This window comes from Arvicanthis niloticus, chromosome 10, assembly GCF_011762505.2.
Source record: "Arvicanthis niloticus isolate mArvNil1 chromosome 10, mArvNil1.pat.X, whole genome shotgun sequence".
NCBI classification, from domain to species: Eukaryota; Metazoa; Chordata; class Mammalia; order Rodentia; family Muridae; genus Arvicanthis; species Arvicanthis niloticus.
Genome location: NC_047667.1, coordinates 68,348,609 through 68,420,697, shown reverse-complemented (window position 1 = coordinate 68,420,697; position 72,089 = coordinate 68,348,609). Strand labels below are relative to the sequence as shown.

At 37.2% G+C, this 72,089-nt stretch overlaps 1 protein-coding gene across 2 annotated transcripts; it reads right to left on the bottom strand.

The window, feature by feature from the left end:
- Positions 1–47,936: 47,936 nt before the first annotated feature.
- On the bottom strand, positions 47,937–71,445 carry LOC117716587 (complement component receptor 1-like protein). 2 transcript variants are annotated; one of them, XM_076941669.1, is made up of 8 exons: positions 71,180–71,445; positions 69,281–69,460; positions 68,546–68,645; positions 65,344–65,429; positions 57,124–57,519; positions 55,281–55,383; positions 53,910–53,995; positions 47,937–48,632 (listed from the first exon to the last, which is right to left on the bottom strand). In XM_076941669.1, the coding sequence occupies exons 1-8, from the start codon at positions 71,295–71,297 to the stop codon at positions 48,439–48,441; spliced, it is 1,263 nt and encodes a 420-aa protein (XP_076797784.1). In that variant the 5' UTR covers positions 71,298–71,445; the 3' UTR covers positions 47,937–48,438. The 2 variants fall into 2 exon arrangements, with proteins under 2 accessions (XP_076797784.1, XP_076797785.1); XM_076941670.1 differs by lacking the exon at positions 53,910–53,995 and having other exon boundaries at positions 71,180–71,419.
- Positions 71,446–72,089: the final 644 nt, after the last annotated feature.

Below are 72,089 nucleotides of genomic sequence, written 5' to 3'. Positions count from 1 at the left end.
AGAGAAAAGTTCCTGAACAGAACACCAATGATTTATGTTCTAAGATCAAGAAGCCACAAATGAGACTTCATAAAATTGTAAAGCTTCTGTAAGGCAAAGGACACTGTCAATAGGACAAAACAGCAACCAACAGATTGGGAAAAGATCATTACCAATTCTATATCTGATAGAGGGCTAATATCCAATATATATGAAGAACTCAAGAAATTAGACTCCAGACAACCAAATAACCCTATTAAAAATGGGGTACAGAGCTAAATAAAGAATTCTCAACTGAGGAAACTCAAATGGCTGAGAAGCACCTAAAGAAATGTACAACATCCTTAGTCACTAGGGAAATGCAAGTCAAAACAACACTGAGATTCCACCTCACACCAGTCAGAATGGCTAAGATCAAAAACCCAGATGATAGCAGATGCTGGCAAGGATCTGGAGAAAAAGGAACACTCCTCCATTGTTGGTGGGATTGCAGTCTGGAAATCAGTCTGGTGGTTCCTCAGCAGACATAGCAGTACCTGAGGACCTATTTATACCACTCCTTGGCGTATACCCAGAAGATGCTCCAACATATAACAAGGACATATGCTCCACTATGTTCATAGCAGCCTTATTTATAATAGCCAGAAGCTGGAAAGAACCCAGATGTCCTTCAACAGAGGAATGGATACAGAAAATGTGGTACATTTACACAATTATTACTCAGCTATTAAAAACAATGAATTTAAGAAATTCTTAGGCAAATGGATAAAACTAGAAAATATCATCCCGAATGAGGTAACCCAATCACAAAAGAACACATATGCATGCACTCACTGATAATTGGATATTAGCCCAAAAGCTCGAAATACCCAAGATACAACTCACAGACCACATGAAGCTCATGAAGAAGGAAGACCAAAGTATGGGTGCTTCAGTCCTTCTTAGAAGGAGTAACAAAATACTCATGGGAGCAAATATGAAGACAAAGCGTGGGACAGAAACTAAGGAGGGGTTGTCTGGAGACTATTTCCCCTGGGTATCCATCCCATATGTAGTCACCAAAGGTAGGCGCTGATGTGGACCCCAGGAAGTGCATGCTGACTGGATCCTGATATAACTGTCTCCTTAGAGGTCTCCCAGAATCTGACACATTCAGAGGCAGATGCTCACAGCTAATTGAACTGATCATGGGGTTCCCAATGAAGGAGTGAGAGAGAAGACTGAAGGAGCTGAAAGAGTTTGCAGCCCCATGGAGATAGCAACAATACCAATCAACCAGAGCTCCCTGGGTATAAACCACCAGCCTGGGAGCACTTAGAGAGGGATTCATGGCTCCAGCTGTATATGTAGGTGAGGATGGCCTTGTCGGGCATAGGTGGGAGAGGAGGTCCTTGGTCCTAGGAAGGCTGGATGCCCTAGTGTGAGGGAATTTGAGGGTGGGGAGGTGGGAGTGAGTGGGTGAGTGGGGGAATATCCTCATAGAAGCAGGAGGAGGGGGGCTACAATAGGGGGTTCCTGGGTCAGGCGGGAAATGGGGTAAGGGGATCACATCTGAAATGTAAATAAAATATCCAATAAAACAACAACAAACAAACAAACAAACAAAAACAACCCTGAGATTTCACCTTACACCAATCAGAATGGCTCAGGTCAAAACTTTAGGTGACAGCACATGTTAGCTGTGAAGGATGTGGAGAAAGAGAAATACTCCTCCATTGCAGATGGGATTGCAAACTGGTACAACCACTCTGGAAATTGATCTGGAGCCTACTCAGAAAATTGGAAATAGATCTACCTGAAGACCAAGCAATGCCACTCTTGGGAATATAACCAAAAGATATTCCGCTATGCCACAGAGGCACCTGTTCCACTAGCAGCCTTGTTTGTGATAACCAGAAGCTGGAAACAACCCAGATATGCCACAACAGAAGAGTGAATACAGAAAATGTGGTTCATTCACACAATGGAATACTACTCAGATATTAAGAATGAGGACATACTGAGTTTTGCAGGCAAATGGATGGAAGTAGAAAATACCATCTTGAGTGAAGTAACTCAGACCCAAACGGACATGCCTGTATATACTCACTAATAAGTGGATATTAACCAATAAAAAAAGTACAGAATATCCAAGATAGAGTCCACAGAACTCAAAAAGTTCAACAAGCTAAGGGGCCCAAGTGAGGACGCCTCAGTCCCACTTGGGGGGTGGGGGGGGGGGGAAGGAGAAAAAAGCAATCACTAGTGGGGAGGGAGGGATCTGGGGAGGGGGAATTGGATGGAGGGTGGGGTAAGAGAAGAACCTGATCTAGTATTGGGTGTAGGAAAAGGACTGAAGCCCTGTGGTCCAGCAGAAAGAATGAAAACAGGAAACCTTAGGAGGTAGGGGGTTGGGGATACCCTCCAGAATGCACTAGAGACCTGGGAGGTGAAAGACTATCAAGACTCAAAGGAAGGGAGGGACCTTAGATTAAATGCTTGATAGTAGGAAGAGTGAAGTTATAGAGCCCATCTCCAACAAGAAGACAAGGCATCAAGTGAGGGAAAAGGTTGCCATTCCACAGTCAAAATTCTGACCCATAATTGTTCCTGTCTAAAAGAACTGCAGGGATGGAAATGGAGAAGAACCTACGGAAAAAAGGTCTAGCAACAAGCACAAAGTGGGATCCAGGTCAAGGGGAGGTCCCAAGGCCTTACACTATTACTGATGCTATAGAGTGCTCACAAAAATGGACCTATCATGACAGCCCTCCAAAAGATCCACCAAGCAGCTAAAAGAGTCAGATGCAAATATTTGCAGCCAACCAATGGACAGAAACTGCTGACCCGTGTGGTTGAATTAGGGAAAAGCTGGAAGAAGCTGAGGAGGAGGGCAACCCTGTAAGAGGACCTGAAGTCTCAATTAACCTGGACCCCTGAGATCTCTCAAACACTAGACCACCAACCAAGGAGCATGCACTAGATGATATTAGGCCCCCAACACACATATAGCAGAGGGCTGCCAGGTCTGGGTTCAGTCAGAGAAAATGTTCCTAACTTTCAAGAGACTGGAGGCCCCCCGGGGAATTTAGAGGTTTGGTGGGGTCGGGGGTCAGGACGTGAGGACATCCTCATGGAGACAGGGGGGCAGAGAGGAGGTATAGGATGTGGAATAGTCAGAGGGTAGACTGAGAGGGAAATAAAATTTGGAGTTTAAAATAGATTAATTAATTAATTAAAATTTTTAAAAAGGTAGTATAACAAACATACACACATGAAAGAAAGAAAAAAGAAAGAAAGAAAGAAAGAAAGAAAGAAAGAAAGAAAGAAAGGAAAGAAAGATGACAGAAAGAGAAAGAGAGAAAGAAAGAAAGAAAGAAAGAAGAAAGAAAGAAAGAAAGAAAGGGAGAAAGAAAGAAAGGAAGGAAGGAAGGGAGAGAAAGAGAGAGAGGAAGATAGGAAGGAAGGAAGGAAGGAAGGAAGGAAGGAAGGAAGGAAGGAAGGAAGGAAGGAAGGAAGGAAGGAAGGAAGGAAGGAAGGAAGAAAGAAAGAAAACTTTAGTATAAAGAAAATGACTACACATCCAAAAACATTTCGCCAAGGCAAAATTTCAGCAGAATAGTACATAGTTATTCCAAATCATGACACATGCAAACACTGTGCTGGAACCTGTAGGTTTTTATTCCTTTTGCCAAAAATGTCCTGTGACTTACTCTGCATGATCAGAACACAGCCTCACATTTCTATGTAAGTGGTTATTTTAAAGTGGAGAAGTTGATCAGCAGAATGCAATTTCTAGCAATAGGTACAACTTGGAAACCATATTTTGCTTTCAAAAACTGTGGACAGAAGGATTTTGAATTTCAGTCAGTTTCTTTACAACTTTCTTAAAGTGAAGTTTTGTGTTCTTTAATTCTTTGATACAAAGATAGGGTATTTCTTTTACATTTCCCATATAAGTATCCTAACCTATCCAATTATCTAATTATCAACTGTATTTGGAGAGTGCTTTACAAAGAAGTCTGTAAAGTGTCAGAATTCTCTTTCTTAGCTTGTTTCTGTAGTATTCTTGGGTGTGGGTTTTTTGTTTTGTTTTTTTTATATATATATAAAGAACTAAAAATTTTGATATGAGTAGAGGAAAGTATGAAGTAAAAGCTAAAAGTCAAGGCTAACTTAATACAGAAAGGCTGGTAGTAGAATAGCAGAGGTCAGACAAGAACTGAGGAGACTGAGTGTATGACAGCTAGGAACACATTTGACTGTATTGATACTTCATCCATTTCTTCAGCCTACTATTTCAAAATCTTTTAAATGTTATTTCATCTGTTTAGAAACACACATCATCTTTGACCAAGATAAAAAGAACTATAATCTATTTTCCCCATTCATCTTCAAGTTTTGTGTGTGGTCAGTGTGGGGATTTTTTGTTGTTGTTCTTGCTTGTTTTGTTTTTTGTGATGGTTTCTAAGTAGATTCAGTTCCTTTTCTCAGCCTTTGAGTTCAGTATAGGACAGCAGATATTTGGTTTAGAATTCAAACAACTTGTCATTGAGATTGTTGATAGAGACATTGTTTTCATTTAATCTTTTGGCAGGATACACCTTGGTACTGAACAGAATACAGCACTTCAGGCTTAACAGAGCCTGCACATACTTTAAAAAAAAAAAAAATGTTTCTTTAATGCAACCTACCTAATCATCAGTTTTGTGTGGACTTCTCCAGACATTGGTTAAGATACAGGGTGTACTACTGAAAGTATTTGATTGTATTTTTAATTAATAAAACCCCACTTTTTATAGGAGCACATATTATTCTGATCTCAAGAAAAGCCTATTAAAGTACACAGATAGATTTCTTTTAAAATAAGTTTTCTAAGATTCTAAATTTGAAAGCAGTCTATTTAGTCTTAAGGTTGTATCATATGCCTAAGTTATATGCAGGTTTCAATCTTCTAGATGTTTCCAGTGTAAATCAGCACTGTACAATAAGGCCAATAGCCAGCTAGAAAACATGTAACCTATGCCAGTCATAAAGACAGGACTTCCTTGGTATGACATTTCTTTGTATATCCAAGAATGCTTAGTTCAATTATCACTTTAGATGAACTATTTAAATTTTCATCATAATTTTAACATACTATTTATGATATAGATATGTCATAAGCCATTTTTACAGACTATTTCTGTGTTTGTTTTTATGTACTTTAAAAAATTAATAGAGGACAATAAAATTTGTTTTAATATACAGACTAATTTATACAACATTCTGTATTAGAAATTTCTATAATGCACTTAAGAAGATCAATTTAAAAACTATGCTTCTAAAAAGATAAAAAAAAAATGAAAATTAAAAAAAAACCCTATGCTTCTGTAACCAAAATGGTATAAAAGCATAAAGGAGGCGGGGATGTAATAGGAGGTTCTAGGGAGGGGAAATGGGAGAAGGGGATGTCATCTGCATTGTAAATAAATAAAACATCCAATTAAAAAAACATAAAATAAGAGCATAAACACAGAAAAAAAATCACTGATAAAACAAAGAAATATATTATATATACCAATTATTAATAAATAAATAAAAGCTATGCTTCTAGAAAGAAAATTTCAATAAATTATCAATTATATATAATATGTATATAATGACAAAGATAATAAGAAAGACTCTGTAAGGCTCGGGAAGCCCCCCAAAGGGGACCCCACTCGAGTCACAGGATGGCGCGCACCCAAAGGACACACGAAAGACCAACTTGCTGCAAGAACACGAGGTAGTTTAATGGCAGAACACGTGTCTCAATGTAGGAGACAGGGGCATCGACCTTGTGGCTCCGGGGTTTAGGGTTAATATAAGCTCGGGGTGGGGAAAAGGAGAAACTTTCTCGCAGGTGCACACGATTGGTGCACACGATTGGTTGTTTTCCAGTTTTTGAACATCTGGCCAAACTGGTCCATGGGGGCAGGGAGCAGTTCCTGCAGGTGGATGTTTATCTCTTATCTTCATTCCTGGGATGACTCAGTAGCCCATTGTCCTGTAACTCTGCATTCTTTGTTTGCGGATTAACTGGCCTCTGGTTGGCAAACCAGAGGGGCGACTTTAGCTACTCAGGCTAGGGAGAAAGAATCTATAAGGCCCTTTTCTTTTATATATGTTTTTCATGGGACCCATAAAATTTTCTTTTAACTCCCATTACCATTTTTAAGAAAAACACTTATCTTTTCTACTTTCTGAATTACAATCTTCTTAACTTTGTTCTTTGTGATCCTCATAATGTTTACATATTTACACACATTTGACAGAGCAACAGCTACCTTCTTCATCTATGATTTCCTAATAAACTTTTATTATTTCTTCATATTTACTTTTTTCATAAATCTTCACTTTAGAAATATCCACTTTTAATTTTAATTTCAAGTACTTTGAATTGTCAATAGTTTTTAATATCTCAAAGGAGAAGCCTGAATATTAAAAAAATACTCTACCCCCAATTGTTTTACTAACAGTTGTTTTCATGATTGAATTTCATCAATGGTATTACTTGCATGATTTTTCTATTGGCCAAAGTGCTCAAGTGTACTTACTTTTCATTATAATGTAAAAGGGGGTACAAAATATAGCGAAGACATGGAGATATAGATATCTCAGTAGTGTTTTCAATGCAAGTATGTGGACTTTGATTTGGCCATAACAACCCACATTTAAAAAAACAACAGTAAATATATTAGCAAACATTTAAGATCTCAACACTGTGAAGATTCAGACAGTATGGTCTTTGAAGTTTACTGGCTGGGTAGCCCAGCATAATCAGTGACTTGCAGGCCAATGTCTCAAAAAGCAAGGAGAATAGCACCATTAAGGAATGACATTGAGGCTGTATTTTAATAGTTACACCAATTTTCATGTAACTGCACATACATGAACGCACACAGAGATAAACATACACACACAGACACACACTCAAACAGGATGTGCAAGTGTGTGTGTGTGTGTGTGTGTGTGTGAGAGAGAGAGAGAGAGAGAGAGAGAGAGAGAGAGAGAGAGAGAATGAGATAGGTAAAAAATGGCTGGGGAACCCAGAGTTCCTCATGCCAGTCTGTGGGAAGTTGTCTGGGAACTCCCTGGGTTCCTCCAGCTGTAAGTTAGGTCCGGCTGCTCACTGACTAAAGGCCTCTCCACAGTTCCTCATGGCATGGCCCCAACACACGAGGAAGTCCTTGGGTTTCCAAAACTGGTTTATTGTCATGGCAGATGGTGGATGGATCTGGATGTGCTCCCCGCAAAACCCAGGGCAGACCTGAGTTAAATAGGGAGGGGAAGAGGGGAGAGGGGCTCGAGAAAAATGCTTAATCGGCTCCACCCTCTGGCCTTCAGGTACCTCATTAGTACCTTTAGTACTAATTAGTACTTTTTAATTAATTAGTACTCTTTAATTAGTACTCTTTAGGGCCTGGGGCCTGTTAATCACAGCCCTCCAACTGTGTACATGATTGAAGGGCTCAGGTTGAATGGAGATTAGACCTCCTGGCAGGCCTGACAGAGAGAGAGAGAGAGAGAGAGAGAGAGAGAGAGAGAGAGAGAGAACAGAGAAAGATCAAATGAAAGAGAAAAACAAGAGTTAAAAACATAAAAAAGGAAGACATGCAGAGGGAAAACAAAATATAAAAAAAGGTTGAATGTATAAAATAGACTTGAAAACCTTGTAAGTTGAAGAAGGTAGTTATGAATATATAATAAATTAGAGAATGAATAGGGTATAGTAACAGACCTGACAGACTATATCTACTCAGACGCAAAAACGTTCATCAGAAAAATAATTACAGATAAAATAATTGAAAATGTAACTGGCTATGTTGTGTAAAATTTTAGTTTTTAAGATACAGATACATGAAAACCAGGCCTAATTTAAACATGCTTTGGTTTTAAAATAAAATCAATTATCATTTCAGTAAAATGAGTGTCAAAGAAGAGGCTGTGCTGGATTAATTACAGTGCTCTGATGATATCCATGTTTTTCTCCTGTTTGGAGGAGGCATCTAGCACTGAGTTTCCCAACACTATCCATTCAAGAGAATATGATTATGTAAATAGCAGATTCTATAAGGAATGCTTTGATTCCATCATTGAGATTACAGTTGTAATGTCCAGGCCTCCCAATAAGATTCAAAATTATTTCAGTCAAAATTTCAAATTAAACTCACTAAACTGCCTGAATAATTGAGACAAAAATCCAGCATTAGAAAGCTGGTGTTAGAGATGTTTGTTTGTTTTTAGATTTGAGTTGGGTTGTATGTAAAAGATGCAGGGAAACTATCCTAACCTACATTGAATGAGGAACACATAAGCAATTAGTACAAGGTTCTTTTCTGTCCTTTCTGAAATGGAAATATAATTTTGTCTAAAACATATGTTCTCAGTGGAGATTTTCCTATTCTTTTCAGCAACACTCATTCCACAAGTGATATAGAAATGTATTTATAGAAAATGTTGCACTGTATACAGTATTGGATGTCACACTAAGTGATAGCATCAACTAAGAGAGACAAGTCTGACCTTAAAGTTGTACCAATGAAGCTTTGTTTAAGCTTAGTTGTGAAGAAATACTAGCTATTCTATAACAAAATATACTCACCCGATAAATATATTGAAAAAAGGACAGCATACATAGTATTCCAAACATCATCCTCTAAAATGAATTACATTACAGTTATGAGAAATACTTCTCAGATTATAACTTTCTGAGGTGCTTAATCTACTTTGTCAATACTGAAGTTTAATACACATCTTAAAATTGAAGCTGCATATAACATTGCAATGTCCTGCAAGCAATTCTCTAGCTGAACACTGTATTTTTAACAACTAACTCTTCTCTTTAGAGTAAACTCAACATTAGAATCACACTACTCATTAAAGATTTCCTAATAAGCCTGTTCATGTCATAAAATGGTCCGGTTATTTCTTCAGAAACATGTAAGTCTCTTTGGGAATATAAACAGCTCTGCAGAACTGTCCCTATTTACTAGAACAAAAGCTTTTCCCCCTTTACAATATTGTCTCACTCAAGAAGAAGGAATAAATACACTGCATGTAATGGCTACGAGGATTCTCCTCATTTTAAGGTATATATTTAATTCTACATTTAACTAAAAACACCTACACATTGAAAACTTTACTACTATCAGTAATGTGGAGGAGCATTCTTGGATCAGAGCTCTTGCATCTATTCCAGAGAACCACAGTTTTGTTCCTACATCCATACTGACTGACTCAAGACTACCAATAGCTACAGCTATAAGAAATCCACCTCTCTCTTCTGTCCATCACCTCCAGCTGCCAATAAGAATATGTACATACAATAACACAGAAACACATGCCTACATGTCTATTAATATTAAAAAATAATGGTTCATAATAAATTCATAAAACAAATTCTAACTTACTCTGATTCTCCATTTCACATAAATGTACATGTGATGTGAAAATATAAAGTTTGTTTTATTGGTGGAACTAGGTGTGTAGTCTAACATTTTTAAATTATGACTAATGAAGTAAACACATTTTACTGAAGATCTATAAAAATATTTAGAAACTACATATTATTGATGTTTGTAATTCAGTGGTAAAATAATATTAGCAATGTGTATATTAATTCAAAAAGTATCTTTATGATTTGTCTTTATCCTGCTTTTAAAATATAGACTATACTTTTAATGTTTTCCCAAGTGTTTGATTATTTTATTTAAACACTTGAACACCTGCATGATATTCTCATTAACACAGCACTATGAGCATTTGACATAAAATCTATCATATGAATAACTGTGTATACAGTCATATGAGTTATTCATAGGTGAAGTGTTGTGCCGACCATCCCTGTAACTTACTTAAAATGAACATTTATTCGCTGAAAAAGTAACACTTTACACCATCCTTCACTTGACCATGACAACAAACACACTTTCATCTCTATTTGAAGGACCTAACAGAAGCAACTGTCTAGGTTTTAGTGGCAACATTTCCTTTATTGCACATGTAGTATGATATTATTCTGTGTATGTGTGTACACAAATATGTTCTGTTTGTCATCTATTGATATACTATCATTTTAATCTTAGATTACGACTATTATGAATATATCACATTTGTCGTAGAACACAGCTTCTTTTTTCTTCCTCTTCTAACTATCTGGCTCTGTGATGAGTAACGAGTTTGATAACATTGTAGGGGATGCCTACCTTTGATTTGTTGAGGAACTTCCCTACCATGAGCCCCAGCTGCTATCCAGATACAGCTCTTTTCTACTCTTTGCTTCTTTAGTTTGGTGTATTGAGTTGATGTATTTGTAGATGGAATTGTCCTACCATTCCAAGGACAAATCTTTTCTGTTCATTGTACATTACATGTGTGATAAACTGTAGAAATAATTTTTGCTGGTATTTCATTTAGGAGTTTGCATTTATGTTTCATAAAAAGATTGACCTGAGGTTTTTCTGTTCTCATAGATTCTGTGCTTAATATTAGTTTCAAGGTAAGTCTTTCTCATACATTAGTTTAGAGATGTTTCACAATTTTTTCTTCTTTTTAGGAAAAATTATTAGGATATTTTGTCGTTTCCAACACTGCTTATTTTTATGAAGTGCTTTCTCCTGTTTCTTTCTATTCCCCACAGAATTAGAAGCAGGAATTACTCATTGCAGGATCTTCTATAAAGATAGCCTCACATATTCCTATGTAGAAATAACCTCAAATGACCAGTCTTTAAGAGTGCTGAATTTTAAATCTGCTTTTGTTTTCCTATCCTCTTTTACCATTTACCTTTTAGTCTGTTTCCCTCCAACACCCCACAACTTCCTTTGTGCATGTGTTAGAGTAACAGTACAGAGGTCAGAAGGCAACATACAGGAGTCAGTTTATTCACTCAACCTAGTATGTCCCAGGGATCAAACTTAAATCATCACGCTTGGCAGTAAGCTCTTTTACTAACTGTGTCATCTTTTATTCTCCATTGCTTATCTTATTTTCTTGTTAATCTTCTTTGTTACAGAAAGTTTGTAATTATATATAACATCATATAGCATATGACATAACATATAAGACACGATACTATTTATTATTCAGGTTTTTGCTTAGGATTTTACAATAATTTTTATCTCTTTATTGTTTTATTTTATCTACACAATTTTTTTGACCTCATTAAAATATATTTACAAATTTTTGAGTCCACTATATATATTTATTAAGTCTATTTTGAAGTCTCTGAATTAAATGCCTCCCTTTTATGAAATCAACTTCTGGAGAATTTTATTTTTGTGATTTATTTCATTACTTGTTTACTTGTTAGACCATATTACATTGCTCCCTCATTTTCCTTAAGAGTATATTTTGTATATGGGCACTAAATAAACCAGGCAATGCTCTGAGTCTTAAAAAAAATCTATCTTTGTCTAAGAGAATATCATCATCAATTAATGTGGCTAGACATTCTGAAAAGGAGGGTGGTCTTCCACACTGTTCCAATGAATGTTCTGTTGCTACTGTTATTAGTGCTCCACAGCCATAAATAACTCAGCCCCATCATCCCTTTGAAACAAGTGACAAACCTGTCTTAGGAACTCTATAGCAAAACATATAATGCTGAGTATGTGATTTGTTGCTTCCTTCCCTAGGAAGAAGCTGGGGTTAGGGATTTCTTGTCCATCACATAGAATGCTGACAAAGGCCAATCATGTGCTGAGGTTATATACTCACTACACCTTCTGGATTCTCTTGACCTCTTTTTTCCATTCTCTCAACATACAAGAATTTCTTAACCTGGTCTAGATTTCACACACAAGTAATTTCTGTATTTATAATTATAAAAATTTAAATTAAATAGAATCCATGGGTTATAGTCTACTAGCTGTCTGTGTTAGTTTTACAATCTAAGTAATGACCTTTCTGACTAAAGCAACTTGAATTGTACAATGTTTATTTCACTATATGGCTTTCAAACTATGAATCCACTGTGGTTGAGAGTAATGAAGAACAGACCAGAGGAGACAAAAGAAAGTCCCAGAGCAACATATATGCTCTAATTACACACTCATCCCTTTCCTCCAGCTGTACCTTACCTGTATCTTTTATCATGGCACGGTCTTCCATTTGAAGCTTTCTAGGAAGGTTATTAACACATAAGCAAGCATTGCTTATCAAACATTATCGACTTGAAAAAAATTTTAAAAATTTAAAAAGATATTTTTTTTGTTTGTATGAGTATTGTTAAGGTGGAGAAAATACAAAAGCCACAAGTGATGTGTTTCAAAGAAGTTTCTTATTTTAAATTTCAAATCATTTTGTTGCTGCTGCTGCTGCTGCTGTTGCTTTTGTTGTTTGGTTGCATCGGGTTTGGTGTTTTGTCGATTTACTCATTTATTCACTTTAAATTGTGATCACTGTTCCCTTTCTACTCTGCTCCTAATTAACCATCCCATCATGCTTCCCTCCATTGCCTCTTGCCCTTCTCCTCAGAGAAAAGGAACCTCTCCCTGAGGTACCAACTTATCCTGGCACCTCAAGTCTCATCAGAGCTAAGTACATTCTCTAACACTGAGGCCGGACAAGACACCTCAGGTGGGGAAAAGGGATCCAAAGCTAGGAAACACAGTCAAAGTCAGAGACTGCCCCAGCTTCAGTTATTGGGGGACACAAAGGAAGTCCAAGTAGTATATCTGCTGCTACATATATGTAGGTAATCTAGGTCCAGCCCATGCCTGCCTTTTGGTTAGTAATCCAATACTTGCAAGCCCCCATAGACCCAGGTTAGTTGGTTCTGTAGGTCTTGTTTCTGTGTTCACTACAGCTCCCTCAATCCTTCCCCTATATTTCTGCAAGAATTTCCAAACTCTGCATAATGTTTGGATGTGGGTCTTTGCATCTGTTTCCAAAAGCTGCTGGGTGGAACCTCTCAGATGGCAATAGGAGTGTACTATTAATAGTGTCAGGGTTTGGCTCTCTCTCATATGGTGAATCTAAAGTTGGGCCAGTCATTTGGTTGAACATTCTCTGAGTCTCTACTGCATCTTTACCACTACATATTTTAAAGGCTTGGCAAATTTTGGGTAAAAAGTTTTGTTTGTTGTGTGGTGTCTATGTCCTTCCACTAGAAGTCCTGTCTGGCTACTGGAGGTGGCCACTTGATGGTACATGTTCACTGCTGCTAGGAGTCTCAGTTACCCTTATGTCCTCCTAGGAACATTCCTCACCCAACCTCTCCTACTTGTCCTAGAGATGCCTCACACTGATTTTCTTCTCTCTCCCAGCCATCTCACCTTCTATCCTATCTCTCCCCACACTTAATTCTCATCCATTCTCCCACTACTTCCTCTCTCTCCATCCACTTCAGATGTTTGTTTTATTTCTCCTTCTGAGTGAGACTCAAGCATCCTTTCATGACCCTTTCCTGTTATGTAGCTTCTTTAAGTTTGCACATCGTCACATGGTTATCTTGTCCACTTATAATTAAGTACATAACATGCATGTCTCTTTGAGTAAATCTGAATAATATTTTTTAGTTCTGTTCATTTGTCTGCAGATTTCATGATGTCCTAGTTTTCAATGGTTGAGTAGTGTTCCACTGTGTAAATGTACCATGTTTTCTTTATCCATTTTTTTTGGTGAGGGGCATCTGGCTATAAAGGATACTGTGAGCATAGTTGAACAAGTATCCTCTGATGATCATCCTTATGTGTTGTTAAGTGTCTGGTAACCAACCTTGATCAATGGTGACACCAAAACTACTAGACTTCAGATTAGCCTGTGAGAAATATCACAGGATAATGCTAAAAACTCTAGATTAATTCCCATACTGTTTTATTTACCATGCCAATATAAACTTCTGGTGAAAAGTATGGCTTAACAAAAATGAATAATTAAATTATGCTATCTTCCCTTAATATTTTCATAAAATTAAATATAAACTCTTTTAAAATGCAGTAGATTTTGTAAGAAAAACAAACAGTAGTTTGCGCCACATTTTTACTAATTTCAAAAAAGGTTGTGCATAATTTATAAGAAACTAATTTTCTCATAAACATAATATTTTATGATTTAACTTGTTCTCTTGTGCCTGATAAAATGGTATGACCACAGCACTTGTGTAAATCACTTCTCCTTTGTATTTATTATGGACAAAAAGGATCCCTGTACATTTCTTCAGGCACATTTGTTAGAGTTGTGGATAAGAATATAGTATTTTTAAACCCATAAAACAATTAGATTAATCTTTTGATTTTTTTTTTTTACTTTTAGACCCTTAACTCTAAAACCAAATAAAAATCTGATTCACTTAATGGATAATATTTTAGGGTTAAATCCTTCAAGAAATAGTTTGGTATTATATATAATTCTGTCTTTTGTCCAAATATATAATCAGACATTAATGTAAAATGTAATCTCAGGAATAATGACATCAAGGTTTTAGTAAGCAATAAAAGGAATGTCTTCTTACATTAGCTCATTGTTGTCTTGTTTTACTGTATAAAAAGAAATTGCTTAAATATGTCTTTTATCTCACAAACCTAAACATACTTATAGGTTAAAGACTTCTTATAAATAGACAAAAAGCATAGGTTTCTGGAAGAAGCTGCTTCTATATTTTTGATACCATTTCTTCTTCTTCAATTACACTTAATACTTGCTCAGTAATGAAATGAAATCAATGCTTTATGTATCTGCAATGTCTGACCTCCATGCAGAGAGCACTCATGGTGCAAACGTAGGAATAAGTTCTACAAGCATTTCACAAAAAGACAATATTACACACTGTAGATCCTTGTTTAAAACAAATGCACATAGTAATTCATAATCACATAAAACTTAATTTCATTTTAAATTGTTTTTATAAGTAACTGAAGAAGTTCTCACTCTTTACATTTCCCCACTGCTAAGTGAACCTGTCATGATAATGAAGTACAGAAAATATCCTAAAAGAATACCTTAGAAGAGACTTGAGAATGGGACACAGATCAACAATGGGTACAGTTTTATTTACAGTCAGTTTCTAGAAGTTTTCAGGGAAACAGAAGACATGCATGTGGAGACAGTTTTGTGGACTCTGAATGCTCACTGGACTCCTTACTGAAAAATCAATGAAAATAGAGACCAGGGATGAATGAGGAAAGTATGCTGCTTTTCTGGAAGTTTCTGCTGCTGTTTTCTTGCCAAACAGTTGTTCATGTCTAGTGATGCTCAATTGGTTAATGTACATCAAGGTATGTTCCTTATGATCAGAAGCAAATATTAGCATATGTCATACATAAGATGAAACAAAAGCAAGAGCCTGTGATGTAGTTCTGTGCTATGTTGATGCAGCATGTGGGTTGTACAAAAACATGGTGTTCATCAAAGCAGTACAAAAAGAATATCAAAAGTACCAAAAAGAAACACAGAAAGAACTCCTCAATTATTCAAGAAAAGGAACAAACCTCTAGATCAAAAGAATATCTGGAGGAAAAAGAAGGGAAAACATATTTGAACTCTTAAGACTTGTTATGAATTAAGATTCTACATCATTTAAAATTTGACTCAGGTGTGTGTGTGTTTAAATATAAGTCATTTAGCAAACATAATTGTAAACATATGCAGAATTATGTAGAATATTGCAGCATGTGCCTTTTCATTTATATTTTTAAAATAAAGCTAATTATAGTATTTAATTTTAGAAAAAGAAAGTTATTAAAATTTTCAGTGCAAATTTCTGGCTTTCTATCAGTTGTTTCATCATTCATATATTATACTTGCTGGGCAGAAAAAAAACTCTCAGAAAAGAAAAAAAAATCACATTTACCTCAATTCCTAAATTATATCTGAATATTGCTAGCAAGAATATTTTGTCTCTTAATTAAAATAATAGAAGTGAGAGTTGAAACTTACCTTAGGAAAGTTAAGCATATTGTTGATTTTCTTGTTCTAAATAAATGTTTATGTCATTGTTTGTTATGAGTAGTCGTTATTTTATTGCTTACATTGTGTAGCAGGATTCCACGTGTTTGCTAGAATAGGTAGAACACAAAGCTAAATTGAAGAAATTTTATAAATATGTGTGTGACCCCTGTGTGCTTATTATCTGCATCAAAGTGAAAAGGTTTGTTTCTACACACCATTTTACAGTACTGTTCTTTCTCACCACAGCCCCTAAACAATGAAACAGCCAATTCCAACCTCAAAATTTTTTAATTTAGTTAATTGTTGTATTATTATTTTATTGCTTTGCCAGTAAAGTGAATTGATAATTAAATTTTATTAAAATATTATTGTTTTTAAAAAAAGGAAATGCTAAAACATCAAGTTAGATGAATAAACACAGTAATCACAGATAGTAGCCAGAGTTGGACTTATATTTCCTACGTTGGGAGTCAATGTGATCATGAACAAGTAAGTGAGTATCTCTCAATAGGTGTGTTTTCTGGGGGAAAAAAAAGAAAGGAAAAAAGGAGTGTAAGGCCATTCATAGCTGGAAACAACAAACAACTTTAATTTCATCACTTGAGAAGCAGAGGCCAGCTGAACACTGTGAGTTTGAGTCAAGCTTGGTCTACATAATAAGTTTTAAGACAGACAAAGTTGCATTGATGGGACAATTTCTCAATTGAAAAAATAAAAGAGGAAAAGAAAGAAAGATGGAAAGAATGACAGAAGAAAGAAAATAAAGAAGGAAAGAATAAAGGATGGGAGAACGATGGATGAATATAGATTCCCATGCCTAGTCTTTAAAATAAGTTTGCTGAGCTTTTTTTTCTCTATTCTTGTCATCCCGCTGTCCTTGCAAAGCCACAGCTACAGCAAAGCCTTGACCATATTTGCAAGTGCTGTACTACTGAGCTAAAACAACACTTTTACAAAAAAATCTTTTTAAATCTTAAAACAAATCTTTTTTTATTAAGAAATAGAAAAATATAATACTGTATTTTTTGTTTTGTGCATTTTTTGAAAAACCTCATTTTCTGTAGAGCAAAAATAAAATTGTGTTATAATAGAAGTGAAGGAATGCTTGCATTAATGATGACTTCCTAAATCTCCCTTCGGGAAGAAAAGTTAGCTCAGTAGTTCTATGTAAAAGGCTCTGTGTTCAGTCCCTAGAACTGAAAAGGAAAAAAAAATCTTTGAATCTACACAATTCTAATGAGATTTTGTTGTTGAATATTAAGAATGAGGCTGCATTAGTGAATTGATATTAGAGAAAGATAATCTGGAAGCTAGATATGAGATTGGACATACTTCTGTAGAAGTTTAAAATTTTCAAAATATTGTGGTAGTTGCATAGGTTCATTTTTGTCCTGAAATAATTTGAAATAAATATCATAATGTTTTTCTAGACTCCTTGCAAATTTCATCAAGTATTTCTTAAATATTTTAGACTTTTGTGTTTGTAACTGCACTATAAAAATTGGAATGGAGTCAAACAATTATAGCATCCTCTTGATTCTGTTTATCTGCTTCCTAGTGCTACTTCTCACTAATACTCAGCTTTATTTTCATGATAATTCTGAGATTCCACTTCATTGGCCATTCCCTCCCACAGATTGGCCCTGTTTTCTATACCAAAACTTGTCACTGCCATTACTAATATCACTTTTCATGCTTTTGTATAAATATCACAACTTCTGAATCTAATCGGAAGCCAGGCAGAGGTTCATTTAAAAGGACAGAACTATTACCGCATAAATCAGTACCGCAGGCATAACAGTTAATTCAAGGTTGTTATATCAACAATCTATCCAAACTTAGGGCCTCTGGTATGTAATGTGAAAACATTAATCATATGAGAGTAGAATTGCAGTTTCAATAAACTCTTCTTGTGACAGTACAAATCTTACATTTATCTGACAGATACTTCCTCTGGAATACAATCAAGAGGCTTTCTCTTTTCCCCAACTTGCTACTGTCCATCGATGTTTCAGATTAGCAGTTATTTTACTGAACTGAAAATAGTAGCCACTATTCAATATATTTCGTAACCAACAGGTGATGAAGCAAAGCGAATACGGTTTTAAAGTAAATGTGCAAGCATTTTTTGGGGGTGGGGTTAATATCAATGCAAGTAGTGGAACCTGTTTATTATGCATGAACTTCTTTATAATGAAATGATCATTTCTGTGTTTTGCTATCCATTGGCAATTTAAAAGCTTATGGAATCTTATGATGGGTAAAAGAGGTTGAGAGAATACAAATCTGAAAAGAAGTCAAAGTATCACTATTTGCTGATGATATGACAGTATACATAAGCAACCCCCAAAATTCTATCAGAGCACTTCTACAGGTGATAAGCAGCTTCAGCAATTTGGTTGAGGAGGTGCACAAGAATCAATGAAGCTGTTCTTGGCTTTGACTCAGACTATTGGGTATATAGAGCTTGGGAAGGATGCCTCCTGTAGCAAGACAGGAACCCAAGTGGAAAGTTAGGGACTCACCTACAAAACTGCCAACCAAAAACATATTGTGTCTACAAGAAATGCAGGGATTTCAGATAGAGCAGAGATCATAGGTATGGCCAAACAATAACCAACCCAATTTGAGACTAAAGACTTGGGTAAGCACCAATCCCTGATGCTGTTGATAATACTCTGTTATGCTTCCAGACAGGAATCTATCATGGAATTCCTCTGAGAAGCTCCACTGATCAACTGACTTAGACAGATACAGACACCCACAGCCAAACAGCAGATTTAGCTTGGGGACTCTCATGTAAGAATAGGAAAAAAGACTGCATCCCCTAAGGAGATAGGAAGTCTATATGAAGGCCAACAGAATCAACAAACCCGGACCCTTGGGGCTTGCTGAGACTTTAATATCAACCTAAGAACATACATGGGCTGGACCTAGGCCTCCAGGAACATATGTAGCATATGTGTAGATTGATCTTCATATAGGTCCCAAACAACTGGCATAGAGAACTATCCCAGAAGCTGTTGCCTATATGTGGGATATGTTCTTCTAGCTGGGCTGTGTTTAATAGTCTCAGTGGGAGAAGAATTGGGGATACCCTAGGAGGAGGACCTGTTCAGAGGAGAAAAGAATGTCGGCTGGAAAGAAGGAGTGTGGGAGGAGGTGACCAGGAGATGGAGATATGGGGAGATGGGCAGTGAGCAGAGATATAAAGTGAATAATTTTTTTAAAAAAGTATTTGATTCTATAAACTTAAGTACCCTTTTATAATCATACTATTACAAATATATACCTAATTTTTAAAATACCATTACTAATAAATAGAAGTAGATTCTATTTTTATAGTATCAATTATTTAATGTTTCCCTTTACGTTTTAAAACCTAAAAGAAAGCTAAGCAACCAGCTTACCAACACTGAACCTCATATATTTGAAGATTTTTGGACTAATAACTTTTCAAAAATTTGAGAACCTACTGAAAAATTGATAGGATAAAGTAAGTCCATTTTCTTTAAGGATGCTTCTGGGATATTCTTCCACTACACTTTGGTGGAAGGGCACACGTACAAAATTATATGGCCACCAAAAATTAAATTTTATGTATTTTTTAAGAGAAAACAAAATTGAGTGGGAAAGGAAAGAAAACTGAGTCAAAGAAAATTCCTGGGAGACAGCTGAATATGGGCAAACTATATGGTACTCTCAATGCATACCACAGTTTTGATTCCACAAATAAGTCCTGAAATGAGCAGTGTCCACATGTGATTCTACGAGGGACTCCTAGTCATGGGAAGCAGAAGGAAGGAGACACCTGAGGGAGAGGGGAGGGGGAATAGAACTCAGGGCAGGATCAGGCATGGGGAGGGAAAGGGAAAAATCCTGGAGGGCCAGGAGAATAAATGGAAATATGCCAGTGACAGATGTGGGGGCTACTCCAGGAAATCCCAGAGACCCGGGATGGGGGAAAAGGAGGATTCCAGGACTCAATGAAAGTGACCTTAGCTTAGTTCCAGTTTCCATCTGCACCCCGAGCTGACCCTGTGCCTCAGCTCTCAACCCAGGTCCCGCTGGGAGAGAGCTGGTCTCCCAGAAGTGCTGACACAATTGTGAGCACAAGTAGGACCACCACTTCTGTCCCAAGGGACCCACTCAAAAAACTGGGGATATAGGAACCTAGGAGCAGCCTGGGACAGGATCCTTCTGGTTTGCATCTGCTCCTAGAGCTGACACTCTACCACAGCTCTCTATATCCAAATTCCTCCTGGAGAAATCTCATCTCCAAGGAGTGCTGACACATAGGCTTACATGAGGGACAAGCCACAGCCAGAGACATCAAGACCAGGTAACCCCAGAGATAACCAGTTTGTGGGAGGCAAGGGCAAGAACATAAGCAAGAGAAAAAAAAAAAAAGCTACTTGGCATCATCAGAAACCAGTTCTCCCACTACAGCAAGGCCTGAATACTCCAACACATTTAAAATCACATCTCATGGTGATGAGAGAGGACTTTAAGAACATAAATAACTTCCTTAAAGGAATACAGGTGAACACAAGTAGACAGGTGGAAGACCTTAAAGAGGAAACACAAAATTCCCTTAAAGAATTACAGGAAAAGACAAACAGATGAAAGAATTGAACTAAAACTATCTAGGATCTAAAAATGGAAATAGAAACAATAAAGAAATGACAAAGGGAGACATCCTTAGGGATAGAAAACCTAGGAAAGAGATCAGGAGTCATGTGTGAGCATCACCAACAGAATACAAGAGATAGAAGAGTGAATCTCAGGTGCAGAAGATACCATAAAAAACATTGACATGCAAAAACAAGAAAATGCAAAGTAAAAAAAGCTCCTAACCCAAAACACAGGAAACCCAGGACACAATGAAAAGACTAAACCTAAGGATAATAGGTATAGAAAAGAGTGAAGATTCCCAAATTAACGGGCCAATAAATATCTTCAACAAAATTATAGAAGAAAACTTTCCTAACCTAAAGAAAGAGATGTCCATAAACATACAAGAAGCCTACAGAACTCCAAGTAGACTGGACCAGAATAGAAATTCCTCCCATCACATAATAGTCAAAACACCAAATGCACAAAACAATGAATATTAAAAGTAGTAAGGGAAAAAGGTAAAGTAACATATAAATGCAGACCTATAAGAATTACACCAGAGACTATAAAAGCCAGAAGAGCTTGGGCTGATATCATACAGACCCTAAGAGAACAAAAATGCCAGGCCAGGCTACTATACCCAGCAAAACTCTCAATTAACATAGATGGAGAAAACAAGATATACTATGACAAAAACAAATGTATATAATGTCTTTCAACAAACTCATCCCTATAAAAGATAATAGATGGAAAACTCCAACACAAGGAGAGAAACTTTGCCCCAGAAAAAAACAAGAAAGTAATCCTTTTTCAACAAACCCAAAAGAAGATAGCCACAAACACGATAGCCACAAACACATAATTCCAACTCTAAGAACAAAAATAACAGGAAGCAACAGTCATTATTCCTTAATATATTTTAATATCAATGGACTCAATTCCCCAATAAACAGACATAGATTAACAGAGTGGATATGTAAACAGGACCCAGCATTTTGCTGCATACAGGAAATGCACCTCAGTGACAAAGACAGACACTAGCTCAGAGTAAAAGGCTGAAAAAAACTTTTCCAAGTAAATGGTCCCAAGAAAGAAGCTGGAGTAGCCATTCTAATATCGAATAAAATCTACTTTCAACCAAAAGTTATCAAAAACATAGAGAAGGACATTTCATACTCATCAAAAGAAAAATCTACCAAGATGAGCTCTCAATTCTGAAAATCTATGCTCCAAATGCAAGGGTACCCACATTCATAAAAGAAACTTTGCTAAAACTCAAAGCACACATTGCACATCACACAATAATAGTGGCACATAGACTTCAACACCCCACTCTCAGCAATGGATGGAGCCCATGATCTGTCACTAACTAAACAGAAACTTAATAGTAACAAAATGAAACTAACAGAAGTTATGAAACAAATGGATTTAACAGATATCTGTAGGACATTTCATCCTAAAACAAAAGAATATACCTTCGTCTCAGAACCTCATGGTATCCTCTTCAAAACTGACCATAAAATCAGTCACAAAGCAAACCTCAACAGGTATAAGGATACTGAAACCATCCCATGCATCCCATCAGATCACCATGGACTAAGGCTGGTTTTCAATAACAACAAAAACAACAGAAAGTCCACATACACATGGAAGCTGGAGAGTGCTCTACTCAATGATAACTTGGTCAAGGAGGAAAGAAATTAAAGACATTTTAGAATTTAATGAGACTGAAGGCACAACATAACAAAACTTGTGGGACCCAATGAAAGCAGTGCTAAGAGGACAACTCATAGCTCTGAGTGCCTCCAAAATGAAACTGGAGAGAGCACACACTAGCAGCTTAACAACACACCTGAAAGCTCTAGAACAAAAAGAAGAAATAGACACAAGAGAAGTAGACAGCAGGAAATAATAAAGCTCATTGATGAAATTAACTAAATAGAAACAAAAAGAACTATACAAATAATCGACAAAACCAGGAGTTGATTCTTTGAGAAAATCAGCAATATAGACAAACCCTTAGCCAAACTAAACAGAGAGCACAGAAACAATATCTAAGTTAACAAAATCAGAAATGAACAGAAAGATATAACAACAGAAACTGAGGAAATTCAAAAGAACAATCACCTCATCCAAGAAACTTCTTTGTTAACCAGACAGAGGCTGCTATAGAGACACATGCAGAAAAGAATTGGTCAAGGAATGCACAGTTCCACTTTTTACATTTATAACACGTTCTCATACCTAAGTCTTAGGTTATGCCATAGAAAGTAAAAAGATCACAAGAATCAGAGGACTAGGCTCTCACTTTTAGGTAGTGTCTTGTGGATAGGACAGAGATGCTATGTTATGAAATCTCAACAATGTGGTAGTATAAACTTTCTTTCAAATTTATGGCTTATTTTTTTCATTAATTGTAGTTGCATGTATATGTATATGATGATGGTTTAGGACAATACTTATTTTAGTATAAGGACAAATATTTGCAATATAGTTATTGATTATGCTGACTTAGTAAAGTTGTGATTGGAGGTTTGCTTCAAGACCCATGACTTCACTAGTATTGAGTAGCTGCCGAGGTCTCTGGTACCATGCATGATTTCACTTCTGTCGAACAGCTCTTAAGTTTAATTAGAAGGCTGTTACCAGAAGGTAAGTGTATCACTGCCAAAAACCATTACAGTTTCCATGTAATTCTGGTCATTGGTGATAAACCCTATGTACTCTTTAAGATTAATTAGGACCATAATATAGTATATTACATTTCATATGCCCCAGTATGAAAAGCTTCATAAAACAGTGATAAGTACTCAGCCATAATATAAAACATGCAGTTTAAATTCAGCATCTGACAAAAAATAATAATAACAACAAACCCAGAATTTTATGAAATGTAGTGCCTATTTTGAATCCTAATGAGAAATAGGCATGAAAGAAGAAAATATTCATGTTTGGAGGAATTAAAAATACACTGCTCTTTGCCCTTTAAATGTCTATGGTCCTGCCACAGGTAGACTTTTAAAGATCAGAATCTCAGAGGTACATGATAAACAGAAATATTAAGAAATGAGTAATAGTGAAAACTAAAATTACTCATATGAGATGATGATAAATGATCTATTATCAATTCTATGCTACTCTCTACACATTCAGTTATCTAAAATACTCTTTCAGTAATTGTACTTTATTTCTTTTACTTTGGTATTATTTTTCAAACATTCTTTAAAGTGCAATAACTGATAAATTATTTGGACATGTGTTTAGTATATTCTTTAAAAGGGGTAATTTCTCTACTCTATGGTAGTATATTTATGTTCTCTTTATTTCCTCATACTCAGGCCACAACCATTCAGAGAATATTAGCCATTAAGGACAAAAATACTTATGGGAATGGTTTTGTCCATGAACAAGAAGAGAGTGTTGTTTCACTTTATCATGTGTTACTATTTTTGCCTTCAGTGATAGAAATACACTAGGATTGAAGACCTGAATAATTAGTACCTAAAGTGAATCTTTTTTTTAAATCATGACAATAAACTCTTAATCCCACTAAAGCACTTACGAAGTTTAAACAACACTATACATGGTTGAGCAAATATTATTCAAGCAAGTAATATGAATTTTATGTTTGCATAATCTTATAAAATAGTTTACATTGAATGACCTTTTTAGTGAAATGGAGTTCTCTCTGTCAGGGACCTCACTGCCAAGTGCTTAGAACCCACACTGCTCCAAGCTTGGGGGCTAAATTGTTAGAGCCCGCACTGCCCCAAGTTTGGGGGGCTAAATTGTTAGAGCCTGCACTGCCCCAAGCTTGGGGGCTAAATTGTCCCAGCTCATACTGCTGCTCCATTCAGGGTTCAACAAGAGAGAGAGTGAGGACTGAAGCAAAGAATGGAGACCAGACAGAGTGTGATTCAGTCCTGTTTATTCTCCAGTCTCATTCAGTCCTGTTTATTCTCCAGTCTCTCTTCTCTCCTTCCAAGTCCCAAGTTGCAAGTCCTGAGTTCTTAGGTTCCTAAGTTCCTACATTCCTAAGTTCCTAGTGCCTAATTTTTTAGTACCTAAGTTTCTTTTCCAAGTTTCAAAATCCCAAGTCACTAGTGCTGTCTTTCCAAGTCTCTAAATCTCAAGTACTTTCTTCTGTCTGCCTCTTGCCTTTTATCCCACTCTTAAGTCTCACTTCTTAAGTCATGCCTTTAAGTCACGCTTTTAAGTCTCACACACCCAAGGGAAAATCCTGGGTATATTAAACAAGATGTTATAGAGTGTGCTCAGCTGTTGTAGGCCGTTGTAAACAATACTCTTGTCAGGGTATATGGATCAAGATGACTGCAAGGATGTGCAAGGATGATAGCAGCCTTCTGTCGGTTCCCCACAGGTCCCTCTTTTTAAATTTTTTTCAAAAGGGAATGCTGGAAAAATTAAGGAAACTGTGAATGTCTTAGGTCGAAAAAAAAAAAAAAAAAAAAACAAGCTCTCTTTCCTGTCTTTGGATATGCAACAGCAATTAGTTGAGCTCCTGTCTTAGGATGGTGAGGCTTCCCTTTTTAGGGGCAAGAGTCTTGAAGTGTTCTCTTACCCATCATTGACTATCCGGCTTCACGCATAAGTTAGGGGTTAATCCTTGTTAGTTGTGATAACAGAGGCTTTAGAATCCCCTACTTCCAGCCTGTAATAATGGACCTTATGGGTTTTATTTGAATAGCGTCTATCTGTTGTCATACAAAAGCCATCAGTTTGTTGAACAGCATAGACCCAAGAGACAAGAGACTTAACAAAGCCTGAGTAGTCAGTATAACAGCAACACTCTTTTTTAAGGGCAACACATAACCCCCTCTGTCAGAGGAGTAAAAAGTATAAGCCTCTTCTATTCTGTTTACAAATGTGTTATAGCAGAATAGAAATATGGAACTGATCATAGCTTTGATCTTAACAAAACAAGTAAGGAAATCCCTGTTCCTGCTCCAGTCAATCTCAACCCCCAAAAACAACTCTAGTAACTGTGGTAGTGGGTTTTTTCCTGGGTCTAAACAATGTTCCCCACTAAACCATAAGTTGGGGAACCAAGAGTCCAATAGAGCCACCCTGGAGGTATGGGTGGTGATGTCTCCTTCCGAATTGAGGACTTCCCAAGTCAGGTTTGTTGGTTGATCTGTTCCAGTTTGAAGGCAATTGAGAAGCATCTTCATGTTTCCTGCAAAGAAAAAATATGCCTCTCAGGGGGTTTCTTTTCCCTGGATTTATTATTGTTGTCTATTTGTTTAATCAGTCTCTCTGGCAGCAAGTGTGCGGCATCTGCAGTTTGGGAATATATGCAGACAGAACCTCTTCCCCAGATAAGCACTGGATCTGGCCCATACCAGATTCCAGTTGATGGGTCTTTCCAGAGGACTGTTGCAAAATTCTTTTTGGTATCAGGATGCCAGAATCTATCTGCAGCTGATTTTCCTTCAGAATCCAAAGTTTAAAAATTTAAAATAAAGAGCACGTAATGAAGGATATTTCTGGAAGATCCCTTGGTAGGGTATCATTCCCCCTTTTTAATTTTTTCAAATTGACATTTAATGGTTCGATGTGTCCTTTCTACCATACCTTGGCCCTGTGGATTATATGGAATACCCATTTTATATAGTATTCTCAATTTTTCACAGAATTGGCAGAAACTAGAGCTTGTATAACCTGGGCCATTGTCAGTCTTTATCTGCTTGGGCACACCCAATACAGCAGTTGTAGCAAGCATATGAATGATCACATGCTTGCTTGTTTCTCCAGATTGTAATGTCACATAAATGAAACCACTGTATGTATCTACACATACATGTATATATTTTTGATTGACAAATTCATTATAATGAGTAACATCCATTTGCCAGAGACTGTTTTGTATCAGTCCCTTTGGATTTACACCCAAATGAGGAACTGGTAAAAGTGTAACACATGATTGACATTGTTTAACAATTTGTCTAGCTTGTTCTCTGGTAATTTTAAACATAATTTTTAAAGTTTCAGAATTAAGGTGATGTAACTCATGAGCCTTTATGGCCTGATCCAAGTTAGATGGTGGATCTGATAAAGCCACTGCAGCTACATGAGTAGCTAGGTCTGCCTTGGTATTTCCTTCAGAGAGAGGACCTGGTAGCTCAGTGTGGGCTCTCAGGTGTCCTATAAAGAATTTACACTTTCTCCTCAAAATTAATTGTTGGCACTATAAAAACAAATTGGCTGCTTCTGATGAATGCTTTATTTGAGCAGCAGTTTCTAGCAGAGGGATAGATTGAGCTATATATGAGCTATCTGTATAAATATTAATGGTTTGATTTGGAAATGCTTGAAACACAGCAATAACAGCATGTAATTTAACCAATTGAGCTGACACAGATGATGTAGCAAAGGAACTTACTTGATCTAGAAAGGCATAAGCAGCTGTTCCTAATGAGGAACCATCAGTGAAAACTAGCAATGCTTTCTTGATAGGTGCATGCACAGTATGAGTTGGGAAAAAACGAATGCATGGTGATTACAAAACTGAACCAACTTATCTGGTGGATAATGTTTATCTATCTGACCAGCAAATGAGGCACATGCAATAGGCCAGACTTCAGAACTCTGCATAAGCCAATCAACCTGATGCCTTGTATAGGGTTGTACTATTACATTAGGATCTTTTCCAAAATATTTTTTACTATTTTCTCTGCCTAACATAATCATATCTACTACAGCTGCATAGTATGGATAAAGAACCTTCTTAGGGGATGAGGGAAGATAAACCCATAATATGGGAGCAGTTTGCCAAAAAACTACAGTAGGAGTTAGTTTAGTGTTAAAAATAAAAAAAATAAAGGCTTAGAATAATTAATATGAGTTACAAATTGAGATGAAATAGAACTCTCAACCTTCTGTACAGCTTTTCTACCCTCCTTTGTTAAAGCCCTGTCAGACTTAGAGTTTTGATCTTCTTTGAGAATCTCAAACAGAGGCATCAATTCTCCTGTCATGAGTTTCTTCAAATAATTTTTGAAAATCATCAAGTGTCTTAAGGAAATCAGTCCTCAAGGTGGCCTTACTATAATAATACATAGACCATTAATCTGAAATCCTAAATAAGTATATGGATCTTTTAATTGTACCTTTTCTGGTGCTATTTGTAATCCTGCAGTAAGGCTATTCTAAGGTCATCAAAGCATTGGAGTACTTGTTTTCCATCTTTTCCTGCTATTAAAATATCATCTATGAAATTAATCATATAGATTTGTTTCCACATGGTTCTAACACCCTCTATGGTGGAAGCCACAAACTTTTGGCACAAGGTAGGACTGTTAGCCATAGCCTGTGGCAAGATCTTCCATTCATATCTCTTCATAGGTTTTCTAAAATTTATAGCAGGAACACTGAAAGCAAAGCGCTTACTGTCGTCAGGATGCAATGGGAGAGTTAAAAAAAAAAAAAACTGTCTTTTAAATCTATAACTATTTTATAATAGCCTAAAGGTATGGCCACCAGTGTAAGGCTCCCATCCTATTCATGGTTGTGTTAACAGCCCTCAGGTCTTGAAACAGTTTCCACCTTCCTGACTTTTTCCTAATGACAAATATTGGGTTATTCCAGGGAGAATTACTCTCCTCTAAATGTCCTGCCTGTAATTGTTCCTGCACTAGCAATTGAGCAGCTTGTAATTTTTTGGTGGTTAGGGACCACTGATCCACCCAGATTGGTGAGTCCCCATTCCAGGTGATGGGATCCACACAATGCCCTAGGGGTGCAGCTGAATCAGTAGCCCCCATCAAAAATACCCCAAGCCTCTTCTTCCAGTGTTACCATGGATCTCAACAGGATGAGTAATCCCTTCTTCACTTTTACCTAATCCTCTCCCTGGGGAAAATCCAGAGTTTACCATTTGAGCCATGATTACTTCATTAGAGTTGCACATAATCAATCCCAACTGGGATAACAGATCTCTGCCCCAGAGATTAATGGGAAGGCCTGGGATGACATAGGGTTTTATATTCCCTGTATTACCTTCTTTATCTTTCCACATCAGCACCTTAGGCCTTTGTTGTGGATTTTGACTTTGGCCAATACCCCTTAGATTGGTTAAGGTTGGGGTCAGAGGCCAGGTGGCAGGCCAATCACTTTGTTTTAGGATAGTCACATCAGCTCCTGTGTCAACCAAGCCTTGGAATGCCTTTCCATCCAGCCATAGTGTCATCAGAGGTTTTTCTTTAACTATAGGCTGTACCCAGTATGCATCAGAGGAACCAAAGCCTTGATCCTCTTTTTTAGAATTCTTATATTTGTGATTAGTAGGGAATAATGGAAGTAACAATAGTTGAGCTATCCTCCTTCCTATAGGAATGGTGACTATTCTGAATTGTCTGTGCCATTACCTTAATCTCACCTTGATAATCATTGTCTATAACTCCAGGAAAAATTTGTAGTCCCTGCATACTGCTTCTTCCCACTATCAGGCCAAACACATTTGGATAGAGTGGTCCAAACACCCCAGTGGGTAAGGCCTGAGGTCCCATTTCTGGGGTTAATACTGTGTGGGTGGCAGAACTGAGATGTAGTCCTGCTCTTCCTGGTGTTGCTCAACTAAGTTCTGGAAGGGATTGTTGTTTGCTGGTATAAAACTGACTGCTCCATAAGCCTGTTTTAGCTTGTGTTGATTCGGGGTCTGGAGCTGGTTCCTGTTCCTGTTTCCCTGATTATGGGAAAAGGTGTTTCCTTGCGCATCTCTTTTGGACCGACATTCACTAGCCCAATGCCTTCCACATTTGCAAAGTGGGCAGAGCACAGGATGTTTTCTGGGCTGTCTCTGGATTAACTTATTTTCTGCCTTGCAATCTCTTGCAAAGTGTCCAGGCTTGCCACATTTAAAACAGGCCTTTTAGTTTCTACTTGCCAAAAAAAAAAAAAAATCTCTTACTGATTGTCCTTGCATGGCAGCTGCCATAGCTAAGCCCTGTTGGTAGGAGGGCCCTATGTCAGAACAGAGTCTGATATACCCAGTAAGGTCTGTCTTTTTCCTGTAGGGTCTAATGGCTGCTTTGCAGAAAGAATTGGCATTTTAATATGCAAACTGTTTTACATAATCTACACCTGCCTCTGCATTACCAAAAATCTTCCCTGCTGTTGTCATTAATCGATGAACAAAATCAGAAAATCATTCATCAGGTTCTTGTCTGACTGCTGCTAAGGATGCTCCAGGGTCTCCCTTTGCTGGGAGTTTATGCCAAGCTTTCATGGCTGCATTTGAATTTGAGCAAGTAAGCCTGGGTCATATTGCATCTGGTTATCACTAGAAGCAAATTGCCCTTCTCCTACTAAAGCATCAAAGAACCAACCGTTGCCTGCCTGAATGTTTCTCCTAGCTGTCTCTTTACAATTTTCACGATACTCTGCTTTCCAAATAAGATAGTCACCACAGCTAAGAACTCCTCTCACTAAAGTATTCCAATCGCCAGGAGTCAGCCATTCCTCTGCCATAGACTCTAAAATTGCAAGAGTAAAGGGAGCAGTGGCACTGTATTGTGATACTGCATTGTTTAATTCCTTAATAATTTGAATATTAAACCCTGTGTGATGTCTCTGAACAACCCCTTGATCGTCTCCCTCCTCTGGCTGATCTGTGGATGAACTAAAGCTAGATGATAGGGGCTGCCTTTGGACTCTGGGTTGAGGAAGGCAAGGAGCCAGAAGATTTTCAGTTTGCCTCTCGAGACATCTTCCCTGTCTTTAATTTTTATAGCAGATTAATTAAGTCCTGATACTCTTTTTCTAACTCTATTTGTTATTTAAGGACAGATATTTTTTCCTGTAACTCCCTTCTGGGATTTATAACCACCATCTCCATTGCGGGAGCACTGGGTGGCAGAGGCAGATAGGGAGGGGGTCTTTGGGAAGAGGGCCATTCAGGGTTGTAATATTTGGCTGTCTCTTCCTCAAGGTCAGTACAATCTGGCTCTTGCAAATTGTCATCAACCTTTGGTTGTATTTTAGATTCTAATTTCAGATAAATACGTTTCTTTTTATTTTGAACATGAAAGACAGCATTCAGGCAATGAAGCAAAGGCAGACAATTAACACACATGAGCAGTAAACAGCAAAACAAAAACAGAGAGTTGAGGTCAGGCTGACTTATTTCTTGCCCCATTTTCATTAACATGACTTACTTTTCTCGACGTGGCAGATTCCCGCAGTGATCACCTTCGTTTCACTTCTGAATTTTCGGCAGATCCTTCTTCCAATAATGTCCCTCACTGGGTCTCTCATTCTTGCTGCCCCATGTTGGGTATCAAAGTGTCAGGGACCGCTCTGCCAAATGTTGGAACCCGCACTGCCCCAAGTTTGGGGGCTAAATTGTTAGAGCCTGCACTGCCCCAAGCTTGGGGGCTAAATTATCCTGGCTCATATTGCTGCTCAGGTCCGTGGGTCACGGTTCAGCAAGAGAGAGAGTGAGGATGGACATGAAGAATAGAGACCAGACAGAGTGTGATTCAGTCCCATTTATTTTCCCATCTCTTTTCTTCTCTCCTTCCAAGTCCCAAGTTCCCAGAGTCATGCCTTTAAGTCTCACACACCCAAGGAAAAATCCTGGATATATAAAATAAGATGTTATCAGAGTATGCTCAGCTGTTGTAGACTGTTGTAAAGAAGTCTCTTGTCAGGGTATATGGATCAAGATGGCTGCAAGGATGATAGCCGCCTTCTATGGCTCCCCACATTTAACTGTTATAATTCTTATAGCATGAAGTCAAGAACACACAGTCCATTCTGGATATTCCCAATAGAAAAAGTTTTCATACAAGAGCACTTCCTTATAAAACTACTGAAAATCTCAGAGCAAATGTCAGTAGCAATTGAAGATGTGTCAGTTCCCTGTAGCACCAGTGGTCATGTCCCCCTGTATCTTGATATTTCTCCTTTTATTTAACATTAATTTGAGAATATCTGTCCTTATCAGAATCTAAACCACACACATAGGAAAAATGAATACAGGCAATAAAGATAAATGTTGGGAATGGAGTCAAAATTGTTGGGTTGTGAAGAAAAAGTATTGAAAAGTATTGTGTCTATATTATCATATGTGTGTTAACTTCACACAATCATAAAATATATGACTTTCTCTGTATGTCTCTTCTGAGTTCCCTTTCAGCACAACCTTATAAACACCCAAAGAAATGAATGCTCTTAGACTGATAAGTAGTACAATCCTACTGTGAGAGAATGTGATATAAAAAGCAAATACTATGTCAAATCAAGAAGAAAATTATTCCACTGTGGAGGTTAGCAGGCAATTGGTAATGTTACAACACTGTAAGAAGTTAAATAACAGGAAGTGAAACATTGCAAGCCAAACATGAGGAGGCAAAATTGTCACCTAAAATTGCAGTGTTGGTTTAAAAACTAAAGCATACATCTAACGAAGCATATATGATGAACACATTGTTAACACTTCAAGTAAACACTTGGTGTCATCTATTTATTGTACATTTTAACACCATTTCACTCTGGACATTACCAGTTCCTCTTTACCTCAGCTGACAGCTGCACATTCTGTACATGTGTGTCCCTGAGATGCCTACATCATCCTGTGTACAAACATCTGTGCTTTAAAATTTCAAGTTGTCTCAGTTGTATTCCTTTTAAGTATCGTTGAGCTTTTTCTTTATTTCTACTTCTTGTAAGGGAAATGTCTTTAATGCAGAGAAAGATAATGGTAGTATTTACTGAGAGCTGGCAACAAGTCAGGCAATTTAACTGATTCAATTCTTATAACCACTATTTGAGACAGGAATAAATAAAACAGATAGGATCTGAATGCGAGCAGCCTGACTTTGGAGCCAGGGCTTATTACCCTCAGGCGATATTGCTTCCTGACCAAGAGCTCTGGAAGTAGTAATCATGTGGCATTAAAAAAGACAGACTGCCCCATCTAGGGATCCATCCCATATGCTGACACCAAACCCAGACACTATTGTTGATTCCAAGAAATGCTTACTGAGAGGAGCCAGGTATAGCTATCCCCTGAGAGGCTCTGCCAGACCCTGTCCAATGCAGATGTGGATGTATCCAGCCAAACATTGGACTGAGTATCAGGACCCCAGTGGGAAAGTTAGGGTAAGGACTGTAGAATCTTAAGGGGTTTGCAACCTCATAGGAAGAACAGCAATATTAATCAACCAGACCCTCCAAAGCTCCCAGAAACTAAACCATCAACCAAAGAGTACACAGGGGCACCCATGGCCCCAGATGAATATGTAGCAGAGGATTGCCTTATCTGGCATCACTGGGAGGGGAGCCCCTTGGTCCTGTGGAGTCTTGATGACCCAGGATAGGGGAACACTAGGCTACTGAGGCAGGAGTGGGTGGGTGGGTGTGGGAATGTCCTCATAGAGGCGGGGGAAGGAGGGTATAGGGGGCTTGTGGAGGGAAAACTGGGAATAAGGATAACATTTGAAATGTACATAAATAAAATAACTAATTTTTTAAAAAGACCAGACTTTTGGTCCTGTGAAACACCATAGTTCAATTATCTGTCTCTCTTATCAACTTCAGTGTTCGTCTCAGTGCAATGACAGTAGAATACTTACTGCTTATGCTTTGAAAAAAAATTACTGTATTTCACTAATAGGATGACAAAAGAAAATGCTTAAGCTATGGCTAGGGATACCTTGCTAAGGATTGACACTTGTTAAGGCTGTTGGTAGCCATTTTAAATCAATGGTTGACAGAGAATACAAATGCATAGATAATATCACTTCAAAATGTCTCCTGAGTTCAGGAGGAAAACACAAATCTTGTGTGGAAGTGGTCACACAAAGAAATTGGTGGAAGTTGGATTATTGTTTGAATGTTATCAATGTTATATCCCATGGTATGTAGCCAGACAATGTACCTTGAGCCATATGGAATGTACTTGATACCCTCTCCTTTTGATTTATTGAAAAAAATTAAGAGATTTGACATTGGTTTAGGGAGTTTTGCATGGCTAATTTTTATCTCCAATAAATTATAAGGCAAGGGCAAATCCTTTTGTGTTTATAGGATACATCATTTCTCTAAGTGTTTTCAGTAATTTGCTTTAGAGATTAAGCAACTTGAATCAGAAAGTTGCATGAACTAGATTATGTTAATACATAAAGCCTATTTGAAGTTTTATATGGGGGTTAAGATTTTTATAAGTTGTAATAAAGTTATGTTCTTTTCTGATGAATACTGAAACTTAAAGGCTTTTAACGAAAATCTTTAGAAAAGAAAAATAAGACTATGAGTGAAATTCTTCATTTAGGGGTTCAACACACAGTTATCTCAGGGAGGGGGTTTGAAAGAAAACTTTCTTATCTTAAGAAAATTTCAGTATTGGTTTGAATATATGTCTATTAAACATTAAAAGTATGTTTATCATTAGATAACATATGGATTATTTACACGTAACTGCAAAGTCCAGTTAAATGATAAATTGATCTTCAAGGCTTGATGGTTATGCAAATCACAGAATCTCTAAAATTAAAACATATATATATCAAAAGCATGACACCACAGTTATGCTGCACATTGTCCAATTGGATCCAAAACCATTGAAATGTTTTACTTAAAGAGATCATATAGTGACCAGTGTATTCAAAAACGTTGGAATCTGAAACTAAAAAGAAAATGTCTGATTAAGTTTCCTATTATATATTCCTCTGTTCAATGCACCCAGAACAAAAAAAAAAAAGTTGATTGATGGGTGGGTTGTTGGTTTCATGGAAGGCATTATTTATGAAAAATCAAGGTTATTTCTAAATAGTGTATATAAGATAACACAGATATATTTGTAAGCATTAAATGAATATTGGTGATTGACTGACTTGGTTAGATCATAGTAGATTGATTTAAATCATTAAGTTAATATGCATGCTTATATGCTTGGGGGAAATGATCTAATGCACTATCACTCTATAGATAGGTAGACAGGTAGATAGATAGATAAATAGATGTACTAGATTTTTTAATGTACTAAAAATAAGTTGTGTAAAATCAAGAAATAGTTTAAGAAGAGTATCAGCTTTTGGTGTTGCTGGTGGTTGAACTTTATTGATTTTCTATGATTATTTTTTATTTCTTGTTTACAAGATGACGAATATTTTTATGCTTTAAAACATGTAGGTTCATTTCAGAATTTTGTCTTTGCTTAGACGGAGATTGGCATAAAGATTAATATAATGGTGAAGAAGCTAATTGAAGCTAATTGGCCAATGATAATGAATGGATATGATACAGATTGGCCTCCAATTCAGGTGAGGATTAGGTCAGCTGCTAGAATTCAATAAATTATTTGTGTATTTGAGTGGAAGATAATGCTGCATTGTTTTGGGGTATGGAAAAAGGAAAATAAATATAGGATAAGGATTGAAAGGACTAAAGCTAAACTTGAGTTTAAAAATAGTTTTAATGGTCCCTTAGAATGGTAGATGAAAAGAGAACTAGTATAGTTAAGAATAGAAGTGGTAGTATGCCTAAAAAGTCTGTTGAGTGTGTAATAGAGGAGAAATCAGATTTTATCTGCATTAGTGTTTAGATCTGTATGGTATTGGGGCATATTTCATGAAAGAAACGAAGGTGGACCACTACAATGGCTGTTATCATGAATTATAGAAAACAATGGAATGTAAAGAGGCATGATATTATGGTAGTTTTGTCATTGAAAAGCTTGCACAAATTTCTACTAGGTTACTCTCAATGTATGGGGCATTTGTGATTATAGTGGCTCCCCAAAAAGATATTTGTGCTAATGTAAGCCCACATCTTATAAATGTAATTGTTATAACAGTGAACAGTAAAATAAAACTAATGTTTTGTGGTTCTATGCATGTAAATGACCCATATTAGATGTCTCAGCATATAACTGGTGAACTAGACATAAGGACTTAGTCACTATGTGCTAATGTTGACACAACTGTTGTATCACATGTATAATGCATAGCTAGAAACAGAACTAGGATAATTTTTAGAATGTCTAGATAGGGTTTCTAGTACTGTGGTCAAACACCATAGACAAAAAGCCAATTGGTGAACAAAGGCTTTATTTGGCTTAAATTTTCACATTGCTGTTTATTGCCAAAGGAAGTCAGAACGAAAACTCAAGCAGGACAGGAATCTGGATGTGGGAGCTAATGCAGAGGTCAAGGAAGGATTGACTGGGTATTTGGAGTAGGTTTTCCAACTCAGATTAAGTCTAGTTTAAAGGTTATCTTTAAACTTAGGAGATTTTGTAGGGACAATTCAGTCAGAACTAGTGGGAGAAAAACTTAATAGTGTTCAAAAGAGTGGGGATAAAGATGATTTGTTTGAATTAAGGTGGAGAGTTAGACAGTTCTAATAGTAAATCCTAGAATGGTAATAAAAAGGGCTATATTTTTAGGTATTAAGCTATTGTGAGAATATAGGTATTAGTTGGTGAGATATTATAATATATAAAGAAACCCACAAAGATGTATTCAATTGGTGGGCATTTGATAAGATTAATTAATTTGGGATTATTTTCTCTAATAATAATGACAGAAGAAAATTTTAGTTTGGTTATAACAGCACAATAGATAATTCTGTTACTTTAAAGAGCTATTAGAACTGTGGCAATTAAGTTAGAAGTGCTTAGCCGTTGGTATTAATATTAATGTATTAATAGCTTCAATAATTAGGTCTTTTGAGTAGAAACCTGTAAGAAAATGAATACCAGTTAAAGCAAGGCAATCATTAATTAGGCAAGATGATGTTAATGGAAGAACTTTTATAATTTTTTTTTTTGATGTCTGGTTTGTCAGTGAGTCTATGGAACACATAAAATGCATAACACTACAAGGCCTACTTTGGTGGATGTAGAGAATACTATCATTTTTTTCTTATGTCATTTTGAGTAAGTACAGAGATGGTAGATAAGTGTGGTGGATAAGTCAAGGTATAACAGGTCAAGGTTATTATTTGGAGTGGGTAAAATCAGATTATTAAAATAAATGCTTGAAACAAGCATAGTACTTGATTGGAGAAGTGGTAAAACTGATATGGCCTATAAGAGTCAGTGTAAAGACCAAATTGTGGTAACTTGCCTGTGGCTACAATTAGAAAACACAGAAGAGGGATTAAGCTAATGTTGTTGGAGAGAAAACTCCACTGAAGCTCTAAAGTTAGTGTTTAGGTAGGATCATAGTATGGCTGAAATAAGTCGAATGTCTACAATGTGGTTATATAATATTGCTGGGAGTGCTGCAGTGCTTGTATTGGTTCAACCAAAGTGTCACCTGATAATTATGTATATTATGTAATCAAATATATATCAGGTTACAAATATATCAGAGTACAGAAGTAATCCAATTTTAAACTGATTGATAGAGTGCATATCCTATGCTGAGTTTGGGTTTAATGGTTAATAAAATAGAGGAATAATGTTGAAGGTTATGAGGGTTAAATGATGATGTGATTATGAGTTTGCTTTGTCGAATTACAGGAATTGTTTACACAGAGTGTAGCCTAGTGATGAGAATGTTAATACTTTTGAGGATAAGAGAAAAAGAGGATCGATAAAATAGTGATATTGCAATCAATAGATCACAAATTAGATTAATAGATGGGGAGAGGTAAGGTTAGTAGGCTGCCTAGAATTTATTGAGTTGTTACTAGAGAAAAAATTATCTGAAGACATTAAGCTATGACTATAGTTAAATATGGATACATCAGAATTACCTAGACAAGATAGTAAAGACAATTATTAGTGTAGTAGTGCCTATTAAAACTTAAAGAGGTACTATATGACATAGTGAGGAATAATCAATTGATACTTTTAAACTTATCTGTCATAAGCAGATTGAGATAGTCCTCAAAGTGAAAGAAGAAAAGGGTAAGCTATAGATTTGATTAGAGAATCTTGGATAGTGGAGAATCATATTTCTCCATAATTTCCAAGTATGAATAAAATGGCTACTAGGACTATGAAGCCTGTAATGTGAGATTTGATGTGAGCTTAAGGGTATCAAAAAGATGAGCTATTTTGAATGTTAGTCATAAAATATTATTTGAACATAGTAAATTTACTGGGGCATTACTAAGAGAAAGTAATAGAAACTTCCATGTTCCTACTGAGTTTTGAATTAAAATAAGGGTGATCAGAAGAGAAAGAGAGCCAACTAGTGTATAAACTAGGAAATAAAGTTTTGCATTTAATCACTCCTCTTAGTTACTCCATGGAGTAGTAATGAGTGTGAGGTTAAAATCTGCCTAGTCAGACCACAGTGCAGTAAGAAGCGCCTCATCCTTGAAAGAGACTTAAGGCCCCAGGAAGGCAGGAGGTCTAGTTGGGTAGAACATGCTCTGAGACAGAGGGGAGGAAGAATGGGATGGACAAGAAACTGTAGGAGGGGTAAATGGAAGGGGGACTATGGCTAAATTGTAAACAAACAAACAAACAAATAAATAAAAAATATGTTTATAAGAGTGTACAAAACAGGATTAATTCAGTTGTAGAAAATGTTATAATTAAGAGAATTTGGAGGCAGATGAGTATAAAGATATATTCTTTAAATAAAATACTGAGGGAGTAACTGGGAACCAAAAGGACCCAGGAAGTCACTCCCATCCCGAAACACTGGTTCCTTCCAGTCTGGGCCAGAGCACTGAGCAGATCTTGGGTGGCAGCTCTGCCCCCAACCTCCAAGAACCCAGAGGAAGCAGGGATCCCAGGCGCTCTAACTTGGACAGTGTCTTAGAAACTAGTTCTCACATCTGAGGCCTGGATCAGACCTCTGCCAGGTCTGCTGTTGTGTGGACCCCGGATTCCACCTGAGACATACTGGAAGGTCCACTCAACCCAGAGCCACAGAGGAACAACTGAACTCAGAGCGTCAGACAACATATCCTGAGATATTCTAGAGGAGACACTGCACCCAGAACAGCAGACACCTAGCTAGACTACTACCTTGAAGGCACCATATCCTGAGGCATCCTAGAGGTACCACTGTAATCAGTGCAGCTGGAAAAGATCACAGAGACATCTGGACCCCTAGGAGATCAGACACAAGCTAGATAACTGGAAAGACAGGCTTCAGTCAGAGACAGCAAGTACAGGCAGCACTAGAGTTAACCAGATGACAAAAGGCAAGAGCAAGAACATAAGCAACAGAAGCCAAAGTTACATAGCATCATCAGAACCCAGCTCCCCCATCAAAGCAAGCCCTGAACACCCCATCACACCAGAAAAGCAGGAATCAGAATTAAAATCACTTCTCATGATGATGATAGAGGGCTTTAAGGAAGACATAAATAACACTCTCAAAGAAATTAAGGAGAGCACTGGTAGACAGATAGAAACCCTTAAAGAGGAAACACAAAAATCCCTTAAGGAACTGCAAGAAAATGCAACCAAATGGGAAAAGGAATTAAACAGAACCATGCAGGATCTAAAGATGGAAGTAGAAACAATAAAGAAATCACAAAGGGACAATACCCTGGAGATAGAAAACCTAAAAAAAAAAAAGATCAGGAGTCATAGACACAAGTATCACCAACAGAATACAAGAGATGGAAGAGAGAATCTCATGTGCAGAAGATACCATGGAAAACATTGACACAACTGTCAAAGAAAATGCAAAATACAAAAAGCTACTAACCCAAAATACACAAGAAATCCAAGACACAATGAGAAGGCCAAACCTAAGGATAATAGGTATAGATGAGGGGGAAGACTCCCAACTTAAAGGACCAGTAAATATCCTCAACAAAATTATAGAGGAAAATTTCCCTAACCTAAAGAAAGAGATGTCCATAAATATACAAGAAGCCTACAGAACTCCAAATAGTTTAGACCAGAAAAGAAATACTTCCCGCCATATAATAGTCAAAACATCAAATGTAGAAAACAAAGAAAAAATACTAAAAGCAGTAAGGGAAAAAGGCAAAGTAACATATAAAGGCAGACCTATAAGAATTACACCAGACTTCTCATCAGAGACCAAAAAAGCCAGAAGATCCTGGACTGATATCATACAGACCCTAAGAGAACACAAATGCCAGCCCAGACTACTATACCCAGCAAAACTCTCAATCATTATTTATGGAGAAACCAAAATATTCCATGACAAATCCAAATTTACATAGTATCTCAACACAAATCCAGCACTTCAAAGAATAATTGGTGGAAAACTCCAACACAAGGAGGGAAGCTACAACCTAGAAAAAGCAAGAAAGTAATCTTCCAAAAACCCCAAAAGAAGATAGTTACACAAACATATCTCCATGGATGTTAGCCCAAAAGCTTGGATTAGCGAAGACTCAACCCACAGACCACATGAAGCTCATGAAGAAGGAAGACCAAGAGGGGATGCCTCAGTTCTACTTAGAACGAGAAACATAAATGCTCAAGGGAGCAAATAGGGAAACAACATGGAACAGAAACTGAAGGAGGGGCCATCAGGAGACCATTCCACCTGGGTATTCACCCCATGTACAGCCACCTAAGCTAAACACTGTTGTGGATAGCTGGAAGTGCATAAAATGAGGAACATGATATAGCTGTCTTCTTAGAGGTCTGCCAAAGACTAACACACTCAGAGGACAATGCTCACAGTTAACCACTGATATGATCAGGGGTTTCCCAATGGAGAACTTAGTGAGAGGACTGAAGGAGCAGAAAGGGTTAGTGACCCCAGGTGGAAAGCAACAATACCAAACAACCAGAGCCCCCCAGGGTCTAAACCACCAGCCTGGGAACACATAGGGAGGGACCCAAGACTCCAGAGGTATATGTAGGGGAGGATGGCCTTGTCGGACATAGGTGGGAGAGGAGTTTCTTGGTCCCATAAAAAAAAAATGAACACACAGTGGGGGGGGGGAAATGTGAGGGTGGGGAGGGGATAGTGAGGGGGGTAGGTGTGGTCACTGCCTCATAGAAGCATGAGGAGGGGGATGGGATAGGAGGTTTCTGGGTGGTGGGAGGAAGTAGGGTAAGGGGATAAAATCTGAAACATAAATACTACAACCAATTTTAATAAGCAGGAAAAAAAGTAGTCAGAACCAACATCTTTTAAAAAAAAATGTCAGCCCCCTGGGGGTGGGAAATTTTTTTTTCTTGATACTAAAACTTGTTCTGAGAATTGTATATTGCAGAATACACAGCCTTGGTGTATCTACTCATCAAGCATACTGAGCAGACCTGCCCAAACCTCCGATGTCCTGGAATTCCATCTGGATTCAGTGAAGACAAAGCATCAGAGGCTTATCAACTTACTCTTTCCCCCACCCCTCTTCTAAAATCTCAACGCCCTTAATCAGTTTGAAGAAGTTAAAGAAGAGTCAGCGCCCCTATTCCCTGAGCTTGGGGACTAATAATGGTCTGTCTTTCTAGGGAAAAGTAGTGGTTTTGTTGGAACAGGGAGGATTAGCTAGGACTTATTGCGTAGCCATAACCTATTGGTAGAAATCTGTATAATTATTATCAAGATAAAGTTATAATTTCTTAAATGGTACAAAATTTACTTTGATTTCAAATTTAAGGTTTTCATTGGTACGAGCCTCTTATTAATATAAAAATGAGATGAATATTGATACTCTCATGGGCATTGTGCCTGTATAACACAATTAGGAATACAAGGCCTAGACCCAGCCCTTTTTTCACTTTTTTAACTGATTTGGGACGGTTAACCTATGAGTTAAGGGACTATAGCAAATTCATGGTTTTGAGTTTATTGTTAGGGTGTTTTCCATATTTTATTTAGAAATAGCTGAGAGGAGTGAACAGACAGCAGTCCAGGTTACCTTACATGGAAAGTTGGTTTTCAAAACATCAGAAGTCCATAGAACTGATGCTACAAATATTTATATATTAATGTTCATATTGATTAGAGACCTGTCTGCTCCTGACAGCTTCCTGTATTGAATTCTAAGAAGAAATTGAGCGTCCTTGGAGATACTCCAGTTGTGCGGTGACAGCCACTAGGCAAGAATTGCCTCTCTCCATCTATAGACAAATTACTGTCCGGAAAAGGACACACATGCAGAATAGTTGACTGATTATATCTGCCTAGACAGAGTAATCAGCCCTTAATAATCCTGCATCACTAAGGTGTGTCAGATGATTCTGGGCTAGAAGGCTGAAGATTTGATGCTCCAACGTTCGGTAGTATAGGGGCTTTTCAGGTGTTCAGCTGTCTCTATAAATTGGCTAAGTTTTAGAAGCTATGCTTAGTGCTTCCCATAACTTCAGTTAACTCAGTCATTCTGGATTTCTAATGGAGTTGAAGACCTATAGTCTCATAACCAATCCTGGCTATTTACTTTGAGAGAAAAGATCTGAGTAGATGGTTTTCAGCTGACATTCATTCTAAAGCCAAAAAGTCAGGATCAAAAGTGTTTTAGTTAGAAGAGATGATAGAGGTTCTGGTTAGTCAACAGAATGATGGACTGGGTATTAGGACTATCTTGTACCTCACTGGTACAATTAGGAATATTTATGCTCTAATTGTATTTTGAGAGAAAACTTTTACTTTAACAGGAAGAGTGATATGTAGGAGGAGCTAAGTGGGAAGGAGTACTGAGAGAAAGAGATGGAACAAGGAGAGAAGATGAAGAAGAGGAGAAGCTAAGTGATGAGAGAGAGAAAGAGAGAGGGGGCATGGAGGCAGATGTTCACATGTCTCCACCAGTCAAAGATAGTGTTTATATCTAGGTTGGGTATTGGGTTACGCTTTTGATTGAGCATTACCAAACTTATAAATCCTTTGATTAACATTTTAAAAAAAACGTATAAAAGCAAAAAGGAAAGGGGGGCATGGGACAGGGGTGTTCTAGGGAGGGGAAATGTGGAAAGGGGATGGCATCTTAAATGTAAATAAAATAAAATGAAAAAAAAAAAAAAGAGTGGGTCAAGCACCAAAAAGAAAGGAAACACTGAACTTCATGGTGGTATTTCAAGCAATCTGTTCTGAGGTCCACGTAACTTGTAGGAGGTTCATAGTCCTCATCTCCAGTCTACCTCAGTGTTCACCTGTGGATGAGCAACACTTTCATGAGGTCCAATCTGAAGTCCATAAGAGGGATTTCTCTACTTTGATGTAAAACACTTATGTCATGCATTCACTAATATATTTTAAATGCTTTTACTGATAACTGTCTTTGTTCTATTGTAGGTAAAAAAAAAAAAAAAATGCCTATGAGACTCTTAGTAAACCGGAAAATGGACTTTGTATTAATCTAATCTATTTTTCTGTGTCATGGTCACTGATATTTAGCTCTAGAATTAGTTTTTATGGTTTGAATGTGAAATAATTTCCAAAGTTCATAAGTTTGAACACTGCATTCTAAGCTGTCAATGCTTTTGTGCAGTTGTGGAAACTTCAGGAAATGGAGCCTCCTTTGAAAAATGGATTGCAACCTTCAGAGAAGCAAAGAGGGAGGAAAGAGGAAAATGTGGAGGGAGAAGGAGAAAGAAGGAGAGAGAATGAGGGAGAGAGGGAGAGGGAGAGGGAGAGGGAGAGGGAGAGGGAGAGGGAGAGGGAGAGGGAGAGGGAGAGGGAGAGGGAGAGGGAGAGGGAGAGGGAGAGGGAGAGGGAGAGGGAGAGGGAGAGGGAGAGGGAGAGGGAGAGGGAGAGGGAGAGGGAGAGGGAGAGGGAGAGGGAGAGGGAGAGATTGAAGAATTGATATTCATTTCTGTTCTCTTGTTACCTTCGGTTAGCTATTCCACTATCTGCACTTACAGGGCCTTTAATTCTCCTTCTGATTGGTTTACAAGTGGTCCCTGCATGCTAACCTATATGGCTAGTTATGTAGCAGTTCAATTAAATAAATGCATCTTAGGAGCAATTATGCCTCTTTAAAGCAGAATGAGTCCATGACTTAAATCATTAACTAAGACCAATGGATTATATAACAGGGCCATAGATCTTAGTCGGCACTGAGGCCTTAGCACAACTGTCTCTAAGACACAACTACCATTCAGACTGTAAAAGTGACCACATAGACTGTACCATCTGCCACGAATAAAACAAAAGCAAAATCCATCAAAGTCCATTGTTCTGAGAAGATCTCTAAATGCACTAACCAGGATTTTTGGATATTGTACTTCTGCTTCTGGCTAACTGTTCTTATCATTTGAAGTGTGTAAACCTAGAACATGGCTTTTGTACTTAAAACTCACCCTAAGAAAGGCTTGATGCAGCCCAGGGATCCCTAACATCTAGCCATACTGCTTGCTGGCTAATAAAGACATTCTATTGGTTTAAACCCACATCCTAGGAGTCTTCTCTCATGGATACCCACACAACACTGTTGCCTGTGGTGCTGTGAATTTCTCCTGTTTCAGTTATTTATCTGCCAAAGAAAATAAACCCAATCCAGACCCCCCCCCAAAAAATGCAAAATGCAAAAAGTTCTTAACACAAAATATCCAGGAAATCCAGGACAAAATGAGGAGACCAAACCTAAAGATAATAGGTATAGGTGAGAGTGAAGATTCCCAACTTAAAGGGCCAATAAATATCTTCAAAAAATTATAGAAGAAAACTTCCCTAATCTAAAGAAAGAGATTCCCATAAACATATAAGAAGCCTATAAAATGCCAAATAGACTAGACCAGAAAAGAAATATCTCCCGTCACATAATAATCAAAACACCAAGTGCACAAAACAAAGAAAGAATATTAAATGCAGTAAGGGAGAAAGGCCAAGTAACATATAAAGGCAGACATATCAGAATTACACCAGATTTCTCACCAGATACTGTAAAAGCTAGAAGATGCTGGACAGATGTCATACAGACTCTAAGAGAACACAAATGCCAGCCCAGGCTACTATATCCACCCAGCAAAACCCTCAATTACCATAGATAGAGAAATCAAGATATTCCATGACAAAACTAAATTTACACAATATCTTTCCATAAACCCAGCATTACAAAGGATAATAGCAGGAAAGCTCCAATACAAGGAGGGAAATTATACCCTAGAAAGAGCAAGAAAGTAATCCTCTTCCAACAAATCCAAAAGAAGATAGCCACACAAAGATAACTTCACCTCTAATAACAAAAATAACAGGAGACAGCAATCACTGTTCCTTAATATCTCTTAACATCAATGGACTCAGTTCCCCAATTAAAAGACATAGACTAATGGACTGGATACATAAATGGGACCCAGCATTTTGCTGCATACGGGAAACCCACTCAGTGCAAAGACAGACTCTACCTTAGAGTAAAAGGCTGGAAAACAGTTTTTTCAAGCAAATGGTCCTAAGAAACAGGCTGGAGTAGCCATTCTAAAATCTCCAGCCAGAGAACACAAAGTCAAGGACTCATGGCTCCATCTGTATAGGTAGTTGAGGGTGGCGTTGCCAGGCATCAGTGGAAGTGGACAGCCTTGGTACCTGAAAGTTTGGATTCCCTAGTGTTAGGGAATTGCAAGAGCAGGGAGGCGGGATTGAGAGGATTGTGGGAACACACCCTCATATTAATTGGAGGGTGGGAATGGGGTAAGGGGTTAGGCATCAGTAGAAGTGGAGGGCCTAGGTGCTCAAAAGTTTGGATTCCCTAATGTTGGGAAATTTGAGAGCAGGAAGGCAAAAATGGGAGGATGGTGGGAGCACACCCTCATAGAAACTCCCAGAATTATATGGATTAGACATGACAGAGGCAGGCTGCCAGAAGACTAGATTCCAGAATTCAAACAAACAATTGTCTTGATACTAAAATTTGTTTTGAGAATTGTATATTGCAAAATACATAGCCTTGTTGTATCTACTCATCAGGCAAGCTGAGCAGACCTGCTCAAACCTCTGATGTCCTGGAATTCCAGCTGGATGCAGTGAAGACACAGTGTCAGAGGCTTATCAATTTACTCTTCCCCCCACCCCTCTTCTAATATCTCAATGCCCATAATCAGCTTGAAGAAGTTAATGAAGAGTTGGCGCCCCTATTCCCTGGGCTTGGGGACTGAGGTGGTTAATATTGGGCTGCTTTCTAGGGAAAAGTAGTGGTTTTGGTGGAACAGGGAGGATTAGATAGGATTTATTGCATAGCCAAAACCTACTCATAGAAATATATATAATTATTATTAAGATGAAGTTATAATCTCTTAAGTGGTACCAAATTGACTTTGATTTCAAATTTAAGGTTTTCATTGGTACGAGCTACTTATTAATATAAGTGAGATGAATATTGTTGCTCTCATAGGCATTGCACCTGTACAACACATTTAGGAATACAAGGCTTAGACCCAGTCCTTTTTTTAACTTTTTTAACTTATTTGAGAAGGTTAGCCTGTGAGTTAAGGGCCTGCAAATTCATGGCTTTGAGTTTATTGTTAGGATGTTTTCTATATTTTCTTTAGAAATAGCTGAGAGGAGTTAACAGACAACAGTCCAGATTGCCTTACATAAATAGTTGATATTCAAAACATCATAAATCCACAGCATTGACATTACAAACATTTCTGTATTAATGTTCATTTTGATTAGAGACCTGTCTGCTCCTGACAGCTTCCTGTCGTGGATTCTAAGAAGAAATTGAGCATCTTTGGAGTTATTCCAATTGTGGTGAGTCAGCCACTAGGCAAGAATTGCCTCTTTCCATCTATAGACAAATCACTGTCCAGAAAAGGACACACTTGCAGAATAGTCGACTGATTATATCTGCCAAGACAGAGTAATCAGCCCTTAATAATTCTACATCACTAAGTCTGTCAGATGATCCTGGGCCAGAAGGCTGAAGATCGGATGCTCCAACGTTCTGTAGTATAGGGACTGTCCAGGTGTTCAGCGGTCTCTATAAATTGGCTATGTTTTAGAAGCTATGCTTTGTGCTTCCCATAATTTCAGTTAACTCAGTCATTCTGGATTTCTGATAGGGTTGAAAACTTATAGTCTCATATCTAATCCTTGTTATTTACTTTGAGAGAAAAGATTTGAGAGGATGGTTTTCAGCTGACATTCATTCTAAAGCCAAGAAAAAAAAGAGCCAAGTTCAGAACTAAGTCTTTTATTTAGGAGAGATGACAGAGGTTCTGCTTAGTCAACAAAATGATGGGCTGAGTATTAGGTCTATCTTGTACCTTACTGACATAAATTGGTATAGTTATGCTCTAACTGTATTTTGAGAGAAAAGTTTTATTTTAATAGGAAGGATGATATGTAGGAGGAGCTAAGGTGGGAGGAGTAAGAAAAGGAGGAGTAAGAAGAGGAGGAGGAGAAGGAGAGGAGGAGCTAGGTGATGAGAGAGAAAGAGAGAGGGGGCCAGACATGGAGAAAGATGTTCACATGTCTCCGCCAGTCAAAGATAGTTGATATATCTAGGTTGGGTATTAGCTTACACTTCTGATTGATATTTGAGCATTACCAAATTTATAAAGCCATTGGTTAACATTAAAAAAATTGTATAAAAGCAAAAAAGAGAAGGGGGTATGGGATAGGCATTTTCTAGGGAGGGGAAATAGGAAAGGGGATGGCATCTGAAATGTAAATAAAATATCCAATAAAAAATATAAAAAAAAAACAATAATAGAAAACAGAAATTAAATGAGATCATATAGAATTACTTTCATATACTTAACTGAATTAATTAATATTATGAGATTCTATCACACCATAATTAATGCTTGACAATTATTGTAATCTTTTGTGTTCATTAGTACATGCTTCCAAATGTATAGAATCATATAAAAAGCTACAGACTGAAGAGATTAGTATAGCACGTGGACTATGCTTCACATCTCATATGTTTATTTAATATTCATTTGCTATTGTAACTTTAAGGCCAATGACAAGAACACACATATTAATATAACATGTCTTTTAAAACTTACAAAGAGGAAAAATTTAAGTTTTGAGAAAGAAGCACATAGTTTGTTGAATTTCTGTGATTTAAAGTGTAGCTATGAATTACAACATGAACTGCATGTTCAACATACTAAAATACCAGTACTAGTAACATAATATAGGAAGTGAATGGCCTCTTGTCATTGGCAAATTGTGGAAAGTTTCATAGTAAATGTAATACTCTATTTTTCTTTTAACTAGAGGCTTTACAAATAAGGAAAGAAAAGTGAAAAGGAAGACATTGTGTGTTAGGGGATTATTAATTATTTGGGAACCTCAAATAAAGGAATAACAGCGCTGAATTTCACTTCATTTCATTTATAGTTCATATTTCTACTTAAGAAATATCCTATTTGCAATCATCTTTATGTCTGTTTAAGTGGTTGGTTATAAACAATTGTTTCTGTTCTATATATTATGTACTTCATAAGAATGTTTTTAAATGATTTTAAAACCTTAATTAACTTATTATCAGTGGGCAGAAGTTCTAAGCCACTCAGTTGAAGTCACACTTTCCAGAGTAATAAAACTAATAGTGTGTTTTTCCTATGCAAATATACATAAAATAAGATATAATAAAGAAATTATGGACAATAAAAAATTAACCAACAAGGCTAAAGAACACAAACATTCAACTTTTATTAAACCTGCTTGTAAACTTAGCCCATCACAAATAAATGACCTAAGCAACATGCTTTTATACTTTGTAGACAAAGATGATAAAGTTGTGAAGGAATGACAAGAAAAATGGTCACTGTACCTGGATAAATTCTAAGACTATTATTAAGAGATGTATGAGTAGGAAAGTAAAACTTGGTAAAGAAAATGCTTACTACAATGAACTAATTTACTTGTTTTATCACAGCCCCATTTCTTGGTCTCTGGTGATTAAGGTTATTTTCTTGTCTTCATATGCGAAGAAAATCCCTCAGAAATTCTTCGAAAAGACTCCTGTGGTCACACTTCAAGATTCCAATTTGTCAAATTTTGAGACAGCAGTACATTCTTAGCTCCCTCGTCACTACATATCATCACAAGTATCATAGTGAGCACCAGAATAGACAGATGACTAGGCAGTCAGTGACCATGCTGAGGAGGGGCTCTGCTCCTACAGTTTTCACTTAGGAGGTACACATTTGGCCAGAGGAGGATCCCAGCTGACATCGGCCTGGCACTGGCTCTGAGAACTGCCTTCCAGAGTGTACCCAGCCTCACATTCCAAAGTTACATTATCTCCATAGTAATATTCTTTCTTCATTTCCAAACCCTTCTGGAATCCACTCATATCCTGAGGGAGTCTACATATCACTTCTGCAATTAGAAAAATCACAAGGGAATTAGTAGTTTGTGGTTAATTAAATGGCTATTATAGAAACATCTGTAACCCCAGATTTTGCCCTCCACAAAATGGGGTATATTTTCAATAAAAAATTACTGTAACCCTCATAAACTTATTCTTAAATTTTCTGACTTTTATTTGTGTACACTAAGGGAACATGGGACACTTTTGATTATCAACTATGCAGCTGAAAAGTTTTAGAAAAATATCTCAGGACAACCATGTTTTATCCTTGGTCCATGTGGGCCACACCTAATTAAAAATACAATTTTATGCTAACTCTCTTGGTATACAACATATACTGCTATTTTTACTATGAAATAAAAGTATGTAGAACAAGGAAATTAGTGACCTGAGATTCTAATTTTACATACTATCTAATTTCTTTTATTTCATTTAATTCATCCTTTAAATTGCTTTCTTTTACTTTCCAGCCCTGAATATCTTCCTCAACTTCAAGCAAATCTCCTTTTCTGTTGTAATTGTCTCAAGATTTCTAAAGTGGTATTTCTAGAAGTATGGTTTTCCTCTATCAAAGGATTTTGATTGAGCTGTTAAAAGTAGCCTTGTGACCCTCTTCAAAACAGAATCTGAGTCCATAGAAATGAGTTAAGAAATACCTTTTAAGCAACATTTCAGTAATTTTGCTATGATGATAATGGAAAGGCACTGGTGTAAAACCTGCTTTATTGGTTAAGACAAAATGAATTATATATATAGTAAATAAGTAAATAAATAAACCCCCAATAAAGTAATTATATATGCTTCCCACTGATGACAACTTGAGAATATGAAAAAAAAATTCTAGAAAGAAGACAATAGGTTTAAGTTCTATTAATTTTAATCAAACTATCATGATGATGACACACATGGCTGGGACGTTAGTAGTTTGGGATCTGTAAGTTTTTTGTGAAGAAGAGACTGAGGCCTGACCTAAGCTAGAGTTTACTCTAAAACCCCAGGAGACAGCTGTCCTAGATCACCTAGGAAGCTAAGTTTTTAATGGCATTGGAAGTAAGTTATTTTTGTTTTTAGAGCAACCATTCAATTGCTTTACACCAGGGATAGTAAGAGTCTTGTTTACGACAAGATTAAGGACAGGTAAAGCTTTGGTCACATGGATACTAAGTTCTAGGGAAACCTGTCTGGAGTATGCACTATCATTTTTGGAAAATTGAATGTCTCTTGGTGGCTCAAGGCCACTATCAGCAACAACCAAATACACAATGGTGTCATCTCATTACACCAATAACTACAGATATCTTTTTTTATACCAGATCAGATGATTCTACAAGACCTTATTCCAAAAACAAACAAAATTTTATCTCACTATAATCAGTTGAAATATATTTATTGTCAGTCGTACGTGTCTCTGCATTGGTTCAATACTTCACTTTCTTATGGATTGAATATTCCTATAAAATTTCATCATAAGACATACAAATAGATATCTACTAGTTTATTTTAATAAATCTTATTTTAAATGAACATTTTATAATCAACAGGAAAAGGGAATTTTAAAAACTGGTTTGCTTTGCTTTAGGAACTGTAAGTAAGATAAACTAGTAATGTTTTATATAGAAAACATGTACTTCAACCCATTTACTGGTATTTGTAAGCAGATAGTTTGAAAATGAAGGGTCTTCCATGATGTCAAGGACTGACTTACTATCCCCACCCCTTCTTGTGCCATAAATAAATTTTTATATTTATTTGTTTTATTTTCTTTAGTATACATCATTATCATACAATTTATGTACTATATGTTTTTCAAAAGTATAATTATTTTCTATTCATTATCTGTTTTTTAACTGGAAAACTAACTCCATAAAAATATGGATGACTCTGACCTATTCGTTGCTCTTTCCACACAAACAAAGTCCTGGCACAGAAGCCTTTGTCAGATAACACCAAAGAGCAGAGAACTGGCCTATTAAATAGATCAGCGAGAAGATAAAAGAGCATGGCAATTTAAGAGAGATCAGCCTGTACAACAAATAAGTATAATTTCATCTACCTTTACATCATCTACATATTCCACACAAAATTCAACATTAGCATATCACGTGTTGATAAACTGTATCACAATACACATTACATAAGACATTTCTTGAAATTCTCCTAATAAAGTAGTTTAGAAAAGATGTAGACAACAGGTAATTCTATGAGGAAAAACACACTGGGAAAGAAAATCAGAAGTGCACTCCAGCCAGGCTGCCTATAAGTTAATCTTTCTACTCATTTGCACACACTGTATACTGCTGTTCCAAAGACTCTTTATTCCAGCTAAGACACAGTAACTAGCAGAGTTGCCTTTTAACTGCAACCTAAAGCAGGGGAAGCAGGGACCAGCTGGCAAACAATTTCTTATTTTATCTCATTTTATCTTTTTCACTGATAGATGCTCAGGTTCCCCATTTCAGCCTAAGGATTAGCTGCATGGTACAGGCCTAGCTAAGTCTTAGTTCATTTTGGATCTGAATTTAGTAGCTGGCAGGAACTCAGAAACCAAATCTTATGACTGACAACAGGGTTAGAGCTGCTGTGTGCAACTGTCATACCAACTCCAGGCCTCTGCCACCTGTGGCACTAAACAGACATCCCCAGGAGTACAAGATCCAGAACATTCTGAGCCCTTCTGATTTCTAGCTGCTATTTCTCTTGTTCTTGTCTGCAGGTCAGGAGAAGAAATGGCAAATATTTGGGACAAAATCAGGCACTGTTTTACAGAAACATCTTATGCTAGATGGTTTAAAAAGACAGAAATGGATGAGTGTTTGCCATTCTGGATGCCCAGCTTGTTTTGGGGGTTTTTTGTCCTGAGATTTCCAATTATTCTGAAATAAAAAAAAAAAAAAAAACATTGTGGGTGGCAAATTTCATAAATAGAAGATCCCTTAAAAATTATTGGAGATAACTGCTTTCTTGCCTAGTCTGGCTTTCTACAGACCTATATAGAATCTGCTACCAACAACAATAGATTCATAAACAACTAATAACTACCACCAAACACACTGTCATTGGCCACTGTGATCCCTGAAAAGATGTATATTTGGATCAAAATATATGTATCTATATGCTACTACAGATTCTACTACTGGTTGGTTTTATGTATCTTGAAATGATCCTTGGTCTGGAGAGATGGCTCAGTGGTTAAGAGCACTGACTGCTCTTTCAGAGGTCCTGAGTTCAATTCCCAGCAACCACATGATGGCTCACAACCATCTGTAATGGGATCCGATGCCCTCTTCTGGTGTGTCTGAAGAGAACGACAGTGCATTCACATATGTACAATAAATAAATCTTTTAAAAAATGATCCTTGTCTGACTAATCATTACGTAAAGTTTTATGTTGTTCATCAAGACCTCTTTTATTTTAAGCAACAATGCATTTTCTAGTCCTAGTTTTGGATAAAAAAAAAATCCCAAAGAATCTATGTTTGTACTTGACAGTGTGTCCTATTGCCACCTGATATTAATGTCACTAAGTTCATGTTCTCATTTTGAACTGATCTTTCCGGAGGTTGACCTCCTTGGGAACTTCTTTTGCAATCCTTAAACAGAGTCCCTATCCAGCATTCCATATCTGATCTCCATTCTGAGTCACACTCAGCCTTTGCCACAAATAAATGACACTTTGGTCCCAAGCTGAACATTCGGAGGGAACAGTAAATGTTCATTAGGAAGATGGCCCAGGAAAGCATTACAGGTTTTACTAAAGGGGCAGCAAAGAACTAAGCATGCCATGCGAGAAACAAAGAAAGTGTTAAAAAAAAAAAAAACAAAAAAAAAAAAAAAAAAAAAAAAAAAAAAAAAAAAAAAAAACAAAAAAAACAGATGAGAGTCTAAACACTTGCCCATATGTGGGCCGCAGGACTCCAGTCTCCCTGTGTTGTGCAGTGCAGAGAAACAGTCCTAAGGAGTCCATAACCAGGAGCACAGTGGTAGAATACTTCTTTTCCAGGAGAAATACTTATTGTTTGAGGTGTGCTTCACATGTGGGGTTTCTAGGAGTCACTGACATCCTATGAATAGAACGGGTCTGAAGTGCATTTAGTTTTGGAGACATGCCCTCCTTAGCTTAGGGAGTTGGAGAAGCATATGTAAAGACTGCTAAGTTTTAGATATAAATGTTCCTCAATGTTCATGCTACAGGTTTGGTCCCAGGGCAAGCACTGCCAAGGACCTGCCAAGGGCCTGCCAAGGACCTGCCAAGGACCTGCCAAGGACCAGCCAAGTCAAGTTGTAGGTCCAAGCTGGAGGCCTGTCTTCTGCTATCCAGACTGCTTTCTCTATGTTCTGCACAAGACAGCTCTTGCTATTCTAAAAATTCTCTGGATAGCTCATCTCTTGCAGATCAAAAGCCCAGTTTTTTATTTACATATCAACTCAGTGTTTGCCACCGGTTTCCCATTCATTATCCCAAGAATTGGCATTCCATGATCCTAGCCACCTTAATTCTTAGGACACAGAAAGCACATGTTTTTTAACATTGCAAAAGAATTCAGAGATTGGCCTGCCTCTGTTAGACACAGAGGATAAGCTGGCTGGGTGGGACCCTGCCCTGAAATTACCATTTCTACCATGCCTAAGCCTAACTTCGTTGTCCCGGGCTGACCCTGAACTAAAGAATCTGCCTACTCTTGTAAGCATAAACAAAAAACGTAGATGGGTGAGATTCTCCTGTGATCACCACTCCAAATCTCTGTATCTCCTTCCTTAGCATTTTTTTGACAAGTTGGCTTCTAGTGCAGCTACCTTTGATCCTTTTGATCTGTAAAGTTCCTTATAAAATTCATATTGTATCCATATGTTTTACATAGCTGAGAAATTATATGTTTTCGAACTCATGTTTTCAGAGTTCTTTCCGACAGCTCCAAGGGCTGTCCTGAAGGTCCCAGCATTTACCATTTTTGCTGAAGATACAGACACACCCTTGATTCTTGGGCATGTGCTATTTCTACTTAGGAAATATCACACAAAATACATAATTCAGAATGACTGAAGCTAATCAAAGAGGTTCCAAAGCAAGGAGATACTCACGTTGATTCAAAACAAAATTTCATTCATCAAACTTCTGTCAATATACCAGGCTAGAATAAAAAAAAAAAAAAAAAAAAAAAAAAAAAAAAAAAAAAAAAAAAAAAAAAAAAAAAAAAAAAAAAAAAAAACACTAACAGGGAGTGTATTTGGGTTAAAATGCAAAAACTCACAGCATTAACTAGCTTAAAGTTACTCTATATACTCACGTTCACACACAGGAACACTGTTATTCCAAATGCTTTCCACTCCATCAAGAACACAATGACTAGAAGAACTGCCTTTTAATTGATACCTAAGGAAGAAGTGGGTAGTGGGCTGTAAAATGTTTTGACTAGAGTAATAACTCAATTCCCAGGTCTAGCCAAAAAAGCATTTGAGGATTGTGAGGTTAAGAAACGAAGAGATAGGAGTGTGTAGATGCTAAGCCATTCAATTAGCACAGCTCGAAGCAGGTGGGAAAAACAGAATTGCACAGCAAAGGGACCGTTAGGTAGCACTCCTAGCTGAAACTGCAGAAGGTAGTCAGGGCAAAGCCAGACCCTGGACTCTGACTGAGAGACACTGATCATGCTAGAGGGAAGCTGGTACTGCTCACTGTCACAACTGGAAACTCACTCTGCCAAGGCAACACCTTGCCAACTCTAGCACTGAAGAAGCAGAGTTAACTGGCAGGAAATGGAGACTGTTCTTGTGTCTCATACCTGTGACTGTGGCCTAGCTTAGGACAACCAGCTCAGCTACTAAGAAAGAACTAATGTTTCTCTGGGTAATTCAGAGAAGCAGGGGCCTTATGAAGTACACGTGTATGGCATAGAAGAGACCTAAAATGTATTGTTTGCTGGGGAGTTTTTGTTGTTTGTTTGTTTTTCCTTTTAAAGCACTGGAACTGGAGAGAAAACTGAAAGGGGAAAAAAGCCAGTTTTTATAAGAAGTCATCCAAAATTCTCAAAGGATGTTAAACTCTTATGTTCTCCTAAATCTTATATGTTCCTGGTTCTTGGTGCCTGCCAAAAATTCTGTGAAGCACTGAAGAGCAGATTCTTTGCTGGCCATGACTGGTAGTTTCATAGAAGCATGTCTGCTGCCAAGCACGTTCACAATCTCACCTAAAATGTTAGAATCATCTACCATTTCAAAGCTCATACCCCATTACTAATCAAATGATACGTAATGGGTTTTTTAATCCTGCATCTTATGCTTTGCTTCTCTTATAAATTCTCTTATTGAGGGTTTAATTTTTTTCTGAAAATAACTGCTAAATCTATTATTTACATAATCTTTCTGTAATATATAATTTTTCTCAAAATTGCTAATGTTATTTTCTATTTAGAAAATGATTTTTTCACTTAGTGTATTACCTATATATTTAAAACCAGTAGTTATATTTGGTTTTGAATCTGTTATTTAATAAACATTACAGTTTTCCCTTCATATCTTATTTTATGAATTCTACCAATCGTCAGTCTTTCCTGTATACAATATTAGAAGTTGTATCTTCCCCATGACAACCTTCTCATACTGTGGACAAGTTCAAACATAGTTTTAATGTCCAGCAGATTAGGTTTGCTTGCACTCACCCTTTATTACAAACAAAGGACACTTTGGCCCCAAGTTGAAGATTTAGTGGAAACAGTACACGCCCATTAGGAAGCTGGTCCAGGAAAGCACCACAGGGTTTCACTGGAGGAAAAAAAAGTCAAACAGAAATAATAACAGTATATGGTGAATAAAAACATAAGCCACATATGTCATGCATGATGACAGACTCTGCAATACAGGGAGACAGCTCAATAGACAGTCTAGCCCAGCTCACAGTAGAGCACTTTCTGCTTGGAGAAAACTGATCTTTGTTTGGGTGCATGATCCTAGTGTTGGATTTTTGGGCAGCTGACATATTGAGGGGAAAACAAAGTTTCAGGCATGGAAACAATTTTCCCTCAATGGTAAGCTGGATCACAGATGCAAAAGGATCCCAACTATAGGTCTGTGTGTGGAAAAAGAAAGAAGAAAAAACACAGCTTTATTTATATATGACAAAATAACCTTTCTGCCAAAAGTGACAATACAATACAGACACTGTGACTACAACTGATAAATCTTGAATTTACTATTTTATCTCTAAGGTGTATGTACACTAGGGTTACAACACTTCCAATATATTCTTCTGTTTTGTTTTGCTTTGTTTTTCGAGACAGGATTTTTTTTGTGTAGCTTTGGCTATCCTGAAATTAGCTATGTAGACCAATTACATTAAGTTGCAAAATGGGGAAAACTCTCTCTCTGTCCCTGTCACACACATATATATGCACATATGCACACACATACACACACACACACACACACACACATACACATAAACATAAACATACACATACACAAGCCACACCAAAACAAACAAATACAACAACAACAACCCCAAACCTCATTTCAAGTCAATTCCTCCTGACCTTTAGACTTCTCCACTTAAAGACAGGGTACTAATCTACAATAAATTATTTCCCTTGAGGGCTCATCTTTGACTAATACATTGTGCTGTTATACATTAAGACTAGGCTGATTAAATTTATGTCGATTCCCAGCCTCATGCTATATATTACCTATCATATCTAGGGATACGACAGACACCTTTATGTATCCTGGAACAGCTTCAATTGAGACAGTCTCTCAAGTAAGCAACCGATTCTAGCAACACCAATGACAAACAAGGACTGGCTCTATTCTGGAAGCATACCAGCCAGAGTCTGGCTGATACACGGTGACAGTGTCCAACAGGGCAGAGCCGGCTGTGTCAGCTCTATTTTTATAGCAACAGTAGCGCCCTTATCTTCAGCAACACTGCTTTCCTGCTCTTATTCTTCCTGAACTTCCAACATCTTTATAACCCATTTTCTATAGGAAAGCCTTTGTTCTTTGAAAACTCTGGCAGACAGGCAGACTTAGAGTCTAATCGTGGCTCTGCAAGCTAGTATCTATGTCATTTTGGATAATTCTTTAACCTCTAAGCCTCAATATGGAAACAATAGTAACTATTCCACAGCTGTGTTTTAGAAATTAACTATGCATACATTAGATATAACTGCCCATGGATCCGTCATTTCACATTAGTAAATATTATACGTATGAATGTCAGATGGGAGCTGGAGATCACCATGTATGAAGAGAACATCACCCTGTGATACTTCCCAGGATGCATCTCATTCCTTGCTCACATTTGGCTCTGTTTCTCAATTGGAATGGCTGTGCTTACATGGTGCTTGAGCACCCACACAAACATATATCCCTTCTGGATTCCATAGTCCCTTCCAAGAAAATTTATTCATTCAACCTGTTCACTGTATTCCCTCATCCAGAACCAGCCCTATCCCTGGTCCTCCAATACCCTCATGGCATTGCTGACTTCAAAGCCCAGGTCAGACTTACCCTCGAAACAGCTTGGTAACTCTGGCTTCCATTCGTTTCGAAGTTGACAACTCACACTGCTGGCTCCTTTCATGATAAAGCCAGGTTGACATCTAAACTCCACAATATCCCTTAAGGAAAACAAGCTTCTGTTTTCAGTCACTATGACTGCATTTTCAACACGGGGAGGAGTACATTTGTTGAGTTCAATGCACTGAGGAGGAGGGCCACTCCAGACTCCAGTTTGATCATCATTGCTGGTACAGTGTAAGGAGCGCTCACCCACCAGGTTAAAGAGCGGCTTCCCTCTCGCATCAGTGTTGCAGTGATAGTGAACCACCATTCCATACTGAAAATCTTCTTCGTTAGGACTGAAGAATCCATTGGGAATGCCTGGGGGTATCTCACAAGGAATCCCTGGGTAAAGAAAGCAGATTAAACCTAATGAATCACTAAACAAAAAAATTTACACTCATTATTTTCTTTCAATACTTACTGACTTCTAGCTGAATTTTAAAATGTTGCCATTTAGATGCACACAGTAACATGTCCTCTGACTTTCCTATTTATTTTTTATAAACACAGGCAGTTGACCTTTTCATTTGAAATAACTCTTTGATCACATTAGAGAGTTTATATTAGCTTCCAGATTTTTCTTCTTTCCTATAATTTCAAAAATTGTTGTTAACTGAAAGGAAGTTTTTTTAGAAAATAATATCCACTAAGAAAAAACAAGAGGCAAATGAAGCAAATGGAGAGAAGTACAAAATACAATTTGAACATGCCTGCAAATATGACAAAATTGTTGAAACTATAGATTATTCTGTATTAAGCATTTTGAAAATGTAATGCATAAGTGAAAATATAGACCATTAACATTCATGCAAAATATACAAAGCTAAGTTTGACTGATAACTCTTAATAATACAAAAGAATCCCTACAAATTCTGTCAATTTTCAAGTAATACATAATTCCAAATATAATTTCAAGTACTTTGAGACATGTTTACTATAAGGTGATTTTTATGAACTAGTTTACAAAAAACCCTAACTATTCTAGAAATGAAAATGATTCATACTGGCTGCTGTTCCTTGGGGAAGAGGGAGTCAAACCAGTAGGAGAGTTTGTGGTGGTCTTAATAAATCAAATGATAAAAACTGGAGTCCAGGGCCTCCTGAACAAGGAAGTTCTGGTAATACCTTGTAAAGAACTGTACTCTTAGAATCAACAATGACTGACACCTACTATCTCAAAGGTTGGAAATCTTCATGTACTGTAGATGGACTAGAAAAAATTAAAGTTCCTGAGACAAAATCAAAATAGTGTCATTTGGGCAGTGTCCTGGAGTCTCACAGAAAAAAGAAAACTATTGTCTGAGGAATGTGGGTTATTGCTGTGTTTTAAATATGGGTGATGCTCCCACATAACAATGTACCAGAGGCTTGGTCTACCGGTGGCAAGATGGCAATAGAGCTTTTTAGAGGAGTGGCCTACTATGAGATCCTTAGGTCAGTGAGGGTGTGCCCTTAAGGAGATGTGGAACCCTGACTCGTTCTCTCTGTGCTATGGTTCCTTAGCTTCTGATAGGAGTAGTTGTGTTCTTCCATAAGCTCCTGCCATGAGGTGCTGCCTCAGCAGGGGACCTGAGCCTCTAGAACTGGACCCTCAAAACTGTGAGCTGAAATAGTTTATCACAAAAGTTAGTTATCTCAATGATATCATTATACTGAGAAGCAACTGACTTCATTAATTTTGTGTCTGATTCCTTTATGTTGACTCACTTGCTCTCCTCTTCCCACAAGCATGTTAAGCAACCAAACAGAGTCTGTCCAATCTAGCTTGTTCCCCTTAACAGAAAAATCATTGTCCCAAACCTCCAATCACTTTGTCTCTGTAACTCAGTCTGATCTGTTGTTGTATCAGGGTTCTAGCAGGCTGTGTCGTATAGATATAGTATAGTAGAGATATGGTCACCAGTCTCCAGATGCCAATTAAAGAGAGGGTCAAAAGCAGAGAAAGGAGAGTTATTGAAAATGAACACACAAGGAAATGAAACAGATAGGGTGGACCACTGACCCCAAAGCTTGCCTTCTAAGTACTGACAGAAGCTTCGGGTTTAAACAGAGTAAGAACTGGGACAAATGGCAAGAGTTATTTACAGTCAAGCAGCCATGGTCCTTCCTACCTGTTCTAGGGATAGTTTCCTTTCATTGATCATTGTCTCAGCCCCGGCTTTACAAGATGGTCTGAAGAAGCCCTTACTGTGTGAGAGAGCAAGATGATTCTCTGGAGATTACTCCTGTCTCAAGGATAGTCTCAGTGTCTGGCTAATTGTTTCATCTGGGTAAAGGGGCAGGGTGGAAGGAGTCTGTCCCTAACAATTTTACAGATTCAGAGTCTAATTAACAATTGGTCTAGCTATTCCTTGCCCACTTCTGCATTATACCTAAGATCCTGAGACTAACAGATAAAATATTTTTGGGCTATACTAACTTAATATAACCCTGGTTTCCACTAATAAAAGGGTAAGAATACCATCAGACAACATCTGGAGTCTATAGAAATTTCTTTGCTTTGCTTCAAGCCCATCTACTTAATATTTCCACCAATGTATTTAAAAAGTGCCTTGATTATGACTTTCCTTAAATTTTTTTTAATATAGAAAATTTGTGAGAGAAATTTCCAGAAAAGAAGCTATATATGCCGAGATTGGTTGAGTGATTAGAATTCCAGTACTGCAGAAATTGGGATGTTGCAAGTCCAGAGGCTAATTACATACTTTGGGTTAGTTCTAGCCCCCAAGAACAAGGAGTCCTTCCCTACTGACATCTTGTGACTAATAGACAGAAGCTTTTTAAAATCTACTAACTTAGCACTCCATGAGCTTCCACCAACCAAAAAACTAAGACTGTTACCAGGTATCATCTTAGGTCATTAGAAAAGCTTTTCCCATCTCATTTTAACTGCTGGTCTAATATACCCAAAAGTTTACTTTAAATTTGCCTTGATTTAATACATCCTTTGTTCTGGAAAAATATAAAACTTCAAGAAACTTTTTCTACACTGAAACATGAAATTTGGGGATATCTAAATCTCTTTTACCGGGCCATAGTCTGTTAAAATTAGCTCCCGAATAAACTATGCCTTGTTCTTTTTAAAATAAGATCTGTAGCTTTTGCAATGACAACTTCATTAAATGTTGCCATGTTAAATCATGGAATTTGGAGCAACCTAAATCTGTGTTCCCCAGTCATGGTCATTCATGTTTGGCTCCAAAATAAGCTCTCTTTTCTGCTTTAAGGTGAGAGTTGTATGTATGGTGTGGACAGGAGCATAACTTCTACCCCATTTCCCCCAAGCCCAAGCTTAAATAAAATTATCTCCAGTAATCTGTCTCCTGCGTTTGATTTTGTTTTTTAAACAAGCAATGGTGATAGCAGGAACTGTGGTATAAAGGAATGACATACACTCAGGTGGCATTACACAGAGAGAATGGAGGGATAAAAGTATGCACAACACTGAAGAATAATGAAGAACTTTCTAAGTCTGACAAAAGATATCACAGAATTATAGGTTCAAAAAGCCATATAAACTTGAGCAACAATATTCAAATAATTCTTCATCTAGACACATCAAAGAGATATAAAATCTAATTCTACCATCCTTTGTAGCAGCCATGAAACAAAGACGATGACTAAAAGGAACCAAAGGAGAAAATGATTCGACAATGAAAGTTCCAGATCTATAAAATACAAAAGAATTTCAAAATAATTCTTTAGGCTGGAGAACAATAGTTTCATAAGAACTGACAGAGCCACAGTAAGGAGGGATGTTACCTAAAGAGCTATGGGGGGGCAAACTTTAATGTATGGTATTCAATGAGTAGATCAGAAACAAGATAGAAATTATTTTATTTTCTGCTTGCTCTAAGAGTACATGGAACCCATGAAGTCACAAAGGTCAGTCTGTGTGAAAAGAAGGCCTTCTCTGTGACACTAACCTATGGAATAAATCGCTACTGGAATCCCAGGCAATCAGGCAAATTTCTATTAAATAGTGGGCCACACAGCAGGCATGAATTCTAAGAGAACATGCATGTGAGTAAAACTACTGTAAGATGTAGGGTCAGAAGAGCTATTCAGTGTCTCTTATCTAGCTGTCCCATGGAAAAGTGGTCACCAGGGGGTGGTTATTTTATTTAGATATCTATAACAACTACAATGAAGAAGTCGGAGAAATCCAGATCAAGAATTCCCTTCAATGATGACTAATTTCTACTTCTGGTATGAGAAAACTATAGAGTAAATTCTAATTATCCATGGGAATACACTCCAAAACTGCCAGTAGATGCTTAAAATCTTGGCTAGTACCAGGCACTATGATAATATTTAATTTATAAATGTCACACAGTAAAATTATAATACTAAATAGAAAAATTATAACTACACTGTAGTAACCTATATAAATATGGCATCTTTCACTAAAATCTTAATATGTTTATTCATCTTTTTTGATAATATATAACTAGTGAATGAATGAAGTGAATGGCAAAGTGTCTAGCACTAGGTTGCCAGCTAAGGATTATTAACACAAGCACTAGATAACTAGAGTCGTTTGATAAATGGCTAAGGAACAATTTCCTATCTGCAGTATGAATAGATACACTGAAAAAGATCTCTTTTACCCTCAGTGGGATAGTGTTGAATAGAAAAGGGCAGCATAAGGGTCCGTCACACTTTTTACAGTGATGCATAACAGTAAAACTTAAGAATTATTTATTTCTAAAATTTTCTATCTAAGATTTTTTTTTGGACTGGTTGATCGTGGGTAACTTAAACCACAGAAAGTAAAAGTATAGCCAAGTAAGGCTGCTATATTCAAAATGGATGCCAAGGCAGCCAAATTAATTGCAAGGTAAATGCAAACAATTTTCTTCTATAAAAATAACATCTCATGAAGCATGAAGAAGTAGCATAAAAACAACAGTGGCAGGAAGCTAAAGTCCCACAGTTGGAGTTGTCTGTAGTCCTGGGGACCTGGGAAAAGTACAGTTGACATTAGACTGTAGTAAACAAAGGCACTTATTGCCTTCATAACAAACGGAATTTAGCAGTGCGAGCTGTGGTGACACATGACAGTATGATACACTGAAGAGGCGGAGGAAAGATGATCAATTAGTCTGAAGCTAGCCTAGGCTACACCTTTCAACAGCCATATCAGTTTAGAAGTAAAAAACTTAATGCTTTCTTATTTGTTCAAGGGTAATACACTGAATTAAAAACTTAAGATTTAAGCTATTGTGGGTTTGATTATAGGAACTAGTACAGTATTCTCTAACAAATGAAAATACAACAATACAGAAAAGATAGTGTGGCGAGGAGACAGGGAGTGATACATTGAGTGATGTCATAAACCATAAAAGTAGAAAAAAAAAACATATTCTCTTTCTTGGCTTCCAGAAGAAACCAAGCATATTACTGATATCTTGACTTGAGTATTTTGGCCATCAAACTACAAGATAATAAATTCCTCTTTTTTAAGGAAAACAGAAATTTTATTCTAACATTTATTCTAAATCATTTTCCTAAATCACATTCATAGAAAATTATACAAAACCACTATTCATTCTTTTTAAGAACATTATACTACTTTATCAAAAGTGTCCTTATTCTGAGCCATAAAATATGACTCAGTATGCTACAAAGTAAACTAGTAAAAAATAAAATACTGAAAAATCTCCCAATGGTTAGAAATTAAGTATCACACTTTTAATTATCCTGTCAGAAACTTTTGTGCACAGTAGTAATAGACAAATAACTGTTTGGAAAGTAAATAAAACAGTTTGAACCACATAAACAGGTTTAAATGTACATTATAAAAATTAAAAGTTTGAAACAAATTATCTTATCTGTGCTCTTCCCAGCCTTGAGCAGTCTGAAAGACCATGTTTGCCACACAGGACCTTAACACCTAGGTGAATCCAGCTTGTTTGTTTACACTTGCAACTTCCTGCAAGAACTTAAAAGAGACTGCCTCCTTCAGCTTTGCAACTGAAACAAAGGATGGGTTCAGGTGGGCTTTCCCTATATAAATGCAGTGCTGAACATTCAACTTTGAGTCTTGACCCCATGTTTCTTTCACCCCTCCATCTCCTTTTCATTTCCAGCCCCCCATTCAGGTGAACCCAGTTCACCCATGGCCACTGGCGGCTACACTTATCAGTCGCATCATAAATTTAGGAGTGGAGAAGTACATAAAGTTGAGGTGAAAGAAAATAATACATCTGGAATAAAAATTAAAAATAGACATACACTAGGTAAAACTCAACAAAGTTGAAGATTGTTTGTGAAGAGCATAACAGAATTGATAAATCTCCAGCAAAACTGACCACAGAAACAGAAGACATTAGAACCAATATCTCAACTTTGCATCACTATAGAATCTATAGACATCAGAATGGTGAGTAGATGCAATGATAAATATAATGCTGATAACTAAGAAAACAAAAAGAAATGAGTAAATGCCTTAAAAACAAAACTTATCCCAAATTAATTCAGTAAACCATTAAGTATAATTTGCTATCTTTAGTTATTATGAAAATAACGTCAAGCAGTTAAAATTTTAATAACCATAACTCCCCCTCCCCCAGATCTGGACTACTCCATTACTAAACCCACTGAAACATGTAAGCAAAAATAACATTATTATTAAACAAATTATTCTAGAGAATAGGAAATAATAATGTCAAGATCATTTAATGAGCCCAACATAATGTTGATGCCTAAATTAGACAATGGCACTAAAAGGAAAAAAAAAGCTAATTATAACCTAGTATTTCTTGGACTATAGATGCAAATATAGTAACCAAAATTAGAAAATTGAATTTAGCAATATTTAAACAGGATGATACAATGACCAAAATGGGATTTCACAAACTGATTTTCGAATATTAACTCAACTTTATAATGCTAAGATTAAAAAATATTAGCAATCACACATATATCTGCACACGTACAAATGTAGAAGATAATAATATACAATATATCAGAACCAAGATAGGTTTATTTTACAAATTCAGTTGGTTAGCCTTTTAAAGTCAATGCAACATATTAACAAAATGAAAGAGAAAAAAAGATACGATTATTTCATATGTGTAGAACTTATAACTAAAACACACAACAAGGGCAAATCTTTCAGCAAATTAGAAATAAAGGAGAATGTTCCTAATCAAAGAACACTGTTTTTATCTGATCATTTATCTCTTAAATGACTGGACTCAGACTTGGAAGTAGAAGACAAGAACAGTCTATGTCTTTTGGCAATTTGGTTCTGATATATTTTTTTTTTTTAACTTCATTCTCTTAGCTAAAAATTTAACATATTCTGCAGCCTCCTCATTTTCCTTAGTGCACTGGTTCCTTAGAGCAAAACTATATCGTTTGTGCTGCAGGACATCTGAAGTATTAAGACACTAAATCTTGGGTGCTTTGACCCTAGGCCTCTTAGCATCTTTAGGAGCATTCTGACAATGTATCAGCAGACATCATCATCTGCTTTAGAGATTGAAAATGTACAGATTCTGCCAGCTCTTTTGATCCCAACCACAACCACAGAGGCACAGTATTATCTGTTGGTCCAGGAATATCCTTCTCTCCTTTTTTATACAAGAACTAAGTTGAGAACAGTCAGAGGGGCCCTCATCCTCAAACAGACTTGCACCTCTTCTTTTCAGTTCTCCTTGGTCTATTACAAGAATGCCCCAGTCACAAGTCCTTTGTCTTTCCCACACTGACTCAGACCACATAACCAGGGTGTCAGCAGCTCCTTCTGGGGCCATGCACCTCTCATAGACAGCACAAAATTTGTGTTCACTGTCCAGGAGGGATACTCAATCCAAATAATGTCTTCTTTTAAAAACTGCAGTCAGTAAATGCTTTAAGATAACCTCTAAAAATCTAATGTTATCTCTTGTAATCAATACATACTGGAGGCTGTGACAAATGTATACACTAAAGACCCAAGGAAGTAAATATTTCAAAACCGAAAGTTTAAAAAAAGTACCCATTGCAGATTACAAGGCCAAAATTCGCATGTTTATGTCTGTAAATTTGCAGGTTTATGCCTCTAGTAGAGCATGCATGAGACCCTGGGTTCAATCTCAGTTCTACAAAAATTATACAATTCAAGAGAAATTTTAAAATACATGAATAAAAGTAATAGAAAGAAAAATTTCAACTTACGGTCACAAACAGGTGCCTCAGCATCCCAGTCGACACTTTGATCAGAGATGATGCACACAGCAGAGGAGGAACCATTGAGGCGGTATCTACACACAGGATAAAGAATACCAGGTAAGTTGAGAGAAAAGATTTGAGTGGATGGTCGTCAGCTGACATTCATCCTAAAGCCAAGGAAAAAGCCAGGTTCAGAACTAAGTGTTTTAGTTAGGAGAGACGACAGAGGTTCTGGTTAGTCAACAAAATGTTGGACTGGGTATGAGGACTATCTTGTACCTCATGGGTACAAATTGGCATAACTATGCTATAATTGTATTTTGAGAGAATAGTTTCATTTTAACAGGAAGGGTGATATGTAGGAGGAGCTAAGGTGGGAGGAATACTGAGAGGAAGAGAAGGAGTAAGAAGAGGAGGAGAAGAAGGAGAGGAGAAGCTAGGTGATGAAAGAGAGAAAGAGGGGGGAGACAGGGAGGCAGATGTTCACGTATCTCCACCAGTCAAAGATAGTTGATATATCTAGGTTGGGTAGTGGGTTACACCTCTGATTGAGCATTACCAAACTTATAAAGCCTATGATTAATGTTTTTTTAAAAATGTATATGTGCAAAAAGGAAAAGGGGGCATGGGAAAGGGGTTTCCTAAGGGGGGGATGGGGAAAGGGGATGGCATCTGAAGTGTAAATAAAATATCTAATAAAAAAGTGAAAAAAAAAAAGAAAAAGAAATTACAAAAAAAAAAAAGAAAAAAAAAAGAATACCAGGTAAGATGTAAGTAATTGTCTGCTTAGGTTGATAATTACCAGAGATTACTATCTTAGATGCTTCAGGATATTTTTATCTTGTCAAGGAAAACCTTACATCCTCTTTTGGACTTTTTAATTTCCTTCTTCATTCTTTCCTAACTAAATGAGATTTCTCTTTTTATTACCTTACTGCACAAGCTGTAGTGAATTATAGTTATTTCCTATAAGTTTTATATTTAAAGATATTACAAGTATCTTGAAAGCAAAGGAAACGTTCTGTGTATTTGTGTATATCATTTAATATGAATTAATTTATACTGTTGCTTCATCAGCAAGATTCAGCAAAGAAACTCAAATCTGAGCAGGAGCTGAACAAAGACTTAAAACAGCAATAATTAATGTTAGCAAGACTCAAGGAGTTAATGCGCTACAAAATGTCTAGTATATCACAAAATTAAAACAATTCATGATGCATTTCACAGCAACTGAACTCATGCCTATTTTATTAGTTTCACACATAAACATCATTTTGTACATTCCACCTTCTCCTTTTCCTATGAGAAAGAGACTTTGTGTGTTTGTTTTGTTTTTTGAGACAGGGTTTTTTGTGTAGCCTTGGCTGTCCTGGAACTTGTTCTATAGTCCAGTATGGACTCAGACTCAGAGATCTTACCTCTGCGTCCCATGTGCTATGATTAAAACCTAGCACCATCATCACCTGGCAGAAAAAAAAAGGACGTTTACACAACTTTATATGTGTAGGCTTCTGTATTTCCCACCGTGTCAAGATCTACAAGACTCTTTCCTCTCCAAGTTGCTTGGGTCATGGTGTTTCATCAAGGCAACTGTAACCCTAACACGTGGTGGGAGGGGGGCATAATATACAACCTGAAAATTAATATTAGTAATTACAATTGCTCTTTAAAAGACTTTATATTCAGCGGACAGTTAGGCTAGGCACCTGTCTGCAAGCATAACAGAGTATCATTAATAGTGTCAGGGATCGGTGCTTCTCAATGGGATGGGTCTTTACTTGTGCCAGTCATTTGGCCCTTCCTTCAGTCTCTGCTTTATCTTTGTCCCTGCATTTCTTTTAGACAGGACAAATTTTGTGTCAAAAGTTTGTAACATTCAGGATTTCACTCTGTGTTGAGCAATGAGGAGAACTAACATTAGCACATACCTTGTGAGGACTTCATGCTTTACACGTTCAAAGAGGAATTTGAGGCTGAGGTATGTTCCCTAAATGATATGTTGATCATATAAACTCCTGTTCCTTGTCACTGTGACGTCATTTGGAAATAGGGTCTTTGTAAATGTAGCTAAGCTAAAATTGGGGACTTTAGAATGGATCCTAATCCAACATAACCAGTATCACTATAAAAAGAGAGAACACTGGATATAAACACATACAGAACAACATATACACACAGATACAGACAGAAGTAACCACGTAGATGGACACAGAAATTAGAGTTGTATTATACAGACCCAGAAGGCCTGGAACTCCCAGAAGCTGGAAGAGGCAAGGAAGATCCCACTCCTAAAAACATCAGAGGGAGCAGGGTCCTGATAACACCTTATTTTGGACTTGTAGACTCAGAATAAAACTCTTAATAATTTTTCTTACTTGAAAACATTCTGTGGTTCTCATGTCAGCAACCTTGGTGAACTAATAAAAGCTGTGAATTTGAGGCCTGTTCTTCCTCAGAGCTCCCTGGGCTTTCCTTTCTTCTAGAAACATCCACTCTGAATTTAAGAAGTCTGTATGCTTAGCTCGCACTGTCTCACCCAGTGAGTGCCTCACTTTCTATACATGTTTCCATAGTTAGAAACATCCCCTAAAGTCTCAGAGTTAAAGGCTTAGTCTCCCGGGCTATGATCTTATTGGGATGTGGTAGAATCTTTAAGAGGTAGGCCTTAAGGGACAAAATTAGGACATCAGTGTTTCTTGCTTCTTTTTTCTTCATGGCAACTATAAGGTGAATGGGACTTCTTTACCATGTTCCTGTTGTGATGGACCAAAGCAAGAGAGTCAAGAGAACATGAATGAGACTTCTGTAATTATGAGGTAAAATATACCTTTCCTCCTTTTAATTCATTACCCCAATTATTCTATCATAGTAATAGAATGCTAACACATGTGTTATTTTGCTTATTCAACAGGGATGTTTTTTCCACAAAATCATGTTATATTTCTATTCGTTTTGATCATGAATTAAATAATCATGTTCAAGCCTTTTAAGGCTAGGAAACACTGTGATGGTGTTGCTTTGTGGTACAGCACTTGTCTAGCATATTTAGAGCCTTAAGTTCAACCTGTAGCACAAACACAACACAGCACAACACAACACAAACAAAACTAAGGAGGTAACAGATTAGATGTCTTTCCTGAGATCTCACTAGAAAGTAGTACTGCTATTCCAGAACTTCTTGAATGAAGAAATGTTGTTGCCAACTCACCCTTTATTACAAGAATAATTAATATGGGATCCAAAATGGGTGTCGTTGTGTATATGTACCAGGCCGTTCAGAGGATCTACAGGAGTTGTACACTGTTCACCTATGAAAAAGAAACAGAATTTTGGAACCAAGTATAGTAAACTGAACTTATTCTATAGTTTATGAATTTCTAACCTGATTATAACTTACTGTAATATATATATATATATATATATATATATATATATATATATAATTGTAATATTTCAAAGGTTTTGCCACTTTGGGGAAATTCATCAGACACTAGTTTCCAAAAAAATTCTCATCCAAGTTTTTTGTTATATTCACACAGTGACGCCCTAAAACATGTATACTTCTTGTATTACCAAAGCGTTCCTCTAACTATTCCAATTCACAGGCCTCAAAGTCTGAAATTTTTTCATCTCTTAGTTATTAATACACTTTGCTTCAGAATCATTAATTACTTAATGACCCTTGTGCAAAGTTAGCCACCCTAAGTGAAATATCCTCAGGATATTTTCTCTTAATCATGCCCTGTGGCAATCATTCTTATTAAATTTATTAACAATTGAAAAGACAGAATCCCAGAGGAAACAGATTTGACTGACAAGAATGATCCACATGTACTATATACCTTAGATAAGATTATTAATGGTGTATCATAATCCAAATTCCAGACAAACTGAGGCAGACTCTACTATTTGTCACAAAGGAGCCTCTTCTGCAGTTACTCACGTATACACTTGTCTTCAGCACTTGTCCAGGTTGAGTTTTGTTGGCAGGTGATGGAGAACGGCCTCCTGATATATCCTGGCCGACATTCATACCTCAAAGATGTTCCAATGGGAAACATGGATTCATCAGTTTGGTTTAAAAGTCTGGCAAAATGAATCTGTGATGGGACAGGGCATTGACCTGGAGAATAAGACACATCAACATTGCATTGGATGGAAGAACTTGCGCCATCCCTCATCACTGCCAGTTCTCCAGCTATGATGGACCACGATCCTCCTCTCTGGCATTCAGGATGGGATCAGTACTATGGTCAAGGGGGAAAAATAATAAAATTCAAAAAAATGAAACTGCATTTCATTTTGTTAATGTATCTTCCAATACGTGTTTTGATTTAACTTCTAGACTTGGTTATTTTCCTTTAAGGCTTAGTAGCATTAATTTAATTGGCAGACAGAGTCAAATAATGTGTTACCAATAATTATCTGTTAGAAAAAAAAATCATTTTAATTTAATTTTGGAAATACTACATTTTTGTTATGGCTTCTTTTCCTCCTAATGCTTTCACTTAATAGTCTGCTTATTCTACTAGGTGCTAAAAATGTCATATTTAACTATTCTACTTTATTGTACAGTCACCTATTTCTGTTTCATTGTACCTTTTAGTTTTATGTATATTGTATCAATAGAACATTCAAATTTAAATTGTTATATTTCGTAAAAGGTTAACTTTTATCATATCCCGAATTTTCACAGTAAATCTTGTTTCATGTTCTATTTTATTTTTGAAATCAAACTAAGTAGAATAGGATTTTTAATACTCAATGTATCAATTGTTTGATTTGTGTGTTTGTGTGTGTGGTTGGTATGGGTGCATATAGCCATGGTTTTTCATGCATGTGTTTGCATGTTATCATATGCATGTTTGTAAGTGCCAATGGAAGCCTGAAGGCGACGTTGGAAACTCTCCTTTATCACTGTTCCCATTCTCCATACTTCAGGAAGACATTCTGCTAAGATTCTGCATAAGCAATTATCAGTTAATATGAAGCGCATACAATGAAACATAAACAATGCACAAGACTTTAGGGAAGTCTTCCTCTACGACAGTTCTGACTGAAGAGGAAGGAAAGGGGAATTAGAACTTCCACGGTGGCTAAAATGGGCACTCTATTTTGCTCTTAACCATTTAATATGTAAATTGTACTGTCCTTTCTACTTGCAAATATTTCATTGCACCTAGAGGCTTCCTAGCTTTTCACATCTTATCCTGGAGTGGGAGTGGAAGGACCTTCCTTAAATCTGGGACTCAAGGTAGTTGATGAGGATTTGGGGTGGGAGATAAAGTACACAGTCCCAAGACAAAACAGTTGTCAAGTGAAAACTGTATCCCTGGGCCTGTTTGTCTGAGCCTTTGGAGCAAATGCAGAGGTAATGTCTCCAAGATAGAAATAAATTAAGGAGCAAGAATTGGGTTAGACACTTGACATCACCAATTAAATAGCAATACCACGAAAGACATCAGTATCTCCATTTCACAGATACGAAAACACAAAAACACAGGAACTTTCCTCACAAAACCAAATTCTAGGATTAGAATTGCATTTCTCACATTTATGCAGCCCCTGCCCCCCACCCCACCCTTTCTCTCACTACAATTGGCTCTACACTCAGCACAGACAAGTACAATGTACTTGTCTAATGAAGGCAAGGCGCTGGGAGACCAAGCGTTCCTGCCGCCTGACAACAACACAAGATCTGGGTTGAGCGCGCTCCAGGCTCACTCATGGGAAAGGGGCGCTGGGCACCCACAGGGACCCCAGACCGGCGTTAGTGTCTGTGCTGAGCCTGTTTACCGCGGGTCTCAGGTGAACTGTGCATCCGTGCCTCCCCGTAGCTCACCCAAAGTAACTGGCAGCAAGAACAGCAGCAGGACGGCCAGCAGGACTCCTCTGTGACAGAAGGCTTCTAGGCGCCCCACGGGGTCCAGAGGTTCTGAACTCAGAGAAGTCGCCTCCATTGCTCTGATCGCTCTCAAGCAGAGCCTTAGTGGCTTAGCGGTGAGGAAAGCAGCCCCACCCAGAGTGCAGAGAAATGGCGCTGGGTTCCAGAATAAAGTTTTCACTACAGCTTCCTCTGGTTGGACTGGGCGGGGTCTTGTTTACTCCAAGCTCCAAGTATTTCGTGGTGGAATTTATCCCTTGGGAGATTGATTTAGCAACTCATTATGGGAACTCGGTTTGCATGTAACCCTGCCTTACTCCTTTTTTTTTTTTTTTCTTTTTTAAATCCACAAGGGTGAAGCCTCACCCTAACCTGCAACCGTCTTTTAAACAGTGAGCAGACAGTTGCAGTCCCTGTCTAGTGTACAGTAAGAACCTATCTCTTTGTGATGAAATCGGTTGTAACGTGCCGCTGGAAACAAAAAATAAAGCAATGAGTTAAATAGACGTAAATTTTATAAATACGTAGAGGCAAAAAACCACAACTCTCATCTTAAAAGGAATAAGAATTTATTCTGAAGCTATTTTGCGTGATCACAGCCCTGGAACAATGATTTAGGTTACCCCGAATTTCATGTTCCAACGTGGAAGCAGTTTCACAAAGCTTTTATGGTTTTACAGAGCAGAGAAAGTCATAAATGAAGGCAAGCTTAAAACACATTGGTGGGTACATCCAAGGAGCAGGTGTATCGAGACGGGGGAACTTTTCAATAGGCTCACGATGCTATCTAATGGCACTCGGCTTCTGGATTGGTAGAAGCCAGTTGCCTGGTAAGTCAGTAGATTCTAAAAGGTTGTTTGTGGGTTTT

Coding starts and splice junctions, on each gene's coding strand:
- LOC117716587 (XM_076941669.1), bottom strand. CDS start 71,297: ATGGAGGCGACTTCTCTGAGTTCAGAACCTCTGGACCCCGTGGGGCGC. Junction 68,646..69,280: donor TGCTGAAGACAAGTGTATAC/GTGAGTAACTGC, acceptor TCTTTTTCATAG/GTGAACAGTGTACAACTCCT. Junction 65,430..68,545: donor AATTATTCTTGTAATAAAGG/GTGAGTTGGCAA, acceptor TCCTGTGTGTAG/ATACCGCCTCAATGGTTCCT.